General features: G+C 34.5%; 1 long non-coding RNA gene across 1 annotated transcript; it reads right to left on the reverse strand.

Annotated features, from left to right (window-relative positions):
• Window positions 1–2,570: 2,570 nt before the first annotated feature.
• Window positions 2,571–33,721, reverse strand: LOC309615760. Its single transcript, XR_014237057.1, has 2 exons — window positions 25,386–33,721; window positions 2,571–21,866 (listed from the first exon to the last, which is right to left on the reverse strand). It is a non-coding gene; the product is annotated as an uncharacterized lncRNA (long non-coding RNA).
• Between the last annotated feature and the right edge of the window lie 38,368 nt (window positions 33,722–72,089).

A 72,089-nucleotide genomic window follows, 5' to 3' on the forward strand; every position in this document is an offset into this window, starting at 1 on the left:
ATATAACACAAATGTTTGTCATACACATTTATTTTATTATAAAGTAAAAAAAAAAAACATGAGAAAATCAAGCCCAGTGACAGGAAACATGGAAGTACAAGAGTAAGTTGAAAAGAAAAGGAAGAAAACATGTTTTCATTTGTCAAATAACTAGTAATTCAATACAGAAATATGTTTCATAAATAAATTTAACTTGGAATGGAAGACTGCATTGCAACCTCATAATTTGAACCTAAGCAGGAAGAAACTTACTGTCACATCATCATCCCCAAACACAGGCCTGCAAATCAAAATGAACTTGACATGGTGTGACATTATTTTTAATTTGTGAAAATAATGTAAGATGAAAGCAATATATAATGCAAACCAAATTCTGAGGTCATCCACCCAGTTGCACATCTAAGGATCATAGAACTATTGATACTTTGGATTGTCACAAACAACAAACAGCAAAAATACTACAATATAAATTATTAAAAGAAGTGGAAGGATGGTCTTCGAATATTTGTTCTATAAAAAGCTTAAAAAGATGAGATAAAATATCAAAGAAAGTAAAATAAGGATGAAAAATGTATAACAAGTGCATGTCATGTAAATTTGATGTTTATTCATATACTCATTTACATCACAAAAGAAATCACTCATTTTATAAGCCATTATTGTCATTAAAATTAGAAAGTGTGACTCTTTAACTATGTTTCTGTGATGAATATTTCAACTATTTCTCAAGTCTGATTTAAGTATTTTGTTTATTATTTTAGTCCAAAAAAGAATAGCTACTTGTTGAGCTGATATATGATAATATTAGTAGTTTACAACTAGAGTCAATAAAACATTCTTCACATTAATAAATTATGTTTTGCATTAATTTTTTATTTTCAACTGTTTTTAAGTCTTATACTCTATTCGCAATTCTATACATAAAATGTTATTTGTAATAGTGCTAAGAATATAGGCATATCCTTTATTTGTTTTATTTTCCATTAAAATTGCATATAGAATGATACAACATATTTAAATTTCATTAAATAATCTTTTGAATATGCATTTTCTACATATCTCATTTTTAAATGGAGGTTATTCCCGTTAATATGAAATTGAGATACATGCATAAGATATACATAGAGAGGACTAGACAATGAACATAACTACTGAGATTAATATTTATTATATTACTGCACAGGAAGGAAAAAAAATCATACTGTCTAGAGACTACTGAATTTGTTCATTGTATTATATTTCTTTTGTGAAAATTTCACCAATTTATCTTTATAATAACATCTGTTATTGAGGCTTCTAACTCTAAGATAAAGTTGTATGCTAGCCGAATAAAATATATTCTTGTAAATTTACACTTATAACCATAATCATCTAGCTTATTATTCCTCTAATATTTGATTCCTATTCTCTGAATATGACATAAAGCAAAGTATAATACACAATTTCAAAGAAAATACAAACAATAGATAATCTATGCTAAAATTATGTTTGTATTGCATTGTTTAAAGACAGATCTATTATTGCCTCAACTATATTTATATGTAAAGGAAAAATGTTAGAAATAGGTGGTATTTTTTATATAGTAGAAAATTTAATCACGAGTTACTGTAGCTTGTCTAGAATTTGTATATCACAGTCATATTTTTTCAGTTATCAATATTGTCTGATTTGAGTCACACTAATTTTGTTCCTGTTTTTCTACAGGCTGAATATAAACTATTCAATGTGTTAGCTATATCGTGACACTTTGCAAAAAGTATACTTTTTAAGGCAATCCAACACACTGCCAAAACTAGTAGAAAGGAAATCTATATATTGGGTTTTTTCTCAAGAAATCAAACCATAGCTATGAAAAGTTGCTCTTCGAATGTTCTTTTATTTTGTGGAAACCAAATCCATTTTTGGTAATCTTTTTTACTGACTGTAATATTAAAAATATAATTGTCATTAAAGATAACTCCCTAATAATAGAAATTAAAGACAGAGCTATTTCTCCCTTTAAAAATGTTTTTCTTTAATTTTAACTGGCATTTGCCAATGTTGAGATTTGTTCAGCCTAAACATTGCTTATTTTTTAAATCTGCCAAATACTTTAAAATGTTTTAAATTTTATATTTGGATAATAAAATTTGAAACACTTGTAAGGAGAGAGAAACTTGGACTGCTTTAAGGAACTGAAGTGTCAACATTTCTTATTAGAATTTTTTTGGGGTGAAGATATTTTATTATACCACATTCAGGTACCATTTCACACTCTTTCACTCCTCACAAATATACCTTTGGAAAGATTTGGAAAGGATCAAGAGCTGACAGATGTCTTCAAGAAAACAGTTTTGGATTTAAGTTTTTGCAAGTTGCAAAACACTATTTCCAGCATAATGATATTTAAGTAAAAATGTTAAAAAGAAATCCAGATTGTTCAAGAATAGGAATGAAATGATGTAGTTAACTCTGGAAGGGGAGAAAATGGAAAGGGAGAAAAGAGATAGGGTTTGGATAGTGTGTTAGTTTTATTTGTAACTTTTCTTTCAATTTAACAATATTCTGGAGAAAATGAAATTTACATCAGCTTATATTGCATTAGTTTTATACATCTCTGTGTTTGAACATTTTATTTTAAAAAGAAAAATTTTAAATATTACAGTGCAAAATTTCAAACTATAAACATTATGAATAATGCAAGAACTACCAACAGTGGGAGCATTATATTTTAATAAATGATGGAGCTCTAACTATCCAATAGGAATTTTACTAAACACTTTACTTGTATTATTTATTAAATCCTCTCAATAATCACATGAGGTAGACACTATTATGTACCTTTTACTGATATTTTGAGGGTTAAAATAGTGAGTTCTCTATCTCGTTAATTGCTATAAACCTGGTACTTAGAAATGCAGCCAGCTTTTAAGAAACTGATAAATATTTAAATTCAACCACAAATATTTTATAGAACAAATAAAGCAAGGCATAATTCTAGGGATATAACAGTGAATAAAACAAAATCTGCTTTCTTATATCTTCTGATCTGGTGGGAGTGACAGACAACAACATTTTGATGAGAAGTGTCATGAAGAAAAATAAACCAGGTTAAAGAGGAGAAAAAGTGAATGAATAAATAAATGAATGAAAATCATTTGTATATTATAGTGTTTGGAGAGACAGTACTCTTTGCATCTCTGTGTTCTTACCCTTTTTGCCAGGTATGTCAGATTGCAAGCCCTGACTGCTTGGCTATTTCTCTGATTTGTCTCTCAAGGTTGAGAGCTGAGGTAATGTTTCTACCCTCCCTTGAAAAAAGAGCAGGCTTGCTAACTGACTGCTATAAAAGTAGTGGATTCCCCAGACTCAGTGCTCCTCAGCTGTGATGCAAACTCGCTGCTTGTGTAGCATCCACCTGGGTTTATCATGTTGTCCTGTGACAGATGGGGACAAGAAGGACCAATGTAAATATGCTGACACTTATGCTCCTTTCTGTACTGTGAGCAGTAAAAACTATTGTTTCATCCCTGAGACTCTCCTGTGTTCTACTGGCATCCATGAAATAGTAACAAGTTAACTTAGCTTGTAAACTGAGTAGAATCAAATCCCAGGCCTAAAGTACACAACTCAAACTCTGTCATCAGTAGGATTTCCTTTCATCACTGTCTAGAATTTTAGGTCCTTAAGGACTGAATTTTATCTCTTGGAATACTCCTTACACCTATCTGCAAGTTCAATACTATATGATTGAAAGCACCTTAAAATGTTATTCTAAATTTCTAATTGGGCAGATTCCCAAACAAGGAATAAATTAATTAATTGGGCAGTTTCTCAGTTAAGATTTTTTAAAAACTTTTTGCCTGGAAAGAGAGATAGAAATACAATTGTATACTGATTCCTAGACTGTGACTAATGGCTGTAGAGTCAAGGATTTGGATTATCAATGGAGAAGAGTGAATATAATCCAAAGACAGTATTCTTTTCTAGGGAAAGGCTTAGTATGTTTTTGATTGTATGATGGATAGTTGTATCTTGTAAGTGGAAGTATTCATTTGTTATTGTTTATATTTGGAGATTAAGTACTATTTAAAAAGAGATGTGTATGGGTGCCAAATTGGCAAGGAGTAGGCTGTGTGTCAAATTAGCTTGGCTAAACTCTGTTTCCCAGACTCCCTTCCTTAATATGTCTGGATAGAATGAGCTATAAAACATATTTTCTTGTGAGTGTTGGAGGACAAAATGGAATCAATCAGCACCATTTGGTAGCACACACACCTCCCAGTTACTCAGACAAACACTACACTACTATGTTTCTATGAAGGGATTTTTAAATTTTTTTAAATTGTTTTTTTATAAATATTTATTTATTTATTTTTTGGCTGCACCCGGTCTTAGTTGTGGAACACAGAGTCTTCATTGCCACGTGTGGGATCTTCGTTATGGCATGTGGGATCTTTAGTTTCAGCATGCAGGCTCTTAGTTGTGGCACGTGGGATCTAGTTCTTTGACCAGGGATCAAACCTGGGCCCCCTGCATTGAGAGTGTGAAGTCTTAACCACTGGACCACCAGGGAAGTCCCTGTGAAGGTATATTTTTAAAGTGAAAGTAAAGTCCCTAATCAGTTTACAGGCATTTCAGATATTGCAGATTTTGTTCCAGACCACCACAATAAAGTGAGTCACATGAACTTTTTGGTTTCTTAGTGCATATAAAAGTTTTGAATATGCTATATTGCAGTCTATTAAATGTATAATAGCATTGTCTAGAAATGTATATATCATAATTAAAATATTTTCTTGCTACAAAATGATAACCATCATCTGAGCCTTCAGTGAGTTGTAATCTTTATAAAATATTACCATCAAAGATCACAGATTGCTATAAAAAATATAATAATAATGAAAAAGTTAGAAATATTGTGAGAATGACCAAAATGTGACTCAGAGACATAAAGTGAGCAAATGCAGTTAGAAAAATGGCTCTGATAGATTTGCTTGATGCAGGGTTTTCACAAACCTTCAATTTGTAAAAAAACAAAAAAAACAAAAAAAACAAAAAAAACAAAAGCAATATGTGTGAAGCACAATAAAGCAAAGTGCAATAAAACGAAGTATGCTTGCATGTTAAATTAGAGAGAGAGATTATCCTGGGTGTACCTGTTTTAGTTAGTTATAAATTATTAAAAGTGTGATTAAGCCCTCCTCAGAGAGAAAGAGATGGACTCTCACCTGTTATGACAGCTTTGGCCCATACCTGTGTGGTTCCAGCCTGGTCTAGATCTTTCCAATTTGGGGCTGGATTTTGATACCAAAAGTGATTTCAAAGGAACAGAATCTTAAGTATGTTTTATTATAAATTTTCTGGATTTTCTGGAATTGGTTTTCTAATCTGATTCTATCTAAAGACAAGAATGGCACTGTTTCCAGTGGTAAAGAGAGAATTGATAGTACATGGTGTAATATGATAAAGGAGTTACTCAAAGTATTGCCTCTGGATACCTGTAACTGATTACCTATAGAAGAAGAGGCTCATGTGAGGCTTTTAAAAGAGAGTCTAGAGGTCCAAAATGAATGAAATCAAAGAGATTGAAATAGTGTAGATGATTTTCTGTTGGATTTGAAGGAACACCCTATTATGTTTTGGAGAGGGACACATGGCAGGATCTCGGAACCTCTTGGATTTAAGCACTTCTGTCTTATAACTAAAAAAAAAAAAAAAATTGAATATTGCTGGCAATGTTTGAACGTTAAAGAGACCTCCAAGCTTCAGATGAAATTTCATTCATTTCCAAAATGTTGATTTCAGCCTGATGAGACTGTAACTGTGAAACAATAAATTTGTATTATTTTTATTTTAAGCTCTTTATTTTGGAATAACCATTATACAACAATAGAAAACTAATATTAAGGATGATGTCTAGGTGTTATTAATCAAATATTATATGCATGATTAGAGCAATCATAAAATACAATACAAATATATATACAGAAAATAAATATACACATGATAAATATGTATTAACAGAGAAAGACCAAATATGAACCATTCATATTTTCTCCTCCTGGCCAAGCAAAGAGATTGCATTCCCCAGTGTCTTGCAATTATGTGGAGGTTATGTGGCTGGGTTCTGCTCAACAGAATATAAGAAGAAACTGTATATGCAATATCCAGTCCTGACCATAAAATATATTTTGAAATTTACTAAGTCCCCGCCATGGAGGAATAACACATTGTAAGGCCTCTAGAACTCTGGGTCATTATTTGTAACTCTCTGTAGTGCATTCTCAGCTACAAAGGATTGGGGCTTGGGGAAAGTATAGCTTCTAGCTACATTAAGCCACAAAGAGTTGGGATTGTTTGTTGTAGAAGCTAGCATTAATTTATCCAATCTTCTTCTGTATATGCCTGGTTACCTGAAAGACAGTATGATATATAAAATCTGATTTTTAAATTTAAAAGCCTGAATGAAATACAGGTATTCCATTTGCTAGATATGGGGCTTTGGACAGGGTGTTATGCAATTACAAAAATGTATTTGCTAGAATATTTTTCATTCTCATTTTCCTTCTCCTCCCACTCCTTTTCCTCCTCTTTCTCTTCTTAGGCCTCCCCCTCTCCCTTTCTCTCACCATTTCCTTCCTCTTCTGCTTCTTCTCCTTCTCTCCTTTCCCCCTCCTTTCTTTTCTTCTTCCACACTTTGTTCTATTTGTATTTGTCTGTGTAAGTTTTACCGACTTATCTAGTTCACTGATTCTTTTCTCAGTGACATCAAGGTTCATAGGATCCCATCAAGACATTCTTCATCTCTGTTATACTTTTGTTGTTTTTGTTGTCATTTGCAGAATTACTATTCAATTATTTCTCAAATTTACCTTTCCCTGTTGAAATTTATCATCTGGATATGTGTGTTATTTACCTTTTCCATCAGAGCTTTTAACATATTATTTGTTGTTATTTTTATTTCTCTATTATTTCCATCATCAATGTCATATGTGAGTCTGGTCCCAATTATTACCTTTTTATCTTTTTAGCCCAATTGTTTGTACTTTTTCATGTGCTTCCTTTTTTTTTTTTTCTTGTCTTGAAAACAAAACATCTTGTAGTACAGAGTAGATAATGGGATTTTTTTAATTGATATGTAATTCACATATCAAGTAATTTATTCATTTAAAAAGTATAATTTAGTGATTTGTGTTAGACACACAGCTTGTTCAATCATCACTTCTATCTAATTCCAGAATATTTTTATCACTGTAAAACTACTAGACCCATTAGCTGTCAACATTCCCTCCTTTACGCTGTCCCTAGAAATCAATAACCTACTTTCTGTCTATTGATTTGTGTATTCTGGACATTCTATATAAATAAAATCACATAATATGTGTCTTTTTTATGTCATGTCTCTTTCACTTAGAATGATGTTTTCAAGGTTCATTCATGTTGAAGCCTCTGTGAGTATTTCATTTCTTTTTGTGGATGAATATTCCATTGTGTAGATAGACTACATTTTCTTTATCCACTAGACTATTGATAAGCCCTTGGATCGTTTCCACTTTCTGGCTAATATGCTTAATGCTTCTCTGAATACATGTACACATTTCTTGTATACAACAGGTGGACACACGTTTTCAATTATCTTGGGTATATGTCTAGGAACGGAATTTCTGGGTCATATGGTAACTTTTTCAGTAACTGTTGTCCAAAGCAGTTGCACCATTTAATATTCCCACTAGCAGTATATGAAACTGCCAGTTTTTCCATATTCTTTTCTTTTGTTTTGTACATTCTCTTTTACTTACATTTCCAGTTGAATTTTCAGATCATTTTGTCAATTTCTGTAACAAAGACAGCTTGGATTTTTTAGGCAAATTCATAAACATGCAATATCTTTCCATCCATTTGTCTTTCATTTCTTTCAGCAGTGTTTGTAGTTTGCATTGTATGAGTTGCATTTCATTTGTTGAATTTATTCCTAAGTATTTTATTATTTTGATGCAGTTGTAAATAAAGTTGTTTTCTGATTTCATGTTCATATGTTCATTGCTAGGGTATAGAATTATTATTGAGCTTTAAGTATTGATCTTCTATCCTGCAACCGTACTGAACTTAACTCTAATATTTTTTTGTATGTATGTGGATTCCTTAATATTTTCTGTATATACAATCATGTCATTTGCAAATAGAGTTAGTCTTACTTTTTTTTTTCTATTTGGATGCAATTTTTTTTCTTCCCCAATTGTTTTGACTAGAACCTCCAGTATAATGTTGAAAAGAAATTGCAAGGTTGGACATCTTTGTCTTGTTCCTAATCTTAACAGGAGAGCTTTCAGGTTTTCATTAGTAAATCTGATATTAGTTTGGGTTTTACATATATGCCATTATGAGGTTCCCTTCTTTTCTGAGTATGCCAAATATTTTTATCATAAAAAGGTATTAGATTTTGTCATATTTTCTGTTTCTATGTCTATTGAGAATATCATATTATTTGGTGTATTTGTATTTTGTCCCAACTTTGGTATCTGAACACAACTTTTTTTTTTTAAATCCATAACACAAAAACGCTTGCAATTTTACATGACTTAACTTTTGTTCAAATTTCCAATCATTTGAAAATCTTACCTTGGGCCTATTTTGTGTCAGATACCATGCATATATTATCTTCCAAGGTCTCATTTGAAAATTTAAGGAACGTAATACTAGTGCCTCAGTAGAATTATAGTTAATAGATTAATTTGCAGGTAGATGACAGGCTAAAATCTAACATTCTCTTGATGTCAAAACCCATAGTTCCTTCCATTCTATCAAGATTTTTCTCTATTGCATAATTTCTTTTCATCTTATATTTTTAAAACATATTTTTAAAAATGTTTTGCCACTGCATCTAATAAGTAAGTTTTATTGCTGCCTTAGATAAAATATTGGTGAGATTGGAAATCAGAGGACAAAGAGCACACAAAAAGATGCCCTTTAGATAAGAATTCTTTTTTAATTGAGATATAACTGACATATACCACAGTGTAAGCTTAAGGTGTACAAAGGGTTGATTTGATGTATTTATATATTGCAATATGATTACCACCATAGCATTAGCTAACACTCCTATTATGTCACATAATTATCATGTCTTTTTTGTGGTGAGAATAATTAAGATCTAGTTTCTTAGTAACTTTGAAGTTTATAATACAGTATCATTGACTATAATCACTATGCAGTGTATTATATCTTCAGAATTTATTTATCTACTTTTGTAACCTTAAATATCCCCCCAACTCCCCCACTCTCCTGCCCCTGGTAACCATCATTCTACTCCCTCTTTTTACAAGTTCAACCTTTTTAGATTCCACATAGAAGTGATATCATGCAATATTTGTCTTTGTCTGACATCTCACTTAGCATAATACCATCTAGGTCCATTCATGTTGTCTCAAATGACAGGATTTCCTTCTTTCTCAAAGCTGAATAATATCCCATTGTGTAGGATATATATCTATATAATATATATATACACACACACAAAGATATATTTTGCTTATATATGTATATTTATATATATATAAAATCTTCATTCATCTATTGATAAACACTGGACACTTAGGTTGCTTCTATAATTTTATTATTGTGGTTTATGCTGCAATAAACATGATTAGTATATAAAAACTATTGAGTTTTACACTTTTGAAATTTAATTTAGTATTTATCATCATCTGAGTGGTCACATATACTTAAGACACACTTTTCCTTGTTATATGATTTCATCCTTGTGTTAAGTAGTTGCGCATTAAGAAAATGTTTCCCATAAGCCTGGAGATATGAGGTTGCCTTCTTGAAGCAAAGCTCTATTAGGTGGAGTTTTAAGTACAAAGGACTCAGCTCACACCACTTATTTAATTTCACCATGTACTTGTAGATTAGCAATTACTAATAGCTTCTTTAGTGTATTAAAATCTATGATTTTTTTTTTATCAAAGAGTTCATTTCAAAAAAGTATTCATATGTGTTATTACTGTATCATCGGTTTGAATGAGAAGCAGCAATTATCAATATTTGTATTCCTACCAGAAGAAAATTCAGCTTTTTAATAATTAATGCTTATAACAATTTATTTTCATGTTTAGCACCCCAAATTAAAAGACTAAAAATCTGTGTAGTTACATTCTGTAAACTGAGTATCTACCAGGATATCAAATGAGAAACATGAAATTCTGGAGACATTTTCAACACCATTTTATTATTTTACCTTATATAAGAGAATATCTACAATTTCTCAAATGAGGTAATGAGAATGAAAAGCAATCATCCAAGCAGACGTGTTTTAAAATGGCAGCTCTTTTGCAAAAGAGATGTTCTAAAGACGTATGTCGAAATAAGGTAAAATCTTAACATAATGAGACTTAGGAGAGCTTAGTTTGAGAATGCATTTCAGAAAAATGTTGGCTCAGATACAATGAAACACATCTTGAGTTTTAATTTTGGATTAGGATTTAGACTAGATCATACTGCTATTGCAAAAATCACCCACTGAGTAATACTACTCTGTGTGCTCCACAATCACCATCATCCCACAAAGTGCGGAAAGGCACTATTTTTTTTTAGATTATTGAACTTTCATTTTTTCACACCTCCTTCACATGCAGCTGGAGTGGCTTAAAGTCTCAGTAATAGGTTTGATTCATTGCTGCCTCTATAAAGACTTGGCTTTCATATTTTTAGATTTTCACTAACAGAGATAAAACATATTAAGAGTTCATATATTTTAGAAGGCATTTTATAGAATTATTGATCTTTTAAAATATTTATTTTTATTTAAAATGTCCTTCCTTGGAAGCAAGAATGATCAAGTAATTTATTATATCATACATATTATTAAACTTTGTATATATTTGTATATATACATACATTTTAAATTTAATATGCTACACATATATACTTCAATGTTATATTATATATATACATATATATAATGGTGTATATATACATATACATATCAATGCCTTATATATGTGTTCATGTCTATGTGTGCATAAATAATTCCAAGGTATGGAATCAATTTGAATTTAAATCTAGTAGTAAATAAATATTAATCAAATATATTAAATCCTACCCCAATCAGCTACAAGTCCACATCTAGATATATAGCTAGAAACATAAGAATTAACACAGTGAAGAAGAAAAGTATGCTTTTTCTTTTTTATCACAACTTATTAACCCCATAATCTGTAAATATCTGTAAAAGTTATGAATGAATAGGATAATCAAGGTACAAAGTTAATGCATATATTTTTCTCTTCCATAAATGAGCTTATTAATATGCAGATTTTGTGTCTTCTGGAAGCATTCATAATTTATCTTCTACAAATTATTGTGACTGCAGACTTTCCTAGTTAACAATTTCATTTAACATTAAATTTTCATTCCTGTTTTAGCACCTATATACAAATATTAAAAGTAAAACTGTACTGGGAGAATGTGCTTTTAACTATTTAATCTAGAAAGTACTAACTTCATTGTATAATAAACCTAAGTTACAGTATTTTATTAGGTTAACATTTATGAGCTATATTACATTAGGATATTTTCTGTAATCTGTAACTTCTACCATATTATTTCATATGAATTATTTTACACATGAATTCATATATTGAAGTATTTTATAGTTGCCCTACACAGGTGGGATGAAGCACTGCCATGAAAAATTAGGTTCCAATGTCAGAACTGATGATACCACACACTCACCAAGAAAGTATGAAGAGATTATTCACATATAAGGTTTCCTGGGGAGAGCAGGGTGGGCTCTTAAGCTGCTCTGAAAATGATTTGAGAAAGTAGGGAAGGGCAACCGGCTTTGGCCCTTATTGCAGTTACAGGGCGGGGCTGACCTGAATTCAGTTTGCAGGGGCTTGAATTGTTTTAACTTCCCACAGGTGCCAAGGAGGGAGCACCCGGGCTCTCTTATCAGCTTACCTAGATGTGGGAAAGAAGGGCAAAAAGGAGTGATGGGGCTTGAAGTCTGTCAGCAGTCAAACATCAAAAATGGAGTCAGACTCTACTACAATGTGATATAAATTAACTATCTGCAATAAAGTATTATTTACCAAAAACAGAAAACTTTTGAATTTAACTACAAAGAACATTCTTTAAAATAGTTACTGACTCAAAATATATAGTTATATTCTTTATGATGAGTAATATAGGATAATTTATGGTTTCCATGCATCATATTTTAAACAAATTTAGTTAAAGAGATTTATCACTGTAAAACTCTGTTTTTAACATAGACAATATGTCTGTCTTGTTTGCTGCCAGTCTGCTTGGCATTTTCCAATTTTCTTAAGCATCTCTGTGTTTTGTCCTTAGGAAATAAAATTTTATTATTCCAGTTTCTTACAGGGTATCATCATCAAATGGATTTTTACTCTTATCTATGTGGCTTCCTTTCAAAGCAGATGGTAACACCATGTGCATTTTCTCTTCAACCTAAAATTATTTTTCTTGTCTTTTCATGTCTTTCATAGACCTCCTAATAGGATAAAAAAATTGCTTTACCTGATGGATATTCACAGTGATGTTTCTGCTTCTTCAAGATATGCCAAACATATCTTCCAGGCAGTGCAAAAAAAGAAACAAAAAAACATAAATATTATCCAGATTATCAGAGTTACTTTATTTATTCATGACTTTTTTCTTTTTCAATTTGCAAAATGCATTATATGTAACGTGGCTTTTTATGATCCTACTCTCCTTAATTAGGCTGTCAAACATAGGTTGTAGGATTGATATGTTTATTAATGCATGAAAATGATAATAATCATAATTTTAATGAATCTTAACAAATTATTTATAGTAACGTGAACAATTAAATTAGTAAAAACTTTCAAAAGACACACTCAGAGATAATTATACCATACTCTTATTCTTATGAGGTTACCATTTCTTAAAAATATTTCTTTCATAACATATATCCATATACATTTCAGAAAAAAGTCAAGGAGATATTATTCACTTAGGCCTTATGTTGTTAATAATAATAATTCTGTATTTTTAATCAGCGCTTCACCTGAATTGTCTTTAATTAGTATGAGAGAACTAATACTGATAATTTTTAGATTAGGAGCAGGTGTCACTGAATTATCCTTTGTTCCTTTCCTCAGAGAGAGGAATAATTGACTAGACATGGAAAAGTCTAAAGCCAGTGACTTTCTAAACAGGGGACTTCAGGACAATGTTCTATTTGAATGCCAGGGAAGATAGCACTGGTGGAACAGTCCTAAATTTACATACAGAATGTAGTCCTTTAGTAGATAAAACGGCTATTTGAGAATGGAGAAGGGAAGGGCACTAGTTAAGATTATTAACAAGAAGATTCTGCCAACCAATGTATGAGATCAGCCTAATATTATTCAATAATCAGAACCACAGTAGGAAAATTCTCAGTATCATTTATGCTAAACAGAAGGCTCCTCACTCATATTTCCATTTCACTCCAATCTCCCTAAAAAGGGGCTCTAACAGATATGTTGGGTGAAATGGATCTGGTGTCCAACCGAACCTAAAAATTTCTATAATTTGGTAGATTTTATCACCATCATGGGGGAGGGTGGTTTTAACAGCTTAACAATTCAGTGAAAGAAATGAAGACAGAAAAAATGTTTTCTTTTTTATTTTTCTTTCTTTCTTCTTCATTAATAAGGCACCATTTTAAATGGGAGGATTTAGGGAATTTCAACTTAGAAACATAATGGAATTCTGCCTAAAAAGAGACCATTAAAGTAGATATTTAGCAATTTGTCCTCCAAGAACGCACTACCTTCTTCAATTAGTCCTTTCCATTCATATATTTTCCAAAGAGCTAATGGTTTCACATATTATACTCATCCTGTGACTTAAGTTAATTGGTCCAGGGGTAAGCAATACATGAGAAGGCTGGGACATTAATTTGTTTTCCTCAGATTTTGGAACATGGACTTGATAGTATCTTTTTTAGTGTTTCATTATGAGGTAAATACTTTGGGAATGATTGAAATTTATTTTTCTGACATGTGCTCAAATTCAGAGGAAAAATGAATGAAAGAAACAATTAGTTTAGAAGTTTTAAAATAATAAGATGATTATCAAAGTAGAGATATGTATTAATATTGGGGCAGGAGGATAGAAAAATCCAACCTGACTGATTCAGTGGAAAATTATTGAGCGGGCAGTATTCTGGCCAAATTTTAAAGGATACATACTCTTTCGCTGAGGAAACAAGAGAGGACAGAGGACAAACTATTTACCAATATAGAAAAGTTTGATAAAATACTGTATATTCACAAGCAGTTCAGTATTGTGGGAGCAAGAAATGTATTCAAATAAGTGACTGGAATTAAAGTCAGACAGGTAAGGAGCTCTGACATTATAAGTGGACCTGTATGGGAAGTAAAAATATATCAATACATTTAACTTGAAATGAGGAATGACATAAAAATATTTCATGTGACCAATAACATCTTAAGGTCAAGGATTGAAAACGGTGAATCCTGAAACTGGGAGACTAGAAAAGAGGCTTTTGAAATATTCTAGAAAGAGATAATTTTCCTTTAAATAAGTAAGTGATTTGGGGATAGAGAGGAGGATGGAATATTATAAACACTTAGAAAGTTATAATTTGGGGGCTTTATTACTTGTTTGTGTGTAGGATATAAGATGAGATAATTGGTATAATATTCATGATTTGGGTGCTAAAATTTTAGAAAAACTTGAGGTTTCTAACCATGAGTCTAATGTTAGACACATTTAACTTAGTAGTTGCTAAGGTTTCCAAGGTAATTGTAATGCACTCTTTTCATGCTTATAACATGTGAGTTAGAAATTTGTAACAACTCTAACTATAGCAACCTTGGCACAATGACATTCATGACCAGATAATTCTTTGTAGTGGGGGGATATTCTATATATTATAGGATGTTTGGTATCTTCCCAGGCCTCAACCCACTAGGTGCCTTCTGGTTGTGGTAACTAAAAATGTCTATAAGCATTGCAAAATGTCTCCAGACATTGCAAAATGTCCCTTGCAAGGAGGAGAAAAACTATCCCTGGTTGGGAACCACTGAGTTAGAGTAACAGCATAATTTGTAGATATGTGGGTAATTGCCACATGGTGACTATAGAATAAGAAGAGAATAAACCAAAAGGCAGAACTCTGAAAACCATGGAATGGTAAAGAGTGGTATCTTAGTCTGTTCAGATTACTAAAAAAAAAACATGACATAAACTGGGTGTTTATAAACAGCAAAAATATATTGCTGTTGTATTCTGTCCTCCTTTCTATCTCCAAATCACTTACTTATTTAAAGGAAAATTATCTCTTTCTAGAATATTTCAAAAGCCTCATTTCTCGTCTCCCAGTTTCAGGATTCACCATTTTCAGTCCTTGACGGTAAGATGCTATTGGTCATATGCAATATTTTTATGTCATTCCTCACTTAAAGGTAAATGTAGTTATTTATTTATTTATTTATTTTAACTTCCCAGAGGCTGGAAGTCCAAGACCAGAATGCGATTATGTTCAGGCTCTGGTGAGAACCCTCTTCCGGGCTACAGACTGGTTACTTCTCCTTATGTCCTTATATCCTTACATGACAGAAGGGACAAGGAAGCTGTCCAGGGTTTCTTTCCTAAGAGCACTAATTCCATTTATGAAGACACCACCCTCATGAAATAATCACCTCCCAAAGGTCCACCTACTAATACCATCACTTTGGGCATTAGGTTTCAACACATGGATTTTGGGAGGAACACAAAATTTCAGATCATAGTGCCAAGGAAAAAGAATCTGAAAGATTACTGGAAACAAGCAAATAGTTAAGCATGAGGTGGTTGAAGACAAAGCGATAACACAAAAACCAAAGGGAAGAGGGTCAGCAGGACACCAAAAAAGAATTATATAAATATTAAGTTAGAGATAAGACTCTTCTAAGAAGCCTTTTTAGTGAAAGTATAATTTCAAAAGTGCTATGCTCATGTCTTTCATTCTCTAGATGTGATGATGGGATTTCATGTGAGGAGGTAACCAGTGTTGCAAAGGAGGAAGAATTTTCAAGAATCACATGATCACTTTTATAGCCTTGAAATGCTTAATTTTTAATGTTTAGCTACTTTTAGCAACATTTTAACATCCTAAAATATATCTTCCCTATAACAAGAATAATGCTAGTTAATAATATACTCAGAAACAAGTGGGAGGAAATCATAAATAGCTTCGGTGAACAGTTAGGTAGTATATAAAAATGAGTGGATTTTTTTGAAATGTTGAATTAACTTTTAAAGAGAAAATAACTACAATTGAAGTGTATAAGATAGAAGTATTTTAGGTATCAACTTTACATTATAAAAGGCATAGCTTTGAATATTTATACTTCATTTAGTAGAATTCATGCAAGTAGGTCTCTGAGAAAGAAATCCAGAAATATTTCAGTATAACAAATTCATTAAATAACATTTGAATATGTATTTTTGCACTATGCTTTATAAGAATCAATTTTATTGTTTTAAGACAATAGCAGAAAAATGATTTTCTGGACAAACTACCAAAAAAAGACAAAACTAGTTAGATATCTTGAATACCTCTATTCACAGTGGACAGTGAAGCAGTGGGAACATGAAAACTTGCTGTAAAACCATTTCCTCTGATTTGGAAAAGGAGTGGCCCCAGTAAAGACCTTGGCATCTGTCTGTTTATTTGGCATCAAGCAGGACATGAATCCCAGTTTCCTCCTTAGCACCCAACCTTTTTAAAGAATAAATTTATTTATGTATTTGTTTGTTTTGTTTTGTTTTGTTTTTTGTGGGGTTTTTTGTTTTGTTTTTTTTTTTAATTTTAAACTGATTTTATTCAGATATCTAAATAACATTTGAAGGAGGAATGTGAAGTTGATCATGTAGAATGTGTGGCTCCCATTTTAGTAGTTCTGATGGAAAAGGCAGAAGAGAAATTTAACAAAAAACAGCATAATGGGAGTTCTCATTGTGACACTATTAGAACACATGCACAGAACTTTCTCTAATCAAAAACATTAAAAAAAAAACTATTTTAGAGAAAATCTTGTAAATATACAAAAGTAGACACTAAAAGAGAATACTGAACCCCCTTATATTCATCACTAAGCTCAATAATTATTAACTCATGGTTATTGTTGTTTTAACTATATCTCTACTTCATCACCCTTCTCCAGATTATTTTCTTTAACATCTTTATTGGAGTATAATTGCTTTACAATGGTGTGTTAATTTCTGCTGTATAACAAAGTGAATCAGCTATACATATATATATATCCTCAAATCCCCTCCATCTTGTGTCTCCGTCCCACCCTCCCTATCCCACCCATCTAGGTGGACACAAAGCACTGAGCTGATCTCCCTGGGCTATGTGGCTGTTTCTCTCTAGCTATCTATATTACATTGGTAGTGTATATATGTCCATGCCACTCTCTCACTTCTTCCCAGCTTACCCTTCCCCTTCCCTATGTCCTCAAGCCCATTCTCTACATCTGCATCTTTATTCTGGTCCTGCCCCTAGGTTCTTCAGAACCATTTTTTTTTTTTTTAGATTCCATATATATGTGTTAGCAAATGGTATTTATTTTTCTCTTTCTGACTTACTTCAGTCTGTATGACAGTCTCTAAGACCATCCAACTCACTACAAATAACTCAATTTTGTTACTTTTTATGGCTGAGTAATATTCCATTGTATATATGTGCCACATCTTCTTTATGCATTCAGCTGTTGATGGACACTTATGTTGCTTCCATGTCCTGGTTATTGTAATTAGAGCTGCAGTGAACATTGTGGTACATAACTCTTTTTGAATTATGTTTCTTTCAGGGTATATGCCCAGTAGTGCGATTGTTGAGTTGTGTGGTAGTTCTATTTTTAGTTTTTTAAGGAAGCTCCATACTGTTCTCCATAGTGGTTGTATCAATTTATATTCCCACCAACAGTGCAAGAGGGTTCCCTTTCCTCCACATCCTCTCAAACATTTATTGTTTGTACATTTTTTGATGATGGCCTTCTGACTGGTGTGAGGTGATACCTCATTGTAGTTTTGATTTGCATTTCTCTAATGACTAGTGATATTGGACATCCTTTCATGTGTTTGTTGGCTTCTTTGGAGAAATTCCTATTTAGGTCGTCTGCCCATTTTTGGATTGTATTGTTTGTTTTTTTGATATCGAGTTACATGAGCTGCTTGATATTTTGGAGATTAATCCTTTGTCAGTTGCTTTGTTTGCAAATATTTTCTCCCAGTCTGAGGGTTGTCTTTTCGTCTTTTTAATGGTTTTCTTGGCTGTGCAAAAGCTTTTAAGCATCATTAGACCACATTTGTTTATTTTTGTTTGCATTTCCATTTCTCTAGGACATGGGTGAAAAAGAATCTTGCTATGATTTATGTCATAGAGTGCTCTGCCTATGCTTTCCTCTAAGAATTTTATAGTGTCTGGCCTTACATTTAGGTCTTTAATCCATTTTGAGTTTATTTTTGTGTACGGTGTTAAGGAGTGGTCTAATTTCATTCTTTTACATGAACTTGTTGAGTTATCCCAGCACCACTTATTGAAGAGGCTGTCTTTTCTCCATTGCATATTCTTGCCTTCTTTATCAAAGACAAGGTGACCATATGTGTGTGGGTTTATCTCTGGGCTTTCTATCCTATTCCATTGATCTACATTTCTGTTTTTGTGCCAGTATCATGCTGTCTTGATGACTGTAGCTTATTAATAGGCTCTGAAGTCAGGGAGCCTGATTACTCCAGCCCCATTTTTCTTTCTCAAGGTTGCTTTGGCTATCTGGGGTCTTTTGTGTCTCCATATGAATTGTGAAATTTTTTGTTCTAGATCTGTGAAAAATGTCATTGGTAGTTTGATAGGGTTTTCATTGAATCTATAGATTGCTTTGGGTAGTATAATCATTTTCACAGTGTAGATTCTTCCAATCCAAGAACATGGTATATCTATCCATCTGTTTGTATCATCTTTAATTTCTTTTGTCAGTGTCCTATAATTCTCTGCACACAGGTCTCTCATCTCCTTATGTAGGTTTATTCCTAGGTATTTTATTCTTTTTGTTGCAATGGTAAATGGGAATGTTTCCTTAATTTCTCTTTCAGATTTTTCATCATTAGTGTATAGGAATGTGAGAGATTTCTGTGCATTAATTTTGTATCCTGCTACTATACCAAATTCATTGTTTAGTCCTAGTAATTTCTAGGCACATCCTTAAGATTCTCTATGTATAGTATGATGTCCTCTGCTAACAGTGACACTTTTACTTCTTCTTTTCCAATTTGGATTCCTTTTATTTATTTTTCTTCTTTGAGTGCTGTGCCTAAAACTTCCAAAACTATTTTGAATAATAGTGGTGAGAGTGGGCAACCGTTTTGTATTCCGGATCTTAGTGGAAATTGTTGCAGTTTTTCACCATTGAGAACAATGTTGGCTTTGTGTTTGTCATATATGGCCTTTATTTTATTGAGGTAAGTTCCCTCTATAGGGTTTTTTATTGTAAATGGGTGTTGAATTTTGTCAAAAATTTTTCTGCCTGTTTTGAGATGATCATATGGTTTTTATCCATCAACTTCTTAATATGGTGTATCACATTGATGGATTTGGATATACTGAAGAAACCTTGCATTCCTGGGATAAAACCCACTTGGTCATGGTATATGATCCCTTTAATATGCTGTTGGATTCTGTTTGCTAGTATTTTGTTGAGGATTTTGCATGTATGTTATCAGTGATATTGGCCTGTAGTGTTTATTTTTTTGTGACAATTTTCTCTGGTTTTGGTATCAGGGAGATGATGGCCTTGTAGAATGAGTTTGGGAAATTTCCTCCCTCTGCTATATTTTGGAAGAGTTTGAGAAGGACAGGTCTTAGCTGTTCACTAAATGTTTGAAAGAATTCACCTGTGAAGCCATCTGGTTCTGGGCTATGGTTTGTTGGAAGATTTTTAATCACAGTTTCAATTTCAGTGCTTGTGATTGGTCTGTTCATATTTTCTATTTCTTTCTGATTCAGACTCTGAAGGCTGTGCTTTTCTAATAATTTGCCCATTTATTCCAGGTTGTCCATTTTATTGGCATAGAGTTTACTGTAGTAATCTCTCATGATCCTTTGTATTTCTGCAGTGTCAGTTGTTACTTCTCCTTTTTCATTTCTAATTCTATTGATTTGAGTCTTCTCCCTTTTTTTCTTGATGAGTCTGGCTAATGGTTTATCAAAATTGTTTATCTTCTCAAAGAAACAGCTTTTAGTTTTATTGGTCTTTGCTATTGTTTCCTTCATTTCTTTTTCATTTATTTCTCATCTGATCTTTATGATTTCTTTCCTTCTGATAACTTTGGGGTTTTTTTGTTCTTCTTTCTGTAATTGGTTTAGGTGTAAGGTTAGGTTGTTTCTTTGAGATGTTTCTCCTTTCTTGAGATAGGATTGTATTGGTATAAACTTCCCTCTTAGAACTGCTTTTGCTGCATCCCATAGGTTTTGGGTTGTCGTGTTTTCATTGTCATTTGTTTCCAGTTTTTTTTTTTTTTCTTTCCTCTTTGATTTCCTCAGTGATCTCTTGATTAACTAGTAGTGTATTGTATAGCCTCCTTGTGTTTGTATTTTTACAGTTTTTTTTCCCCATAATTGATATCGAATCTCATAGCGTTGTACTCGGAAAAGTTACTTGACACAATGTCAATTTTTAAAAATTTACCAAAGCTTGATTTGTGACCCATGATATGGTCTACCCTGGAGACTGTTCAATGAGCACTTGAGAAGAAAGTGTATTCTGTTTTTTTTTGGATTAAATGTCCTATAAATATCAATTAAGTCAATCTTGTTTAATATATCTTTTAAAGCTTGTTTTTCCCTATTTATTTGCATTTTGGATGCTCTTTCCATTGGTGAAAGTGGGACATTAAAGTCCACTACTATGATTGTGTTACTGTCGATTTCCCCTTTTATGGCTGTTAGCATTTGCCTTATGTATTGAGGTGTTCCTATGTTGGGGGCATAAATATTTACAATTTTTATATCTTCTTCTTGGATTGATCCCTTGATCATTATGTAGTGTTCTTCTTTGTCTCTTGTAATAGTCTTTATTTTAAAGTCCATTTTGTCTGATATGAGAATTGCTACTCCAGCTTTCTCTTGTTTTCCATTACGTGGAATATCTTTTTCCCTCCCCTCACTTTCACTCTGTATGTGTCCCTAGGTCTGAAGTGGGTCTCTTGTAGACAGCGTATATACGGGTCTTGTTTTTGTATCCATTCAGCCAGTCTATGTCTTTGGTTGGAGCATTTAATCCATTTACATTTAAGGTAATTATCGATATGTATGTTCCTATTAACATTTTCTTAATTGTTTTGGGTTTGTTTTTGTAGGTCTTTTCCTGCTCTTGTGTTTCCTGCCTAAAGAAGTTGCTTTGGCATTTTTGTGTAAAGCTGGTTTGGGTGTGATGAATTCTCCTCACTTTTGCTTGTCTTTAAAAGTTTAAATTACTCCATCGAATGTGAATGAGACTTTTCTTGGTAGAGTAATCTGGTTGTAGGTTTTTCTCTTTCATCACTTTAAACACGTCCTGCCACACCCTCTGGCTTACAGAGTTTCTGCTGAAAGATCAGCTGTTAAGCTTATGGGGATTCTGTTGTATGTTAGTTGTTGCTTTTCCCTTACTGCTTTTAATATTTTCTTTGTATTTAATTTTTGATAATTTGATTAATATGTGTCTTGGCATGTTTCTCCTTGATTTTATCCCGTATGGGACTTTCTGTGCTTCCTGGATTTCATTGACTATTTCTTTTCCCTTATTAGGAGAGTTTTCAAGTGTAATCTCTTCAAATATTTTCTCAGTCCCTTTCTTTTTCTCTTCTTCCTCTTTGACCCCTATAATTTGAATGTTGTTATGTTTAGTATTGTCCCAGTGGTCTCTGAGACTGTCCTCAATTATTTTCATTCTTTTTTCTTTATTCTGCTCTGCAGTAGTTATTTCCACTCTTTTGTCTTCCAGGTCACTTATCTGTTCTTCTGCCTCAGTTATTCTGCTCTTGATTCCTTCTAGAGAAATTTTAATTTCATTTATTGTGTTGTTCATCATTGTTTGCTTGCTCTTTAGTTCTTCTAGGTCCTTGTTAAACGTTTGTTGTATTTTCTCCATTCTATTTCCAAGATTTTGAATCATCTTTACTATCATTACTCTGAATTCTTTTTCAGGTAGACTGCCTATATCCTCATCATTTATTTTGTCTTGTGGGTTTTTACCTTGCTCCATCATCCGCTGTGTATTTCTCTGTCTTCTCATTTTGCTTAACTTACTCTGTTTAGGGTCTCCTTTTTACAGGGCACAGATTTGTAGTTCCCATTGTATTTGGTATCTGCCCACAGTGAGTAAGGTTGGTTCAGTGGGTTGTCTAGGCTTCCTGGTGGAGGGTACTGATGCTTGTGTTCTGGTGGATGAGGCTAGATCTTGTCTTTCTGTTGAGCAGGACTGCATCTGGTGGAGTGTTTTTGGGTGTCTGTGAATTATTATGATTTAGGCAGCCTCTCTGCTAATGGGTGGGGTGGTTTTCCTGTTTTGCAAATTGTTTGTCATGGGGTATTCAGCACTGGAGCTTGCTGGCCGTTGAGTGGAGCTGAGTCTTAGCATTGAAACAGATCTCTCGGAGATCTCTCACCCATTGATATTACGTGGAGCTGGGAGGTGTCTGGTAGACCAATGTCCTGAATTTGGCTCTCCAATCTAAGAGGCTCAGGCCTTACATCCGGCCAGAGCACCAAGACCCTGTCAGCCACACAGCTCAGAAGAAAAGGGAGAAAAATAATAAAGAAAGAAAAAATAAATAAAAAGTAAAATAAAATAATTTAAAGAAAATATTAAAAATAATCTTATTAAAATAAAAAGAAGTAAGAAAGAAAAGAAAGAGGAAAGCAACTGAACCAATAAACAAATCCACCAATGATAACAAGCACTTAAAACTATACAAAAAACATTAAAATGGACAGAGAATTCTAGGACAAATGGTAAAAGTAAAACTACACAGACAAAATCACACAAAGATGCATACACATACACACTCATAAAAAGAGAAAAAGAAAGAAAAAAAATCTATATATATAAAGGAAGAGAGCAACCAAAGCAATAAACAAATATACCAATGGTAATAAGCTCTAAATATTAAACTAAGATAAACATAAAACCAGAAACAAATTAGATGCAGAAAGCAAACCCCAAGTCAGTGGTTGTTCCCAAAGTCCACTGCCTCAATTTTGGGATGACTGTTTGTCTATTCAGGTATTCCACAGATGCATGGTACATAAAGTTGATTGTGGAGATTTAATCTGCTGCTCCTGAGGCTGCACAGAGAAATTTCCCTTTCTCTTCTTTGCACAGCTCCTGGGGTTCAGCTTTGGATTTGGCCCCACCTCTGCATGTAGGTCACCCTCTGGCATCTGTTCTTCACCCAGACAGGAGGGAGTTAAAGGAGCAGCTGATTAGAGGGCTTTAGCATACTCAGGCCAGGGTGGGAGGGAGGCGTACAGAATGCTGAGTGAGCCTGTGGTGGCAGAAGCTAGAGTGACGTTCCACTAGTCTGAAGCACACCCTGTGTTCTCCCGGGGAAGTTGTCCCTGGATCACAGGACCCTGGCAGTGGCGGGCTGCACAGGCTCCCGGGAAGGGAGATGTGGATGGTGACCTGTGCTTGCGCACAGGCTTCTTGGTGGCTGCAGCAGCCTTAGCATTTCATGCCTGTCTCTAATGTCCGCACTGATAGCTGCATCTCACGTGCATCTCTGGACCTTGTTTAGGTGGTGCTCTGAATCATTTCTTCTCACTCACCCCGAAACGTGGTCTCTTGCTTCTTAGACAGTTCCAGACTTTTTCCCGGACTTCTTCCCAGCTAGCTGCTGCACACTAGCCCCCTTCAGGCTGTGTTCACACAGCCAACCCCAGTCCTCTCTCTGGGTGCTGACCTCCAAAGCCTGACCCTCAGTTCCCAGACCCCACTGCCCAAGTGGGTGATCAGACAAGCCTCTCAGGCTGGTAAGTGCTGGTCTGCCCCAATCCTCTGTGCAGGAATTTCTCTGCTTTGTCCTCTGCACACCTGTTTCTGTGCTCTCCTCTGTGGCTCTGAAGCTTCCCCACTCTTCCTCCCATCCCTGCCAGTGAAGGGGCTGCCTGGTGTGTGGAAACTTTTCTTCCTTCACAGCTCCCTCCCAGAGGGCAGGTCCCATCCTTATTCATTTGTCTCTGCTTTTTCTTTTTTCTTTTGCCCCACCCAGGTATGTGGGGAGTTTCTTGGCTTTTGGGAAGTCTGAGTTCTGCCAGCATTCAGTATGTGTTCTATAGGAGTTGTTCCACATGTATTTTTGATGTATTTGTGGGGAGGAAGGTGATCTCCATATCTTACTCCTCCGCCATCTTGAGGGTCCCCCCTACTTATTTGTTTTTATTATTGGCTGTGTTGTGTCTTCATTGCTGTGTGCAGGCTTTCTCTAATTGCGGCTAGCAGGGGCTACGTTTTGTTGTTGTGCGTGGGCTTCTCATTGCCATGGCTTCTCTTGGTGCAGAGCATGGGGTCTAGGTGCACAGGCTTCAGTAGTTGTGGCATGCAGGCTCAGTAGTTGTGGTTCACAGTCACTAGAGTGCAGGGTAAGTAGTGGTGGTACACAGGCTTAGTTGCTCCGTGGCATGTGGGATCTTCCCAGGCCAGGAATCAAATCCATGTCCACTGCATTGGCAGGCGGATTCTTAACCACTGCATCACCAATGAAGCCCTCTTGTTAGCCCCCTTAATCCTACTTGGAGCCCTCACTGTTAGATATTGGAAGATATTTTTACTCCAAATTGTCTGGCTCTCCTCTACACATTTGGCCGCATTCTCTTTTTAGTATTGACAGCTAATGGGAAAAATATATTGTGTACAACTTTCCATCTTTTGCCAATGAAATAAGTGACTATCTCATAAGAAAAAGTGTTTGTTTACATTTGTAGTAGACAAAACGCCATTTTAATTACATTTTGTGGGGAAGGGAGGAAGCTATATCTTTAGTTTGGTTTATAAATATTATTTAAAAATAAATATGCTTCCAGGGGCTTCCCTTCCTGTCCAGTGGTTAAAACTCTGTGCTTCCACTGCAGAGGGCATGGGTTCCATCCCTGGTAGGGGACTAGGATCCCACATGCCACGCCACAGAATCAGAACCAGGCTTGATCCCTGAATCAACCCTACTCCCTTCCCACCTTTAATGGAGGAATCAGCCCTACTCCCTTCCCACCTTTAATGGAGGAAATTTTCCAGAGGAAAATTTCCCTGGGCCTAAAAGACTCCCCAAAACTATTATTTCTCATGCTGGAAGCCTGAAACCACCATTGCCATTTTAAGTACTAAATAAAATTTGTAGGGGGCATTCAGTGAAATGTGACAGATGCATGCATATATTGACCTCCACTGACTGTCAAATGCCACTAAATAAGTAAATAAGTAAATAAATAAATAAATAATCTTCCAACATTATTTAAATAATGTTAGGATAAAGAATTACTATATAATTTAGTTTCTATACTGAAACAGTTTCACATTTTTTGGACACCTAAAGACCTATATTTTTAATTTTTTAAAACAGTTTAATTGGAGTATAATTGCTTTACAATGTTGTGTTAGTTTCTTTGTTGTGAATCAGCTGTATGTATACACATATCACCATATCCCCTCCTTGCACCTCCCTCCCACCCTCCCTATTCCACTCCTCTAGGTGGTCACAAAGAATGGAGCTGATCTCCTTATGCGATGCAGCTCCTTCCCACTAGATATGTATTTTACATTTGGTAATGTATATATGTCAATGCTACTCTCTCACTTCGTCCCAGCTTACCCTTCCCCCTCCCTGTGTCCTCAAGTCCATTCTCTATGCCTACCTCTTTATTCCTGTCCTGCCTCTAGGTTCATCAGAACTATTTTTTTTTAATTCCATATATATATTGTTAGCATAGGTATTTGTTTTTCTCTTTCTGACTTACCTCACTCTGTATGACAGACTCTAGGTCCATCCAACTCATGACAAATAACTCAATTTCATTTCTTTTTATGGCTGAGTAATATTCCTTTGTATATATGTGCCACATCTTCTTTATCCATTCATCTATTGATGGACATTTAGGTTGCTTCCATGTGCTGGTTATTGTAAATAGTGCTGCAATGAACATTGTGGTACGTAACTCTTTTTGAATTATGGTTTTCTCAGGGTATATGCGCAATAGTGAAATTGCTGGGTCGTATGGTAGTTTTATTTTTAGTGTTTTAAGGAACCTCCATACTGTTCTCCATAGTGGCTGTATCAGTTTACATTCCCACCAACAGTGCAAAAGTGTTCCATTTTCTCCACATCCTCTCCAGCATTTACTGTTTGTAGATTTTCTGATGATGGCCATTCTGACCGGTGTGAGGTAATACATCGTTGTGATTTTGATTTGCATTTCTCTAAATATTAGTGATGTTGAGCATCCTTTCATGTGTTTGTTGGCAATCTGTATGTCTTCTTTGGAGAAATGTCTGTTTAGGTCTTCTGCCCATTTTTGGATTGGGTTACTTGTTTTTTGGATATTGAGCTGCATGAGCTGCTTGTATATTTTGGAGATCAATCCTTTGTCAGTTGCTTCACTTGCAAATATTTTCTGCCATTCTGAGGGTTGTCTTTTCATCTTTTTAATGGTTTCCTTTGCTGTACAAAAGCTTTTAAGTTTCATTAGGTCCCACTTGTTTATTTTTGTTCATCAGTGATATTGTCCTGTAATTTTCTTTCTTTGTGACATCTTTGTCTGGTTTTGGTATCAGGGTGATGGTGGCCTCATAGAATGGGTTTGGTAGTGTTCCTCTCTCTGCTATATTTTGGAAGATTTTGAGAAGGATAGGTGTTAGCTCTTCTCTAAATATTTGATAGAATTTGCCTGTGAAACCATCTGGTCCTAGGCTTTTGTTTGTTGCAAGTTTTTTAATAACAGTTTCAGTTTCAGTGCTTGTGCTTGGTCTGTTTATATTTTCTATTTCTTCCTTGTTCAGTCTCAGAACGTTGTGCTTTTCTAAGAATGTGTGCATTTCTTCCAGATTGTCCATTTTATTGGCATATAGTTGCTTGTAGTAATCTCTTATGATCCTTTGTATTTCTGCAGTGTCAGTTGTTACTTCTCCTTTTTCATTTCTAATTCTGTTGATCTGAGTACTCTCCTTTTTTTTTTTTTTCATGAGGAGTCTGGCTAATGGTTTATCAATTTTGTTTATCTTCTCAAAGAACCAGCTTTTAGTTTTATTGATCTTTGCTATTGTTTGCTTCATTTCTTTTTCATTTATTTCTGATCTGATCTTTAGGATTTCTTTCCTTCAGCTCACTTTGGGTTTTTTTTTTTTTTTTTTCTTCTTTCTCTAATTTCTTTAGGTGTAAGTTTAGGTCATTTATTTGAGATTTTTTGTTTCTTGATGTAAGATTATATTGCTATTAACTTCCCTCTTAGACCAACTTTTGCTGCTTCCCTTAGGTTTTGGGTCATCATGGTTTCACTGTCATTTGTTTCTTGATTTCATCTTCGATTTCTTCAGTGATCTCTTCGTTATTTAGTAGCATATTGTTTAGCCTCCATGTGTTTGCAGTTTTTACAGTTTTTGTCCTGTGATTGATATCTAGTCTCACAGTGTTGTGGTTGGAAAAGATACCTGATATGATTTCAATTTTCTTAAATTTACCAAGTCTTGATTTGTGACCCAGGATATGGTCTATCCTGGAGAAGGTTCCATGAGCACTTGAGAATAAAGTGTATTCTGCTCTCTTGGATGGAATTTCCTATAAATATCAGTTAAGTCCATCTTGTTTAATGTGCCATTTAAAGCTTGTGTTTCCTTATTTATTTTCATTTTCGATGATCTGTGTTTGGTGAAAGAGGTATCTTAACATCCCCTACAATTCTATGTTACTGTCGATTTCCCTTTTATGGCTGTTAGCATTTGTCTTATGTATTGAGGTGATCTTATGTTGGGTGCATATATATTTATAATTGTTATATCTTCTTCTGGGATTGATCCCTTGATCATTATGTTGTGTCCTTCCTTGTCTCTTGTAACATTCTTTATTTTAAAGTCTATTTTATCTGATCTAAGTATTGCTATTCCAGCTTTCTTTTGATTTCCATTTGCATGGAATATCCTTTTCTAACCCTCACTATCAGTCTGTATGTGTCCCGAGGTCTGAAGTGGGTCTCTTTTAAACAGCAGATATATGAGTCTTGTTTTTGTGTCCATTCAGCCAGTCTGTGTCTTTTGGTTGGAGTATTTAATCCTCTTACATTTAAGTGATTATCGATATGTATGTTCGTATTGCCATTTTGTTAATTGTTTTGGGTTTGTTTTTTTAGATCTTTTTCTTCTCTGCATTTCCTGCCTACAGAATTTCCTCTAGCTTTTGTTGTAAAGTTGGTTTGGTGGTGCTGAATTCTCTTAGCTTTTGCTTGTTTGTAAAGGTTTCAATTTCTCTGATGAATCTGAATGAGATCTTTGCTGTGCAGAGTAATCTTGCTTGTAGCTTTTTCCCTTTCATCACTTTAAATACGTCCTGTCACTCCTTTCTGCCTTGCATAGTTTCTGCTGAAAGATCAGCTGTTAAGCTTATGGGGCTTTTGTTGTATGTTATTTGTTGCTTTTCCCTTGATGTTTTTATTTTTTCTTTGTATTTAATTTTTGATAGTTTGATTAATATGTGTCTTGGCATGTTTCTCCTGGGATTTATCCTGTATGGGGTTCTCTGCCCTTCCTGGACTTGATTGACTATTTCCTTTCCTATGTTAGGGAAGTTTGCAATTATAATCTCTTCAAATATTTTCTCAGACCCTTTCTTTTTCTCTTCTTCTTCTGGGACACCTGTTATTCTAATGTTGGTGTTTTAATATTGTCCCAGTGGTCTCTGCGACTGCCCTCAATTCTTTTCATTCTTTTTTCTTTATTCTGCTCTGTGGTAGTTATTTTCACTGTTTTATCTTCCAAGTCACTTACCCGTCCTTCTGCCTCAGTTATTCTGCAATTGATTCCTTCTAGAGAATTTTTAATTTCATTTATTTCGTTGTTCATTATTGTTTGTTTGCTCTTTAGTTCTTCTAGGTGCTTGTTAAACGTTTCTTGTATTTTCTCCATTCTATTTCCAAGATTTTGGATCAGATTTACTGTCATTTCTCTGAATTGTTTTTCAGGTAGACTGCCTATTTCCTCTCCATTTGTTAGGTCTGCTGGGTTTTTACCTTGCTCCTTCATCTGCTGTGTGTTTTTCTGTCTTTTCACTTTGCTTAACTTATTGTGTTTGGGGTCTCCTTTTCGCAGGTTGCAGGTTCGTAGTTCCCGTTGTTTTTGGTGTCTGTCCCCAGTGGCTAAGGTTGGTTCAGTGGGTTGTGTAGGCTTCTTGGTGGAGGGGACTGGTGCCTGTGTTCTGGTGGGTGGGGCTAGATCTTTTCTTTCTCGTGGGTATGGCCAAGTCCTGTGTTGTGTTTTAAGGTGTCTGTGAACTTAGTATGACTTTCGGCAGCCTCTCTGTTAATGGGTGGGTTTGTGTTCCTGTCTTGCTAGTTGTTTGTCATGGGGTGTCCATCACTGGACCTTGCTGGCCTTTTGGTGGAGCTGGGTCTTAATTTTGAGAAGTAGATCTCTGGGAGAGCTCTTGCCGATTGATATTATGTGGGGACAGGAATTCTCTGGTGGTCCAATATCCTGGATTCAGCTCTTTCATCTCGGAGGCTCAGGCCTGACAACTGGTCAGAACACCAAGACCCTGCCAGCCACACGGCTTGTAAGAAAAGGAAGAAAAAACGGGGGGAAAAAAATAGAAGTGATAAACCCCAAACCAAATGTTAAAAGTAAAACTAAACAGACAAAATCACACAAAGAAAAATACAGACATACACTCGTAAAAAGAAAACAACCAAAAAAAAAAAAAAAAAAGAATAGTCAGTGCCCTAGGAAAAATGGTAAAAGCAATCCTAAAGAGACAAAAATCACATAAAGAAACATACTCATATACACTCACAAATAGAGGAAAATGGAAAAAAAATTAAAAATTACAAAATATTAAAAAAATAATAAAAGAAAAAAGAAAGAAGGAAGTAACCAAATCAATAAACAAATCCACCAATAATAGCAAGCACTAAAAACTAAACTAAGATAAATATAAAAATCAGAAACAAATCAGATGCAGAAAGCAAACCCCAAGTGTACAGTTACTCCCAAAGTCCACCGCCTCAATTTTGGGAATGTTCATTGTCTATTCATGTATTCCACAGATGCAGGGTTCATCAAGTTTAATGTAGGGATTTAATCCGCTCCTCCTGAGGCTGCATGGAAAATTTTCCCTTTCTCTTCTTTACTTTCACAGCTCCTGGGTTTCATCTTTGATTATGGCCCCACCTCTCTTTGTAGGCCACCCTCAGACATCTGTTCTCCATCCAGACAGGAGGGAGTTAAAACAGTGGCTGATTAGGGCTCTCTTGCTCACTCAGGCTGGGGAGAGGGAGGGGTACGGTAGTCATAATTGGAATGTGGGGAGAGCCTGCAGTGGCAGAGGACAGCTTAACATTGCAACAGTGTCAGGCACACTCTGTGCTCTCCTAGGGAAGTTGTCCCTGGATCTGGGACTCTGGCAGTGGCATGCTGCACAGGCTCCTGAGGGGGGTGTGAGTAATGACCTGTTGCACACAGGATTCTTCGTGAAGGCAGTGGTAGTATTAGTGTTTCATGCCTGTCTCTGTGATAGCTGATAGACATGGCTCAGGCCTGTCTCTGGAACTTACTTAAGTGGTGCTTTGCCTTCTTTGGGCACACAAAGCAGGAATCCCCTCTCCTCGTGCATCCTGAAACAATTGTCTCTTGCCTCTTAGGCAGTTCAAGACTTTTTCCCTGACTCCCTCCCTGCTAGTTGTGGTGCACTAACACCCTTCTGGCTGTCTTCATGAAGCCAACCCCAGTCTTCTCCCTGGGGTCTGACCTCCAAAGTCCAAGCCTCAGCTCTCAACCCCCACCAACCCTGGTGGGTGAGCAGACAAATGTCTCAGGTCGGTGAGTGCTGGTCAGCACCAATCCTCTGTGCAGCAATCTCTCCTCTTTGCCCTCTGCACCCTTGTTGCTGTGCTCTCCTCCATGGCTCTGAAGCTTCCCCCACTGCCCAGCCCCTGTCCCCGCCAGTGAAGGGGATCCCTACTGTATGGAAACTTTTCCTCCTTCACAACTCAGTCCCAGATTTGCAGGTTCTGTTCCTATTCTTTTGTGTCTGTTTTTTCTTTTGCCTTACCCAGGTATGTGGGGATTTTCTTGCCTTTTGGGAAGTCTGATGTCTTCTGCCAGCATTCAATAGGTGTTCTGTAGGAGTTTTTCCACATGTAGATGTATTTTTGAGGTATTTTTTGGGAGGAAGGTGATCTCCACGTCTTACTCCTCTGTCATCTTGAAGGTCTCCTCTCTAATGTCATTTAAAGCCAAGTGAGAATTTTATTCTCTTATAGTCAGCTTTCCTGTTCTAACATAATACAGAAGTCTATTGATCCATTATAACACATTAGATTTATGAAGTTTAAATCATGGAAATGCTGAAAGAAACTAAGATTGGGATATTAATTAGACTGGATGAATACAGTAAATTCAGACATGTAAGGGATTATGACAGATATGTAATTACCAAAGAAATGAAATGGAGAATCTGAGTACCAATGTATGAGAATGACTATTTCACTACACATATGAATACTTAGGGATATTTGAATGACTGTTGAAATAGATTTTGTATTATTTTTTTATTTTAATTTTGGTTATGGGTTATACAGGGCAGTTTTACATGTTATTTAACCATTTTATGGTTTCTCTCTTCACCTTCTTTACCTAATACCTTCCTTTTTTTCTTTAGAGAGGTTGGTTTATTTATTTATTTATGTTTATATCTTTATTGGGGTATAATTGCTTTACAATGGTATGTTAGTTCCTTCTTTATAACAAAGTGAATCAGTTATACATATACATATACTCCCATATCTCTGCCCTCTTGGGTCTCCCTCCCTCCAAATCCCACCCCTCTAGGTGGTCACAAAGCACCGACCTGATCTCCCCGTGCTATGCGGCTACTTCCCACTAGCTATCTATTTTACGTTTGGTAGTGTATATATGTCCATGCCACACTCTCTCTGTCACAGCGTACACTTCCCCCACCCCATATCCTCAAGTCCATTCTCTAGTAGGTCTGTGTCTTTATTCCAGCCTTCCCCTATGTTCTTCATGACCCTTTTTTTCCCCTTAGATTCCATATATATGTGTTAGCATACGGTATTTGTTTTTCTCTTTCTGACTTACTTCACTCTGCATGAGAGACTCTAAGTCCATCCACCTCACTACAAATACCTCAATTTTGTTTCATTTTATGGCTGAGTAATATTCCATTGTATATACGTGCCACAACTTCTTTATCCATTCATCTGTTGATGGACACTTAGGTTGCTTCGATGCCCTGGCTATTGTAAAGAGAGCAGCAATTAACATTTTGGTACATGACTCTTTTTGAATTATGGTTTTCTCAGGGTATATGTCCAGTAGTGGGATTGCTGGTTCGTATGGTAGTTCTATTTTTAGTTTTTTAAGGAACCTCCATACTGTTCTCCACAGTGGCTGTATCAATTTACATTCCCACCAACAGTGCAAGAGTGTTCCCTTTTCTCCACACCCTCTCCAGCATTTATTGTTTGTAGATTTTTTGATGATGGCCATTCTGACTGGTGTGAGATGATATCCCATTGTAGTTTTGTTTTGCATTTCTCTAATGATTAATGATGTTGAGCATTCTTTCATGTGTTTGTTGGCAATATGTATATCCTCTTTGGAGAAATGTGTATTTAGGTCTTCTGCCCATTTTTGGATTGGGTTGTTTGTTTTTTTGATATTGAGCTGCATGAGCTGCTTGTAAATTTAGGAGATTAATCTTTTGCCAGTTGCTTCATTTGCAAATATTTTCTCCCATTCTGAGGGTTGTCATTTCATCTTGTTTATGATTTCCTTTGGTGTGCAAAGCTTTTATGTTTCATTAGGTCCCATTTGTTTATTTATTTATTTTTTTACTTCCATTTCTATAGGAGTTGGGTCAAAAGGATCTTGCTGTGATTTATGTAATAGAGTGTTCTGCCTATGTTTTCCTCTATGAGATTGATAGTGTCTGGCCTTACATTTAGGTCTTTAATCAATTTCGAGTTTATTTTTGTGTATGGTGTTAGGGAGTGTTCTAATTTCATTCTTTTACATGTACCTGTCTAGTTTTCCCAGTACCACTTATTGAAGAGGCTGTCTTTTCTCCACTGTATATTCTTGCCTCCTTTATCAAAGATAAGGTGACCACATGTGCGTGGGTTTATCTCTGGGCTTTCTCTCCTGTTCCATTGATCTATATTTCTGTTTTGTGCCAGTACCATACTCTCTTGATTATTGTAGCTTTGTAGTATAGTCTGAATTCAGGGAGCCTGATTCCTCCAGCTCCATTTTTCTTTCTCAAGATTGCTTTGGATATTCGGGGTCTTTTGTGTTTCCATACACATTGTGAATTTTTTTTTGTTCTAGTTCTGTGAAACATGCCAGTGGTCGTTTAATAGGGATTGCATTGAATCTGTAGATTGCTTTGGATAGTAGAGTCATTTTCACAATGTTGATTCTTCCAATCCAAGAACATGGAATATCTCTTCATGTTTTTTGTATCATATTTAATTTCTTTCTTATAACTTTCTGCATACATGTCTTTTGTATCCTTAGGTAGGTTTATTCCTAGATATTTTATTCTTTTTGTTGCAATGGTAAATGGGAGTGTTTTCTTAATTTCACTTTCAGATTTGTTATCATTAGTGTATAGGAATGCAAGAGATTTCTGTGCATTAATTTTGTATCCTGTTTCTTTACGAAATTCATTGATTAGCTCTAGTAGTTTTCTGGTAGCATCTTTAGGATTCTCTATGTATAGTATCATGTCATCTGCAAACAGTGACAGCTTTATGTCTTCTTTTCTGATTTGGATTCCTTTTATTTCTTTTTCTTCTCTGATCGTTGTGGCTACCACTTCCAAAACTATGTTGAATAATAGTGGTGAGAATGAGCAACCTTCTTTTGTTCCTGGTCTTACTGGAAATGGTTTCAGTTTTTCACCATTGAGGATGATGTTGGTTGTGGGTTTGTCATATGTGGCCACTATTATGTTGAGGAAAGCTCTCTCTATGCCTACTTTCTGGAGGGTTTTTATCTTAAATGGGTGTTGAATTTTGTCAAATGCGTTCTCTGCATCGATTGAGGTGATCATATCATTTTCCTCCTTCAATTTGTTAATATGGTGTATCACATTGTTTGATTTGTGTATTATATAGAAGAATCCTTGCATTCCTGGGATAAACCCCACTTGATCATGGTGTATGATCCTTTTAAAGTGCTGTTGGATTCTGTTTGCTAGTATTTTGTGTAGGTTATTTGCATCTATGTTCATCAGTGATGTTGCCCTGTAGTTTTCTTTCTTTGTGACATCTTTGTCAGGTTTTGGTAGCAGGGTGATGGTGGCATCATAGAATGAGTTTGGGAATGTTCTTCTCTCAGTGTTATTTTGGAAGAGTTTGAGAAGGATAGGTGTTAGCTTTTCCCTAAGTGTTTGATAGAATTTGCCTGTGAAGTCATCTTGTCCTGGGCTTTTGTTTTTTGGAAGATTTTAAATCACAGTTTCAATTTCAGTGCTTGTGATTGGTCTGATCATATTTTCCATTTCTTCCTGGTTCAGTTTCAGAATGTTGTGCATTTCTAAGAGTTTATCCATTTCTTCCAGGTTGTCCATTTTATTGGCATAGAGTTTACTGTAGTAATCTCTCATGATCCTTTGTATTTCTGCAGTGTCAGTTGTTACTTCTCCTTTTTCCTGTCTAATTCTATTGATTTGAGTCTTCTCCCTTTTTTTCTTGATGAGTCTGGCTAATGGTTTATCAATTTTGTTTATCTTCTCAAACAACCAGCTTTTAGTTTTATTGATCTTTGCTATCATTTCCTTCATTTCTTTTTCATTTATTTCTGATATGATCTTTATGCTTTCCTCCCTTCTGCTAACTTTTGTCTTTTTTTGTTCTTCTTTCTCTAATTGCTTTAGGTGTAAGGTTACATTGTTTATTTGAGATGTTTCTTGTTTCTTAAGGTAGGATTTTATTGATATAAACTTCCCTCTTAGAACTGCTTTTGCTGCATCCCATAGGTTTTGGGTTGTCGTGTGTTCATTGTCATTTGTTTCTAGGTATTCTTTCATTTCCCCTTTAATTTCTTCAGTGATCTGTTGGTTATTTAGTAACGTATTGTTTAGCCTCCATGTGCTTGTATTTTTTACAGATTTTTTTCCTGTAATTGATATCTAGTCTCATAGCATTGTGGTCGGAAAAAGATACTTGATAAGATTTCAATTTCCTTAAATTTACCAAGGCTGATTCGTGACCCAAGATATGATCTATCCTGGAGAATGTTCCATGAGCACTTGAGAAGAATGTGTATTCTGTCATTTTTGGATGAAATGTGCTATAAATATCAATTAAGTCCATCTTTAATGTATCATTTAAAGCTGTGTTTCCTTATTTATTTTCATTTTGGATGATCTGTCCTTTAGTGAAAGTGGGTTGTTAAAGTCCCCTACTATGAATGTATTACTGTCGATTTCCCCTTTTATGGCTGTTAGTGTTTGCCTAATGTATTGAAGTGCTCCTATGCTGGGTGCATGAATATTTACAATTGTTATATCTTCTTCTTGGATTGATCCCTTGGTCATTACATAGTGTCTTTCCTTGTCTCTTGTAATAGTCTTTACTTTCAAGTCTATTTTGTCTGATATGAGAATTGCTACTCCTGCTTTCTTTTGATTTCCATTTGCATGGGATATTTTTTTCCATCCCCTCACTTTCAGTCTGTATGTGTCCCTAGGTCTGAAGTGGGTCTCTTGTAGACAACATATATATGGGTCTTGTTTTTGTATCCATTCAGCCAGTCTGTGTCTTTTGGTTGGAGCATTTAATCCATTTACATTTAAAGTAATTATCGATATGTATGTTCCTATTCCCATTTTCTTAATTGTTTTGGGTTTGTTATTGTAGTTCTTTTCCTTCTCTTGTGTTTCCTGCCTAGAGAATTTTCTTTATCATTTGTTGTAAAGCTGGTTTGGTGGTGCTGAATTCTCTTAGCTTTTGCTTGTCTGTAAAGATTTTAATTTCTCCATCATATCTGAATGAGATCCTTGCTGGGTAGAGTAATCTTGGTTGTAGGTTTTCCGCTTTCATCCCTTTAAATATGTCCTGCCACTCCCTTCTGGCTTGCAGAGTTTCTGCTGAAAGATCAGCTGGTATCCTTATAGGGATTCCCTTGTGTGTTATTTGTTGTTTTTCCCTTGCTGCTTTTAATATTTGTTCTTTGTAATTAATTGTTGATAGTTTGATTAATATGTGTCTTGGCATGTTTCTTCTTGGATTTACCCTGTATAGGACTCTCTGTGTTTCCTGGACTTGATTAACTATTTCCTTTCCCATATTAGGGAAGTTTTCAACTGTAATCTCTTCAAATATTTTCCCATTCCTTTCCTTTTTTCTCTTCCTCTTCTGGGACAACTATAATTCGAATGTTGGTGGACCTCCCAGAGGTCTCTGAGACTGTCCCCAGTTCTTTGCATTATTTTTTCTTTATTCTGCTCTGCAGTAGTTATTTCCACTATTTTATCTTCCAGGTCACTTATCAGTTCTTCTGCTTCAGTTATTCTGCTATTGATCCCTTCTAGAGAATTTTTAATTTCATTCATTGGGTTGTTCATCATTGTCTGTTTGCTCTTTAGTTCTTCTAGGTCCTTGTTAAACTTTTCTTGTATTTTCTGTATTATATTTCCAAGATTTTGGATCATCTTTACTATCATTATTCTGAATTGTTTTTCAAGTAGACTGCTTATTCCCTCTCCATTTGTTAGGTTTGGTGGGCTTTTACCCTGCTCCTTCATCTGCTGTGTGTTTCTCTACCTTCTCATTTTGCTTAAATTACTGTTGTTGGGGTCTTATTTTTGCAGGCTGCAGGTTCGTAGTTCCTGTTGTTTTTGGTGTCTGTCCCCAGTGCCTAATGTTGGTTCAGTCGGTTGTGTAGGCTTCCTGGGGAGAGGACTGGTGTCTGTGTTCTTGTGGATGAGGCTGCATCTTCTCTTTCTGGTGGGCAAGTCCATGTCTGGTGGTGTGTTTTGGGGTGTCTGTGGCCTTATTATGATTTTAGGCAGCCTCTCTGCTAATGGATGGTGTTGTGTTTCTGTCTTGCTAGTTGTTTGGCATAGGGTGTCTAGCACTGTAGCTTGCTGGTTGTTGAATGAAGCTGGGTCTTGGCTTTGAGATGGAGATCTCTGGTAGATTTTTGCCCTTTGATATTATGTGGAGCTGGGAGGTCTCTTGTGGACCAGTGTCCTGAAGTTGGCTCTCCCACCTCAGAGGCACAGCCCTGACACCTGGCTGGAGCACCAAGAGTCTTTCATCCACCCAGCTCAGAATAAAAGAGAGAAAGAAAGAGATAAAAAGAGAAAGAAAGAAAGAAGATAAAGTAAAATAAAATAGTTATTAATATAAAAAATATTAAGAAAAAAATTTTTTACTTAAAAAAAAAAAAAAAAGAAAGAAAACGGACAGGCAGAACCTTAGGCAAAATGGTAAAAGCAAAGCTATACAAACAAAATCACACACAGAAGCATACACATACACACTCACAAAAAGATCAAAAGGGAACAAAATATATATCTTGTGCTCTCAAAGTCCACCTTCTCAATTTGGGATGATTCGTTGCCTATTCAGGTATTCTACAGAGGCAGGTACATCAAGTTCACTGTGGAGATTTAATCCACTGCTCCTGAAGCTGCTGGGAGAAATTTCCCTTTCTCTTCTTTGTTCGCACAGCTCCCGGGGTTCAGCTTTGGATTTGGACCTGCCTCTGTGTGTATGTCGCCTGAGGGCGTCTGTTCTCCGCTCAGGCAGGACGGGGTTAAAGGAGCAGCTGATTCGGGGGCTTTGGCTCACTCAGGCCTGGGGGAGGGAGGGGTATGGATGCGGGGCGAGCCTGCAGTGGCAGAGGCCGGCGTGACGCTGCAACAGTTGTGTGTTCTCCTGGGGAAGTTTTCCTTGGATCATGGCACCCTGGCAGTGGCGGGCTGCACAGGCTCCCGGGAGGGGAGGTGTGGAGAGTGACCTGTGCTTGCACACAGGCTTCTTGGTGGCGGCAGCAGCAGCCTTAGCATCCCATGTCCGTCTCTGGTGTCGGCGCTGATAGCCTAGCCGCGGCTCGTACCCATCTCTGGAGCTCCTTTAAGCGGTGCTTTTAATCTCCTCTCCTCATGCACCAGGAAACAAAGAGGGAAGAAAAAGTCTCTTGCCTCTTTGGCAGCTGCAGAGTTTTTCCCGGACTCCCTCCAGTCTAGCCGTAGCACACTAGCCCCCTTCAGGCTGTATTCATACAGCCAACCCCAGTCCTATCCTTGGGATCCGACTGAAGCCCGAGCCTCAGCTCCCAGCCCCCGCCCACCCCGGCAGGTGAGCAGACAAGCCTCTTGGGCTGGTGAGTGCTGGTCGGCACCAATCCTCTCTGTGGGAATCTCTCCACTGCGCTCTCCGCACCCCTGTTACTGGGCTCTCCTCCATGGCTCCGAAGCTCCCCCTCCTCTGCCACCTGCAGTCTCCACCCGGGAAGGGGCTTCCTAGTGTGTGGAAACCTTTCCTCCTTCACAGCTCCCTCCCAGTGGTTCAGATCCCGTCCCTATTCTTTTGTCTCTGTTTTAGTCCTTTTTCTTTTACCCTACCCAGGTACGTGGGGAGTTTCTTGCCTTTTGGGAGTTCTGAGGTCTTCTGCCAGCATTCAGTAGGTGTTCTATAGGAGCTGTTCCACATGTAGATGTATTTCTGATATATTTGTGGAGTGGAAGGTGATTTCTGCATCTTACTCTTCCACCATCTTGAAGCTCCCCGAGGTTGGTATTTTTGTTAATTTTTCTAAAGGTAGGTATTTACATAGCCAAATCAGAAAAAAAAAAAAAAAATGTTTTTAAGTGGGGGTATTCTACCTAGGCAAAGGAATAGCATGAGGATTGGGCATTATGTCCTAATTCGATAGTGATGACTTTGGTCTGGCTAGAATCAAGAATGTTCACTGGCAGAGAAGGACATTTGTTGTATGGAGAACGTAAGATCAAAGGAGTCTTAAAGAAATTTTTTCCAGATATGAGTCAATGGCTATTAGAACTATAAAAGATTTAGAATAGAAAAACTGATCTAAGGAAGATAGTCTTGTGATAAAGTAAAGTGGTTTTGAAAAGAGAAAATTGTAGACTGGGAATACAACTAAAGGAACATTGAGTCAGCAATTCAAGGTAAAGGTCATCAAGGTCCAGAATAGTGTGGTAAATATAGTTATGGCCCCCTAAAAACATATCCTCTTCCTACTCTATGGAACCTGCAAATATTACTTTATATGAATAAAATGAAAAAGAAAAAAAATGATTTGCAGATGTGAAGGATTTTGAGATATGGAGATTATCCTTGATATCTGAGTAACCCCTAAATGCAATTACATATATCCTTAGAAGAGGGAGGTAGAGGGGTATTTGATATTCAGGAGAGTAGAAGACAATGTGACCACAGGGGCAGAGAGTAGACTGATGTATTCACAAACCAAGGAATGCCATTGACCTCTAGAACCTAAAAGAGGCAAGGAATAACTCTTCCCTAGAACCTCAGAAGAAACCATGGCCCTGGTAACACCTTGATTTTGGCCCAGTTAAACTTATTTAGGCTTTTCAGTGTCCAGAACTGTATGAATAAGTCTGTTGTTTAAGCTAATCTGTGCATGATAATAATTTGCATGATAATAATTTGTTGAAGTCATTTTAGGAAACTGATACCAATGGGGTGTTATTTAATTGCTTATTCAGAAACAATGCTCACAATCTCTTATGGTAACTTTGCCATTAATGTAGTATTAAAGCATTCAAGAGCAGGCACTTCGAAATATATCAGGTATTTTTAAAATGCAACATATAAACTACCTGTGGAACTTGGGACAGGTTTTTAATGTCTCTAAACATTAGTTTTCTCACCTGTACAATGGAAATACTGATCCTTAGCTCACAGTATTATCATGAAAAGTAAATAAGAAAGTATATGTGATATACTCTGTAGAGTATAAATGTATCCTATATTGTAATATAATTATTATTATATTATTTTATATCTATTTTCACTCCTAGACTCCTAATTTCACAAAGACAAAACTTTGCTATTTACATTATTGTATAGTTGATGATCAATATATTGATTTTTGAATAGATAGATGAATAGGGAGAATGAATAATAAAAATCAATTTTTTCAGAATTTGGTTACTAAATTCTGGTAAATTCAGGTGGAAGATAAATTTTTAATTTAGTTGTTTTTCCATTTTGTTTTTCTTCAAAATATAATTTTCTAATGACAGTTTAAAAAAAAAAAGCTTATATGAATACTTCGAATTAACCATAGGGAAAAGTTACATTGATTTCTTGGGATTTACTTAGTTTTGCGAATGGTGAAATTCTAAGGTGAGGGGGGTGATAATACACAAGTAAGGGACCTGATACCAGATTTAAATCAAGTTTTGGTCATGTAAGAAATGTGGAAATATTTATATAAATATATGCCAAAATCATGTTGCCTTTAGTGTCACTTTAAATGATATTTTACTGTGTTTATAATGATTAGATTTGTTTCTGGAAAATTACCAGATGCTCATAACGTTAAGGTCAATTCAAAGTTTATTCTGTGTTGAGGAGGCCATGCATCAATCCCAGTTTTCTACATTCCTTCTTTGGGCTTAGCTTGCGCTTGATAGATTTTCCATCTACTGTTAGATTTCTAATTAGTAAATGTTTTGCCAACAGTGTACATAGCACATCTTCACACAATTAAGATTTTCTGGTAGTTCTCAAGCATATCCTGAACATATCATGCTGCATGCAGGCCTTGTGAATACATATGCTCTGTGTTATCACTCCCTTGCTTGTTCAAATTATTTCATCTTAGATTTACAGATAATGTCATGAAGCACTGACTTTTCTTTTTCTATCACCTTTCCACACAGTACTGTGCAGTAAGAGTTATTTTATCATCCTGGTGAAATGTTGTTAAGATGGAATGCAACTGTTTTGAGCTGTGTTATAAACAACAACCAATATCTATCACAATCAGAAGTGAAGGGGATGAAGAAAATGACACACAACTATATTTCAAACAATTCAGATAGTTATTCGATAACTCCCTTTATCATTACCATATTTCTTTTCTTCATTCCCATATCCAATTTTTCACATGCATTATGACATGTGTCTCCTGCTCTGTAGGGGCTAACATAAATTAATATCTAAAAATGAAATGCTGTTTTTTAAGTAGTCACATTACTTTACACTAAAACATCACACATTAGAATTATTTCTAAATTAGATTAACGTTGCTGAAAAAGAATGATTTTATTCAGTCTTATAACATATACAAGTCTATACGAAAGATTACAGTCCCTATAGAAATTTCCTTACAAATTATGGGTTATATAAGATCTACAATCAACAGTGTCAGTAATATAAACTTGTAGCTTTACTAAAAGTTGTTGAGTTCTGGCAAAATGATATTTCAGCCAGTCATCGATATTTATTGATTATTAGAAGAAAATACACTAACTGAGAAACTTGATTGCTAATTATAAACTGTTTAATTTATAAAGCATGCACTGCATTCCATCATTTAGAGTGTTTGTAATATATTCCTATCAGGAATTATACACTAAACTACTTTCAACTGGTTAAAATAAGCACTTTCATAACAGCAAGGTAAATTCCTTTATGTGGACTCAATCTTATTTTTAAGTCTCCTTGACTCATTTGTTTGAACTGAAATAAAGTCATTTCAAAAGAATGTTGTCACAAGATCAATATCTTTGAAACTATGCTTTGGCTTTGACCGAGCATTTTTGTAGAACCAGAGCCCATTATCTGGTGATAGGATGCTGACATTTACTTTCAGTTTTAAACATCACCATAATAATTTCCACAGTTGTTTCTCATTAAATATTACACTAATACTTTTGACATGTGAACCATTATTATTATGTCTTGATTGAATTATTTATAGAAATATGCAGCCTCAATATTATTTCTCTGCTCAGTTTCATACAATCACATACAATAAAGTATTTATGAATTATATAATTAGAGAATGATCACTATAAAATGTTTATTGGACAGCAATTATATGGAGAATTCATAATCTTGATGGAGAGGAAACAGTGTGAGACTCTTGAGTCCCTGATATCACTGCCTGGACACCAAAGGCATGCATCTGATGTGACTCTTACCTAAATATTACTGTCCTCAACTCTACTTTGTGACTCAGTTTTTGATCACTCTGATTCTCCTTGAAAATGCTTACTGGAGTGCCAGTGGTATGTCTGGACATCTTTTTATATATGTAGACTGAAATCCTAAACCTAACTCTGTTCTTGGACCAAAATAGCATTGTTATGGTGTTGTTGATACTCAGTCATTGAAGAAACTACAGGCACCTTAGATCTCTGTTTTCTGTGCTTCAGGATTTTCTTTCATCTTCTTAATCATATCCTTCCAGATCTGGATCTGTCTTCTCACTTATAGCCTCTTTTTCTCTGCCTCATTTAGAATTTTCATTCCATTATTAACATAAATCCCATTCTCATTCTCTTTATGGAAATGTCCATCTCCTTCCATGGTTAATTAAAACTTGGCTCTCTCCTATTGATGTTTTTCTCCAAACTTGTCAATAAGAAACTGTGCTTTCTTCCATATCCTACTTAATAAAGAACCCAGAGGTAGAATTAGCTTAGTATTATTTGCAGACCACTGCTTCTTAATTCAGAAAGAATAAACTCTTGTCGTCTGGGATTTTATGCAATCTCATTCCATCAATTTCATTATGTGCCGTCCTTGACATCTTTTAACTTTCAGGGTCAATTCTTTATATTCCTTGAGAATATAGGTACAAAGGATTTCAGTTTTATTCCCTTCCATTAAGTATGTGATTACCCAGGACTGTTTGAAAACCCATTTAGAATACTAATTAAAATATAAAGGGAGAAGTTACTGGATTTCAAAAATTTAGTTATTTTCACTTCTATTCTATAGCAGTGATAACGCTCTATACATTTTCAACACAAACAACTATGCCACTTTAAAAATTCTAAAATTCACTAGCTAAACATTTAATATGATTTCTTGTCTTTTAATGACTTTATTTCTTTATATGTGAAAACTACTGTTCTCTGACATTCTCAAGGCCATCATTTTCTTACACTTTTTTGTCAGTATCTCACAGCCTCTTCTTGTACTTATATAAGGTCTAAGTATCATCGACCCAATATTCAAACTCAAGCATTAAGTTTTACATAGGATAATGGGAGAGACAAAGTCAAGGAAGACATAAGACCTACAACATGTTCATGGGCTCATGAGCTGATTGGGAGAGAATATTCTGTTGAAAAGTGAACTGATGATGAATGTGGACATTTGTGTTAAGCTGGGTAGAGTAAAAAAACAAAAACAAAAACAAAAACAGACAAAGTATTTCAGACATGGGTTTAATAAAGGGAATTGGTTGAGTTTTTGAAGGGCTAAAACAGCAAAAACTGTGGTTGCTGAAGGAGCAGACGAAAAGAGAAGTAATCGTATTTGACCAGCAGGTTGCTTGTACCTTTCAGCTGGAGCTCACCACCCACACTGACCACTTTATTGAGAGTATTGACCTCTCAGTGTTTGAACCACTGAAAAATTATTTTTGCTCCTGCCACCATTCTTACTTCTCCATCAACTTCCTTTATCCACTTCTGCTATTGGAGTTCAAGTTAAGACATTTACCTTTCCTTTCTGATTTTTTAATCTCCCAACAGAGCCTCAAATCAGCAGAACCTAGTATGAATCCACCACACAATGGAGACTGAGAAATGTAATTTAAAGATTTTTCAGATCTAGTTCTACAAAATTTAGCACACAGAGGCATGTATGGTGCTTAGTAGACATCAGATGTATAACCAGCATTAAAAGGTGATTGAAAAAATGAGTAGAAGTAAGAAAAAGAAAATTAAAAATTCATTTGTACATCTTACTAAGTTTTCAGAGTTTATCTAAATTTTCTTTCTTTTTAAATTTCTTAACATAATCATTTTTTTGTAAGTGGTACTTCCTGTACATAGGCACAATTTTTCATTTGGGAATCAATGGAACTGTAATTGGCAATTGGTGTTTTTACATGGCATAGCATCTTGAGTCCTTTATTATTTTAAATTCATAAAGCATTCAGACTAAAGTCATGAAATATAGGCCTTAAAGGGAAAGCCTTTGCCTTAGATAAACGCATTTGTGTAAAACAACCTAATTTTACTGAAAATTTCTTCTAGAATAACATCCTACTGCATATTAATGAACAACTTTGCAACAGCATTAGAAATCACATTGAGAGATTAGAGCCTGATGGACTTTGCTTGATACAAGGCATGAAAAAATAATTATCTTATCATCCAACTCTTCTAGTAGAAAATTCATTCTGATATTCCCTTTTGATATCATTGACATGAGAGAGATATTCATAAAACTATCTTTAAAGTTTCAATTAAGCCATTAATTTACTAGAACCATTGAGTTTTACACAATTAGTGTAACTAAAGTATGTATAATATCCCTTTTCATCCCTCTATCATTATTCCCATTATATTTATCTATTTATATATTTATTCTTAATGTTTAATATGTATTTTATTTTTATTGAATAATAAGGAAATCAAAATAGCAACAGTGTCACCAATTAGGCAATATAAATTATATATATATATATATATATATATATATATATATATATATATAAAATCTTAAATAATTCAAAACTGTGTGCTAATTTTCTGAACTTTAGAGGCAAATATGTTAAAAGTGTTTCATATATGTAATCGATATTTTTTTCTAGGTAGCATATGATCTGGTTGTTTTCCTAGTAGAAATAACAGGTTTACAAGGATCAATCTAATCTCTAGCTCTGAAAAGATAGCCTCAGTTCCCGAGAAAAAGGAGGAAATCATGCAAATCAGTTAAGGTATATGAAAAATCATCAAAAATAGCTCCATTCCGAACCTTACCTATAATAGAGTACTTGAGGTCCCTGGGTTCTAACTTATTCCTCATTTATTCTTATTCCAGGAATTCTGCTGAGAGAACCAGACTTGAAACCGCATGAGAAAATCATGATTTCCAGGAAATATTTTTAAAGTCTTAGTCAGGGTCTACAACTGCTTTCTCTGATGCATTCACCACTAGCTACATGCAGAAATTTAAATTAATCAAAATTAAATAAAAGTACAAGATTACTCTACCCAGCAAGATTCTGATTCAGATTTGATGGAGATGGTAAAACCTTTACAGACAAGCAAAAGCTAAGAGAATTCAGCACCACCAAACCAGCTTTACAACAAATGCTAAAGGAAATTCGCTAGGCAGGAAACACAAGAGAAAGAAAAGACCTACAAAAATAAACCCAAAACAATTAAGAAAAAGGGAATAGGAACATACATATTGATAATTACCTTAAATGTAAATGGATTAAATGCTCCAACCAAAAGACATAGACTGGCTGAATGCATACAAAAACAAGACCCATATATATCCTGTCTACAAGAGGCCCACTTCAGATCTACGGATACATACAGACTGAAAGTGAGGGGATGGAAAAAGATATTCCATGCAAATGGAAATCAAAAGAAAGCTGGAGTAGCAATTCTCATATCAGACAAAATAGACTTTAAAATAAAGACTATTACAAGAGACAAAGAAGGACACTACATAATGATCAAGGGATCAATCCAAGAAGAAGATATAACAATTGTAAATATTTATGCACCCAACATAGGAGCACCTCAATACATAAGGAAAATACTAACAGCCATAAAAGGAGAAATCAACAGTAACACAATCATAGTAGGGGGCTTTAACACCCCACGTTCACCAAAGGACAGATCATCCAAAATGAAAATAAATAAAGAAACACAAGCTTTAAATGATACATTAAACAAGATGGACTTAATTGATATTTATAGGACATCCCATCCAAAGAAAACAAAATACACATTCTTCTCAAGTGCTCATAGAACATTCTCCAGGATAGATCATATCTTGGGTCAAAAATCAAGCTTTGGTAAATTTAAGAAAATTGAAATTGTATCAAGTATCTTTTCCAACCACAACACTATGAGACTAGATATCAATTACACTAAAAAACATGTAAGAAATACAAACACATGGGGGCGAAAAAACACACTACTTCATAACCAAGAGATCACTGAAGAAATCCGAGAGGAAATCAAAAAATACCTATAAACAAATGACAATGAAAACATAATGACCCAAAACCTATGGGATGAAGCAAAAGCAGTTCTAAGAGGGAAGTTTATAACTATACAAGTGTACATTAAGAAACAAGAAACATCTCAAATAAACAACCTAAACTTACACCTAAAGCAATTAGAGGAAGAAGGACAAAAAAAACCCAAAGTTAGCAGAAGGAAAGAAATCATAAAAATCAGATCAGAAATAAATGAAAAAGAAATGAAGGAAATGATAGCAAAGATCAATAAAACTAAAAGCTGATATTTTGAGAAGATAAACAAAATTGATAAACCATTAACTAGACTTATCAAGAAAAAAATGGGAGAAGACTCAAATCAATAGAATTAGAAATGAAAAAGGAAAAGTAACAACTGACGCTGCAGAAACACAAAGGATCATGAGAGATTACCACAAAAAACTCTATGCCAATAAAATGGACAACCTGGAAGAAATAGACAAATTCTTGGAAATGCAAAACCTTCTGAGATTGAACCAGGAAGAAATAGAAAATATGATCAGACCAATAACAAGCACTGAAATTGAAACTGTGATTAAAAATCTTCCAACAAACAAATGCCCAGGACCAGATGGCTTCACAGGCGAATTCTATCAAACATTTAGAGAAGAGCTAACACCTATCCTTTTCAAACTCTTCCAAAATATAGCAGAGGGCAGAACACTCCCAAACTCATTCTATGAGGCCACCATCACTCTGATATGAAAACCAGATAAAGATATCACAAAGAAAGAAAACTACAGGCCAATAACACTGATGAACATAGTTGCAAAAATCCTCAACAAAATACTAGCAAACAGAAGCCAACAGCAAATTAAAAGGACCATAAACTATGATCAAGTGGGGTTTATCCCAGGAATGCAAGGATTCTTCAATATACGCAAATCAATCAATGTGGTACACCATATTAACAAATTGAAGGAGAAAACTCATATGATCATCTCAATAGATGCAGAGAATGCTTTTGACAAAATTCATCACCCATTTATGATAAAAACCTTCCAGAAAGTAGGCATAGAGGGAACTTTCCTCAACATAATAAAGACCATATATGACAAACCCACAACCAACATCGTCCTCAATGGTGAAAAACTGAAACCATTCCCAATAAGATCAGGAACAAGACAAGGTTGCCCACTCTCAACACTATTATTCAACAGAGTTTTGGAAGTTTTAGCCACAGCAATCAGATAAGAAAAAGAAATAAAAGGAATCCAAATTGGAAAAGAAGAAGTAAAACTGTCACTGTTTGCAGATGACATCATACTATACATAGAGAATCCTAAAGGTGCTACCAGAAAACTACTAGAGCTAATCAATGAACTTGGTAAAGTAGCAGGATACAAAATTAATGCACAGAAATCTCTTGCATTCCTATGCACTAATGATGAAAAATCTGAAAGTGAAATTAAGAAAATACTCCTTTTTTACCATTGCAGTAAAAAGAATAAAATATCTAGGAATAAACCTACCTAGGGAGACAAAAGACCTGTATGCAGAAAATTATAAGATACTGATAAAGGAAATTAAAGATGATACAAATAAATGGAGAGATATACCATGTTCTTGGATTGGAAGAATCAACCTTGTGAAAATGACTCTACTATCCAAAGCAATGTACTGATTCAATGCAATCCCTATCAAACTACCACTGGCATTTTACACAGAACTAGAACAAAAAATTTCACAATTTGTATGGAAACACAAAAGACCCCAAATAGCCAAAGCAATCTTGAGAAAGAAAAACGGAGCTGGAGGAATCAGGCTCCCTGACTTCAGACTATATTACAAAGCTACAGTAATCGAGACAGTATGGCACTGGCACAAAAACAGAAATATAGATCAATGGAACAGGATAGAAAGCCCAGAGATAAACCCATGCACCTATGGTCACCTTATCTTTGATAAAGAAAGCAAGAATACACAATGGAGAAAAGACAGCCTCTTCAATAAGTTGTGCTGGGAAAGCAGGACAACTACATGTAAAAGAATGAAATTAGAACACTCCCTAACACCATACACAAAGATAAACTCAAAATGGATTAGAGACCTAAATATAAGGCCAGACACCATCAAACTCTTAGAGGAAAACATAGGTAGAACACTCTATGACATAAATCACAGCAAGAGTCTTTTTGACTCACCTCCTAGAGAAATGGAAATAAAAACAAAAATAAACAAATGGGACCTAATGAAACTTAAAAGCTTTTGCACAGCAAAGGAAACCATAAACAAGACAAAAAAAACAACACTCATAATGGGAGAAAATATTTGCAAATGAAGCAACTGACAAAGGATTAATCTCCAAAACATACAAGCAACTCATGCAGCTCAATATCAAAAAAACAAACAACCCAATCCAAAAATGGGCAGACGACCTAAATAGACATTTCTCCAAAGAAGATATGCAGATTGCCAACAAACGCATGAAAGAATGCTCAACATCATTAATCATTAGAGAAATGCAAATCAAAACTACAATGAGATATCACCTCACACCAGTCAGAATATCCATCATCAAAAATCTACAAACAATAAATGCTGGAGAGGGTGTTGAGAAAAGGGAACCCTCTTGCACTGTTGGTGAAATGTAAATTGATATAGCCACTATGGAGAACAGTATGGAGGTTCCTTAAAAAACTAAAAATAGAACTATCATAAGACCCAGCAATCCCACTACTGGGCATATACCCTGAGAAAACTGTAATTTAAAAAGAGTCATGTACCAAAATATTCATTGCAGCTCTATTTACAATAGCCAGGATATGGAAGCAACCTAAGTGTCCACCAACAGGTGAATGGATAAAGAAGATGTGGCACATATATACAATGGAATATTACTCAGCCATAAAAAGAAATGAAATGGAGTTATTTGTAGTGAGGTGGATGGAGTTAGAGTCTGTCATACAGAGTGAAGTAAGTCAGAAAGAGAAAAACAACTACCGTATGTTAACGCATATATATGGAATCTAAAAAGCAAAGAAAAAGGTGGTCATGAAGAACCTAGGGGCAAGACAGGAAATAAAGACACAGACCTACTAGGGAATGGACTTGAGGATATGGGGAGGGGGAAGGGTAAACTGGGACAAAGTGAGAGAGTGGCATGGACATATATACACTACCAAAGGTAAAATAGATAGCTAGTGGGAAGCAGCTGCATAGCACAGGGAGATGAGCTCGGTGCTTTGTGACCACCTAGAGGGGTGGGATAGGGAGAGCTGGAGAGAGGGAGATGCAAGAGGGAAGATATATGGGGTCATATGTATATGTATAACTGATTCACTTTGTTATAAAGCAGAACCTGACATACCATTGCAAAGCAATTATACTCTAAGATGTTAAAAAAAAAAAAGAAAAAGAAAATAAATAAAGTAAAAATTCAGTTGCACAAGCTACAATGTCATATGCTCCATAGTCTTATGTAAGTAGTGGTGATGACTATTGGATAGGATAAATGAGGAACAGCCCATCATCTCTGATAGTTCTATTTGATAGTGCTGTTATGAAACAAGATAAAGTGGGAAATGGTAGTTTTTCAATTGTGACCAAAGGTACTCATCAGAGATGTTTTCTCATAATAGCTAATAAATACGGTCTCAAACAAAACATAGGATATGCTTTCAATACCTACCTAGAAATAAGCTTATCTTCTGTACAGACAGTAATAGAAATAGGAAATATTAATGTCAGATTTTGTTTGAAAAACTATTGCCTATTCTGTAAAAATCAAAACTTCCATATACTTTTTAAGAATATCTTATTTCTTTAAAAGAGATAGAATTGACACATATACGTTATGGGATGGAATCAAAAGAGAATAAATGGCATACAAAGACTACCAATCTCCGATTTTCTCTTGTAGAGTCTTTTGTTTCTTTAAAAATAAAATAGTTCCACTGAAACATACCTCACCACACTACATTGGTATGATAGAGCAGAAATACAGAGTAGCCAGTTCAAATACAGTAACTGATTATAAATGTAATCCCTAAGTGAACACAGACTATCCAGTTGCAACTCATTTGGTTTTCTAAAACTTGATATTTACCCTAACACTTAAGGAGTTTTTTTTTCTTTTGACCACCAGTTTATAGTTTATTGTTTGCCCTTCATTCAGGTCCCTTTCTCTATAGCAAAGTATGAAGACATAATCCATGACTCATGCAGATGCCTAAATTTTTTTGGATATGATTATTCTCTCTAAAAGTAGTTAAACAGAATCTTAGAAATTTAATAATTCAGAGGAATTGTTCCTGAGATATTTATAGTCAACAACTTGTTTACTACTATTAGATGTTCATTTCCTCAGTTCTGAAATAAGGAAAAGGGTCATAGTATACTCTTCATGTGATTACTTGGGGAAATTAAATTAATACTCCATCAACTGAACACCAAGTGAAACAAATGATAATCTCCTTCACTTGGTAATTATCTCATATAAGCCTAAGAGACTGAAAATAATGGATTATGTATCATAGATCTTCAAGAATATTTTTGAATAACTCAAAGCAAAAAAAGTTAAATTAATAAATTTTAATCATGTAAATTTCACAAATATGATTTATTGGCTACTCATTTCATACAAATCAATATAAACCAGAATATAAACACTGGTCAGAAGTGTGGCACAAAGTTTAATATGCATTAAACATACCTCCTAAACAAAGAAAAAAAAAAAAAAAGGATTTTCTCACTAGGAGCTCTGGTCTGAAGCACTGGGTGCAAGACCTCCACAAACAGCACGCTATGAACAAGTGAAACTGGATGAAGCGCAAAGGAAAAAAAGGGTCCTTTGAAGCACAAAAGTTTTGAATTTTGATGAAGTGTAATTTATCATTGTTTTCTTTTTCTTTGCTTGTGTTTTTGGTGTCACATTTAAGAATCATTTGCCAAATCCAAAGTCATGAAGATCTACACAGAAGAGTTTACTCTTATAGGAGTTTGAATCATTAGGCCTCATATTTAGGTCTTCGAATCATTTTGAGTAAAATTTTGTATATGAATATCCAATGTCCTAGCACCATTTGTTGGAGCATCAATTATCTTGATATTCCTGTCAAAAATGAACTGACAGGGCTTCCCTGGTGGCACAGTGGTTAAGAATCCGCCTGCCAATGCAGGGGACACGGGATCGAGCCGTGGTCTGGGAAGATCCCGCATGTTGCGGAGCACCTAAGCCCACGTGACACAACTACTGAGCCTGTGCTCTAGAGCCTGGGAGCCACAACTACTGAAGCCCGCAGACTAGAGCCCGTGCTCTGCAACAAGAGAAACCTCTGCAAATGAGAAGCCCAAGTACCACAATGAAGAGTAGCCTCCACTCACTGCAACTAGAGAAAGCCCACACGCACCAACGAAGACCCAACACAGCCAAAAATAAATAAATAAAATAAATAAATAAATTTATTTTAAAAAAAACTACTTTTTTTTTCAGTGTAAAAATGTTTATTTGTACTAATGCTTAGAATACAGGAATTAAGGAAAGAAAGAAAGAAAAAAAATGACACCTCAACTCCAAAGTGACAGTGAATTAGGGCCTGCCCACAGCCAAGGGGAAGGACACCCCAGGGTGTCCTGGCATGTACTGTCCCCTCCCCTCACTACTTAATGTCAGTGACACCAGGCAGAAAATTGAAGAATCATGGTGTGAAGACCTTACCAGCTGCTAGCAAGTGTGCAAGGGAAGAAAGCGATGTCTATGTGGCTTCCCCACCACCCAGGAGCCAGGATACACAGAGCAGGAGGCAGAGGCTCCCAGTTCAGTTGATGGCAGGAGCTGAATGCCCAGGTCCAGGAAGAACAAAAAGGGGATTTCGGAGGTAGGCTTTCGCATCGAGTTAAAAAACAGGCACATTATCCAACATCTCTCTGTGGCCCCCAAGCTGTTGGCCTGGCCCCCTGATACTTCCCCTCTCCCCACAGAACCAAAGGGAATAAGGAGGGGAAGCAGAAGACAGGAAACAACAAGGGTGTGGAATGCTTCAGTCACTAGAGACCAGGGCCTGTGAGAGTGAGCCAGGCGAGCACAGGAAGAGTCAAGGTGAAGCCGCTACTTGAAGCTGTCCTCTCCATTGGAAATGGCAATTAGGGTCAGATTTCCATCCACTGCCTTTAGAAAAACCACGTCCTTCTTGCTCTGGCAGCCCATCTGGGGCATGAGCCTTGTGACACTTGGGTCTTGAGGGTAGGCGATGGTCTCAGAGGAGAAGTCAATGCCCTGGACTGGACAGCAGGGGGACTTTTACTCAAGGGGTCTTTACTGCCAAGCTTCTGTCAGCACTTTATCAGCTGTAATCTTCACAGTCTGGTACAATAGGAGGTGCATCTTGTGGTTTATTCTTCCCAGGGAAGTTTCATAACAGCAGTTTTGCTGCCACTCAAGGGAATGACAAGCCTAACAGTGATTTACAGCCAGCGTTTGGAGAACTGTGGAAGCTGGATCTCTTCGGATGTGTTATGTTCTGCCTTTTCAATAAATATGAGCAATAGTTCAGCCAAAAAAAAAAAAGCTACTTTTTTTTTTTTTTTTTTTTTTTTCACATTCAGGCTTGTCCTATTGAACATTCTTTCTTGGGAGCCAGTACCATGTAAAGAAGATCAGGCTAGACTCCTGAAGGACCAGAGGCCACATGGAGAGAAGCACTGGTAGGTGAGAAGCCATCCTAGATGTTCCAGTTCAAGATGAACTTGGGCTGAATGCAACCACGAGTGATCTTGGCTACACCATGTGGAGCAGAAGAACTGTTCAGCTGAGCCCAGTCAACTCACAGGACAAAAAGAATTTCTCTGGCATCAACACAACTGGTTGGTGCATGACTGCTGGATATGACGCCATAATATTGGAGCTCCTGGTTAGACTACAGAATTAAAACAACATTCATGATGATGATGAAAAGGTCAAGAAGAATGGATCCATGAAGGTTCTTTTTAAACCTGAATGTTCTATAAAAGGAACCCTTCAATTCTCAATGCATTTGGGTCCTTGCTTCTATATTAGTTGTCTGTACAACTATGTTTAATATGCATTAAATTCCATGAATGCTCAGTGAAGGAGGTATATGGATTGCAGCTGTCAGTAATATACACTCAGGAACTGGAGAAATTATGGGACATTTCCATTTGAAAAAAAAATCGTATGATTATCTACATGTGTAGCATTGAGGAGTAAAGTCTACAGTGTATGTAGTTTATATTTCAAAAGACCAAGTTGAGTATAGAAGTAGACATGCATGTTCTGTTCTTTTCAGCAAAAGTTCCTTTGTCTTTCCAGCCACCATGTGGAAAAAATCAGTTGTGCCTTGATTTACAAATTTATTTCAATATCCCTGATCTATAAATGCGTTCCTTCTTTTTAACATCTTTTGAACAAGTTAAAAAATCTACCTGGTTCTTTATCATGAGTTAAGCAATATCTTTAACACATGTTTATTTTTATATCTGCATGATATCTATGGTTTTTATTTTTTCTGAAAATTATTTTTGCAATAGTCACTAGTGAAGTCAGTATCCTTCCACTAGGATGGCTTTTCTGCATGAACTGGGAAATAGAGGCATTTCAATGCCTTGTGGTGCCTATAATGAAATCTGCTTCTTCCGTCCCTTTGGTGTCATGAACAAAGAGTTAGCCAAAAAACTGCTTCACCTCTTCACAACACCCTCACCAACTGCTGGCAGAAATCAACAACACAGTTTTTCACTAACTATAAATAATAAATAAAAGTGTGTTGTCTGCATTCCTTAGTAATGAAAAAATATATGAATAAAGTTAAATGGTTCTTTATTTGGGAATCCCAGGTACTTTGTTGGGAGTACTAGAAATTGGAATTGGATGTCAAAATCATTAATTCCTGTATAAGTGACAATCATTTCCTCAAAAACCTAGGAAGGATTTTTGATGTTTCTCTATTTCTTATTGCTTGATGAGACTTTCTAGAATAATGAGAACATTTCCAGCTTATCTCATCACCAGTAAATACTTCAAATTGAGTGTGGAGCAATTCCAACAAAATATCTGATTGCTTGTAGAGATTAGGTACATTTAAATAAATTGAGCACTTACTCTGCAATATAAAGGTTCTAAGTACTGAGGTTATAACTGTAAGCAAAAAAAGAAAAATAAATTAATGATAAACGAATATAGTACAATATAAAATCAAGTAGTGCTAAATATTATAAGGAAAAATGTAGTATATAAGTAATACCTAGTGTTACGTGTAGGGCAGATCTTAAATTCAGGTGATCAAGGAAGTCACTGAAATCATGTAATTTGTACGTAAATTGAAATGAAAATGTTTGAATATACTTAATAAGAAGATTAAATGCAACAGTTGATTGTTTCTTGTCTTTATTAGTTCAAACGGAGAGAAAACATACTGAAAATGACACAAAAGACCAGTTCTTAGTCATGCTTCATAATGGCACAGAGCTAATCCAACTGCCAACTTCCCACTGATTTCAAAGGCTCTCTATGCCCAGATCAGCTCTGCAGAGATGCAGAGCTAAGTGAGAAATTGAATTAAACATACTTGACATCCAATATGCTTGATTCGGTATTTTTAACACAGATGAACATAACATTCTCTCAGGTTAAAAAATTAAAAAATGGAGAATATTTGTATGGCACTATTGAACTTGAAGTTGTTTTTGCAGATTTCTCACTGGTGAATTTTTTAGTAAATAATGAAAGAATTCTTATTTTTCTTCAAATAAAGTATTACTGAAAACTTTCATGGAAATAGAACCACTCCGCATCACATATCTTGAAAAAAGATTTTTACATACTAAGAAAAAAAAATGATTGATTTACAAGCCTAAGAGATATAATTGGATCATTTGATATTATTGTGCAGTACAAAAAAAATACATGTGGATAGCTATAGTTCAGAAATTCTTTATTTAAAAAAATTTTTGTGTGTTTTTAAGTAAATCTATTGACAGTGGTAGATGTCTGATTGAAGAAAATGTATCCACTAAATTGCACAAATATCACATGAAAATTCAGGTTCATCCTCAAACACGATAAAAATCTCAGCATATATCGTTTATTTAGAAAAAAAGATTAAATTTTAGTCTCCATCGTTAGGTATTCACATCACTGCAGAGTCTTTCCTTAAAGAAACATAGTAGGTTTGAAACACACATAGGCATCTATAAACAAAATGTTTCAATATATTCTCTGAGGGGTAGAATCTTCTTAGATGACAAATTTCAAAAGATGCCAAATGATTTTCCCTCAGCCATAATTATCATCATATACTATATTTGCTTCCAAAATTCTCCTAGTTTTAAACTTCATTTATATCTCTATATGTGTTTTGTCTTATTCTATTTGTAAATAGGCCTTGAGAGCACTTATCACAACAAAGATTCTCATTGTTTGAATCCTGGGATATCAGAAACATGTTATCAAACACCTTTTACTTATCACATGAATGAAGGAATAAGACTTAATCCCTAGGAATTCATGTCTAAGCCTTAGATATATAATTTGTGATTAAAATAATAAAATAATAAAAAATAGAATCAGTACACATTTTGCAATTATAAATAATATAAGATTTAATTGACACATAGCTCTAGTACCGTAGGCATACACACGTTATATATCTGTAAGATATAGATGTATTACTTGTTAAGCATTATCAATCATGTTTTTCATCTTATCGATTACAAGCTTTTCTTTCCATGTTCAATGTACATTCCCAAATAATAGTTTATATTTAAAAAAATATGACAGGTTGTTGTTTACCAGAAAAATTTTATTCTTCACAAAAATGAAGGGAATGTTTTCTGTCTTGATCTATCTTTGAACAGAGAAATCCTACTGATTTTATGATGAGCTTCAAGGGGCACAGAGCAAGATGAAACAAGCCTAGCACTACTGAAGTCTGCCATCCTGCAGGCATGATTTGGTATATCACCGTGGTCTCTTAAAAGAGAACAATAATATATGGTGTTCGGGAACTTAATACTATGAATTTCCCTCCATTTATACTCACAGTGATAATTTTTGTGAGTGACTTTCTTGTTCCTGAAACAAAATTCATGACTTGCAACTTGTTTTAGTAATGAAACATTTTTGTAACTCATATAAGAAAGTAACATAGAAAACAGAACAAGTTATATCTGTAGATTAAATAATTTGTTGCATTATTTAGGATAAATTCCATATTGTTCTGGAAGTGTGTTTTTAACCATGCACTCAAAAATTTAGTCATTCAATCAACTTTTCTGTAAAATTGACCAAACTCTTTATATTGGACTAAATATGAAAGATACAAAGGTGATTTAGACAAAGTTTATTCTCTATGGATGTTTACAACCTGGCATGGAGAAGAAAAAAAAAACTTGGTAAATATGTAAAGTAGGGCTTATCAATACAGCTTTCGGCAATGATAGAATTATTGAATGTCTGTGCTGTTCATTAGAGCACCCACTAGGCATGTGTGGCTATTGATCACTTGAAATGTGGCTAGTATAACTAATAAACTAATATTTAAATTTTATTTAAATTTAACTAATGTAAAATAAATAGCCATATTTGTTTAGTGCTCATCTTATCGAACAATGCAGATATATGATAAGACATTTTAAATGTTATTGTATATTGGGAAATAAGTATACATTATACATTTTCATTAAAAAAAAAAAAAAAAAACTTCTGATTTTTTAACATCTTCCTTCTTTGGACTTAGCACTTTTTTTAGAAGATGGGGATATATCTGAGAATAAGACATAGAGAGTAAAGAAGTTCATTTCTAGAAGAGTGAAACAGAAAATAAATATGTACTATGTCTGGTGAGATAACTGTTATGATCAAAGAAGCTAAAAGAAGGTAGGATAATAAAATGTGTCTACAAGGTACTCCTTATATGTGGGGGGCAAGTTAGGCTTTTATGATAAATTAACATTTGAGTACAGATTTCAGCAAAATGAGAATAGAGAATCATGTTGATATTTGATGAAAAAATTTTCAGGGAAGATACAATAATGACAGGTGCAAAGGCCCTGTGGGAGACACACTCTAAGGAAGTTCCATGATCCCCAATTCCTGATATCTAATGCCCTTGTTTCATCCTGAGTGTGGGCAGAAACATGACCTGCTATTAATCAGTAGAATAATGCAAATGTAATTGGATGTCACTTCTCTAATTATGTTGCAAAATGTTGTAGTATCTATCTTGTTAGAACACTATCTCTTTGACTGGCTTTGATGACACAAGTAGCTATTTTGAAGAGGCTCACGTGGCAAGAAGCTGAGGACAGCTTTCAGCCAGCAACCAGCTAGGAAATGAGGGCAGCCTCTGGTAGAGAGCCAGTTCCTTCAGAGCCGCTGCAGAAACCAAGGTCCTCAGACCAAAAAGCCTCAAGGAACTGATCTGTGCCAACATCTGAGTTTCAAATCAGATCCTTCCAAATCTAACCTCAATGAGACTGCCACCACAGCTATGTTGCTTGCAGCCCTGTGGAGCCCTGAAGAAGATGACCCAGTTAGGTCATGCCTGGACTCCTGACCTTCGGAGGCTGAGATGTTAAACGAGTATTTTTTTTTTTTTAATTTATTTATTTTATGGCTGTGTTAGGTCTTTATTTCTGTGCGAGAGCTTTCTCCAGTTGCGGCAAGTGGGGGCCACTCTTCATCGAGGTGCATGGGCCTCTCACCATCGCGGCCTCTCTTGTTGCAGAGCACAGGCTCCAGACGCGCAAGCTCAGTAATTGTGGCTCACGGGCCCAGTCGCCCCGCGTCATGTGGGATCTTCCCAGCCCAGGGCTCGAACCCGTGTGCCCTGCACTGGCAGGCAGACTCTCAACCACTGTGCCACCAGGGAAGCCCCTAAACGCGTATTTTAAACTGCTCTATATCTATGGCCATTTTGTTAATGCTGCAGTAGGTAACTAATACAGACCTTAAGGAAAGACCGTATTTTGCATGTTCTAAAGCAGAATGCTAGTGAAGGGGGTAAAAGAGGAAGAAAAAAGTCAGAGTCTGAGAACTAATTTGAATTTTGATTTAACTTGATTAAGAATAAGATTATAGCCCCTTAAAGTGTTTTATTCAGAGGCTTATCATGCTGTGCATTTAGAAATATCCGTATAGATACTGGGTGAAGAAAATTCCACCAGAGGCGGGGCGGGGGGCAAACATAGTAACAAGGAAGACTGTTACTTGGCTATTGGAATAATTTGGATGAAAAATGAAGATGGCCTGAACTAGAGTAATAGTTGTGAAAGTGCTGGGAAGTGGAAGAATTTTGAATAGTTTGGAAAGCATGGCACAAAGGATTTGCTATTACTAATGAATTGGAATGTGGATTATGAAAGAATGAAAGAGATTACAATGACCCTAAGATTTTTGGCTTTCTAGCTTTGTACAGCAATTTTCATTGAACACATCTATTTGTGATAATTTTTAATATAATTATTCAAAAATATATTTTGATTACTTAATTCAATTGTACCTATATTTAAATGCCTACTTACTATATGTCAGAGTAAAGTAAATGACATTACATATAAACATAAACACAAATTGGGCAGGCCTACCAAAATCTATTATCAAACTTGTGTGTTTATATATTTTGCCTCGTACTATTTTAATAGGGATTATTAATATGAAATCAGTGTATTTAAACCATAAAGAAAAGGAATGTGAATATATTGTAATGGTATATCATTGAGGAGGAAAACAAGTGCAAAAATTATTAAGTTTTTACTTGCTTATTAATTCATTAAAATTTTCCATACAAATAATAAAATATATTCTATCATCTGTTAAAATAACTACATAGTTGTTTTAGTGTTATATTTAAAAATCAAATACAAAATCTAAAATGCAGTGAAAAGTGACCTCATGATTCACTTTTTCTAAGAACAATCAAATACTGATTACAAATACAAACATATTTACATACATAAACACAAAAAGTATTTTAAAGTGTATAAACCCCCAAATATATCATGGATACATATTTTTGGCTTCATTTGTATAATCTTGTGTTATTTTTGTTCAACTTTCTCTTTTCTTGCAAACACAGAACATGTACAAAATTTTCAGTAATAGAAAATTAGATAATTAGAATAATTACATAATTATAAATTAAATGAAATAGTCTTTACAAAATAAGTAAAATCATATTTTCCTAAACAGGTATATTTAAAACCATTCTTCTTAGGCTCAGCCCTATTATCTCAGGAAAAGAGATGAACTGCAATAGTAACTTAATGTTAACATATGAATAGCATAGACAGGATTGGTCTTTGATCATGCAAGAGTCACTTCTTTTATGAAGTGGCTTAGTATTTCTTCTTCAAAAATCCTCAACACAATGCAATAGAGCAAAATAAAATAATATCTTTAATATCTATCTATCATCTATTGATCTATTTATCGATATTTATCTATCCATCTATCCATCTATTTATCCATCTATCGATCATTTATCTATATATGTATAGTCATACACATACATATATGTCTGGAACAAGGTTTCATGAATTTATTTCTGGAATGGATGTGTTTTCATCTTTGACTTATTTAGCAAATAACAGTTTTAAATAATTCACACATGATTGTTGCAGAATACTTATTACTTATTTAATAAAGTTTAAGTACACTGGAAATCAAGCATAAAATTGTTTGTAGTACAGACTTTTGAGGATTAGTAGCTCTTAAAAAAACTCACGTCTTAAGAAAAGCAGAGTAAGATTTTTACCCATGATATCTCAGCCACATGTGTAATTCATTGGCCTAGAAATATTATGGTGGTAGATCCCTAAATCACTTGACTGTGGATATAAATATATTACTGATTAGTGGAATGTGTTGTATGAGGTTACAATGGGAGGGATAAATTAGGCAAAATCAAAAGTGTACATGTACCCTTTATGGATAAAAATATGTAATAGACTAAATTAACTTTAAAGCATATTGCATGGTATTTTGAAAAGCATTATAAAGTTTTACAGAAATAATTCAAATAACATACTTCTAAGAATAAATTTTTAAAAGCATAATGAGCTGTGTCCCTTTCTGCATTTCAGGATCTCTTAAATATAATATTTCAGTGAAAAATTACACATCATATTTTATTTCTCTAGCAATAAATGGAATATTTTCAAACTATTATTTGTATTTAGTATTTGTCTTTAGATCTTTTTCTTTCTCTTTTAAAATGTGGTTATATGTGATGCTTATGGAAATCAAGAGTTATAGATACTCAAACTGGAACACTGGTGCCATTCCTTTTCTCCTTTAATCATGAACATAAAAGGAAAGAATATAGGCTCAGCCACTTGCAATGAAGTTACATGTTAGGCAGTAAGTAAATAGTTTTCATATGTAATCTCACTCACAGGTTATAAAATAAAGTGCAAAATGGAATAAAAGTGTTGATAGAAAGTAAACCAATGAACAAGTGACTTTTGTCTGTCTTCCCCCAAATGTGGTCTATGAAAATTCTGATGAACATCTACTAATTTATTATTTCTGAGCATTAGGTTTGGACATCTGTATTTTAACACAATCGTTATGCACAATAACATTCAAAATGCACTTAGTTTTGCTGTCTAAAAATATAGACTATTTGTAAATTGGATTTTATAGTTTCATAACGTTACCTTCCTAGACTCCCTTGTTGCTCTTTGTTTTATGATTAGTTTGAAATATGGAGTCTCATAAATGGGGAATGAGGGAATTAAGAAATATATTCTTCTACCAAAATACCATGAATCTGAAATATTATTTAAAAAGCATCTTATTTTGTTATGAAATTATCATGTAATTGTAGATAACATGTAAACAATTATTATCTTTCTTTGTTAAAGTCAAAGAATAAGAAAAAAATGCATGCCATTTAAAGCAGCTGACTTCCTTAAAGAAAACAATTAATTCTGAATGTCTTTGTATTTGAGTAATATTTGTCTCTATCGGGAAAAAAAATTCCTAATGCACTCTCTCCAGGGAAGGGTTATCAAATGTTTATTTAGAAATTAAATTTTTTTATTTTAGTAAACTCTCATTAAAAAAAAGAAGCCTACATAAAATGCAGACAAAAGCATTGTGCCACTTTCTGCAGCCTCCCTTAAATCACCCTGTGGAATTCTCCAAGACTTTACAGAACACAATTTGAAAACCATCCTTCTAAGCACATAAGCAAACTAAAATTCCTTCAGTGTGTATAGGTAATGAAAACATGTGATAGGAGTTAGGTGTAAGATAATAAGTGTGATATTGTTCATGCTGCAATAAACCATTAGAATGCTTAGACACACTGCCTTTAAAACACTGTAATCAGAAGCTAAAAATTGCACAGCTGGGGGCAATTCATGGCATTTGCTACCACCGCTTCTCTATGTTCTAGAGAATGTACCGTGTCTGAAGTTTCAACAAACTCAACTACTATTTAATAACCATTGCTATTGTTAAGTTTCTTACAAGTGTTTAATCTGAAAATTATATTAATTTTGTTTCTCCAGAATCTCCAATATGGTGATGTTATTCATTTATTTACATTCAACTACAAGTAACTGGATCTACCTTCGAGTCTGCAGAAAAATTGTCTTCCAGAGTGAAAGCCCAGGTTATAATCATCACAGTTAAAAACTCCAACATTACTGATTAAAAGATTAATAATCTTTCTTAATGTTAAATATTTTTGCAAGTAAAATTATGAACTAAGTTTATAAGTATATATAGAGAGGGATATTTTTATATAAGGGTATTCAAAATTGATTTTGTTTTATTTTCCTAGTATATGTGAATACATGTTTTCAGATTTGTACTTTTCTTAATGAAAAGTAAAGATATAAAGCTTAAATAGACAATGTTCAAATGTACACTATAAGAGCAAGTAGTTACTATAGAATGCAACTTCCTTAAAAGGCAGAAATATTATTTAATAACCACAAGTGTATCTTATCTAATAGCAAAAATGAAAAAGGAATTTCATACTAAGAACCTAGAAGACAACATTTGCATTTGCCACACAGTACTAAGATGTACTGAAATTATATTTACAATATCCACCCAAAGAAGAAAGCATATGATTGCCAACTCCATTTTATTCTGAAAAATTCTGAAAAATATGGATACTGTAATTAACAGCTACATAATATCACCCCAAAGAAGGGTGCTTAAGAAAACCGTGACTCATAAGACAACAGAGCTGACATATTTGTCATACCTGTGATGGTCAGGTATTAAAAATAAAGAAAGAAATAAGTAGAAAAACAGCACTGTCTCTTCTGTCAATTTATGGCAATTTTCAGTGTTTTTAAAAAGCATCTTTTCTGCTTAGTCTAATCAGTAGTCATTTTCTAGCTGGTGTACTAGGGACCCAGCTAAAACATTCTCTCCCTAAATGTGATTATAAGGCCCCCTGTAGAGGTAAAAGAAATCTTGCCATTTCTCTTGTTTGACTTTTAAGCCAATTTTAAAGCCCCCAAAAGGATCTAAAAAACAAGTATTATTTGATAGTTCCAGTCGTAGCTATGTTACTGCGTCCAAGCTCCTACTACTTGCTGCACAACAGGCCAATAAATCAAGAGATGAATTGCTGGGGCAAGGAATAGCGACTTTATTCAGAAGGCCAGCGGACTGAGAAAATGGTGGACTAGTGTCCCAAACAATCATCTTTCCCAGGCTTGGATGCTAGTTTCTTTTATAGAACAAAGAGGGGTAAGGTAAACAGGTAAATTTAAAAGTTGATAAGTTGTTGCAAATATTTCCTGGTTCTGGCCAGACTCTGAAAGGGATATGTTACTTTCTTCCTTCCTGCAGGCATTCACAGGTGGGTCTGGTCAGTATGTTTCCTGTGAACTTAAACAATGGCATTTTAGCTTAACATTCAGGCAGTGGAGGTAGGGTTTCCTGGAGGTGTGACATTATGTATACTTTAATCTACAGGCAACATTCCTTTAGTGGATTAACTTGTAGAAAAAGCAATAGAACACAAAGATTAAAGTAAAAGAAAAGATCCGATATGGAGTCAGATTTGTTCTTCCCTATTACAGCTACAGGTACAGGAAGGGAATAACTTAGAATGTAGTCACCATCACAAAGAGCAACAGTGTGTCTCTGCAGTGGAGTTACAGAAAGCCCAGCACCACATTTTAATACAAAAACAGAACAACCCTTTTGAGCAACTGCACTGGACACAATGAATCCAGGAATTAGAATGGCACAGTGCTGGATATTAACATTTGCAATTATACTGACAGAAGAAAATATGATTTTATCATGCGTTGAAAATAAAATGTGTACTAATTTGTTCACTTAGTCATAAGTAATCTCTTTAGGTGATACTGTGATATATGAATGTGCCTCTCTTAACATGACACAGAAAAATGTGAAAAAAGAAAATGTTAGTACAGAAACCATATATCTATAGAGGAGAAACCACATTAGACTTAAATTTTCCAGATGTCTGAATAGTTTGTGTTTTAAATCTAACATTTAAAAAAAAAGTTTCAGGAAATGAGATGATTTTCCCTTTATCCACACAATATTTAATAATCAGGAAATTTGTTTCATATTACATATAATATAAGCATATTTTATATAGGTATAGGTTGAAGCCAGAATATTTTAGTATATAGTATGTGATTTTTTTACCTACAAAAGGAATAAACAACACATTAATATTGCTTGATATATATATATATATATATATATATATATATATATATATACATACATACACATATATGTATACATATATTTTTAGGACACCTCTAGTGAATTGCTTGTATTTGTTCAATTTCCACCTGGGCGATGAAGGTGACCATCTTCACTTTCTCTATCAATTTGAAAAAATTTCATTCCAGTTAAAAGTAATGTTAAAAAAAATTTTAAAGTCCAGCATTATCTTTTATTTCAAAGTATTGTGCATGATTTAACTCTACATAAAACATGCTTTAAAAGAATAAAATCTTCCTGTTTCTCTTACTCTAACTAGTTATTTGGAATAGCTACAGAATTTCAAATCTACTGACAGGCCAGGAATGCTAAACATTGGACTTGAGGAGATTTCCTTGCTATCTGCGTGTCTGCTGGTTCCTTCCTGTATTAAGGCATTTAATTATGGAAAAACAGATCATAGACCAAGCGTGTGCACTAACCCCAAGTATCTGGGGTTCAGTCCTTAGTATACCCAGGACTCCCTTCTATGATGACCATGTTTGGGCATTCATCCTGCATAGATATCTTTTTCTTTTTTCTTTTTCTTTTTTTGCTTTACTTTTTATTTAAAAAAAATTTAGATTCACTGAATCTAAAAATTGCAAATATAGTACAGAGAGGTCCCATGAACCCTTCACCCTGTTTCTCCCAATGATTGTATCTCATATAACTAATATTTAATATTAAAGCTAGGAAATTGACATTGATAAATGTTTGTGTATAGTTCTATGCAGTCTCTCTTGTGTATAGATTCATGTAAGCACTTGCACAAGCAAGATGCATGACTAGTTCCATCACCACAAAGATCTCTCTCTCTAGCCACTGCTCTATGTACTTCTCCTCCACCATCCCTAACCCCTGTCAACCACTAGTTTATTCTCCATCTCTATATTTATGTCATTTTGAAAATGTTATATAAATGGAGTCATGCAATATGTGACCTTTTTAGATTGGATTTTGCAGTGAACATCAGTGCCCTTGAGATCCATCCAAGTTGCTACATGTAATTATAGCTCACTCCTATTTTTTCCTGAATATTTCATGGAATGGATATATCACATATTGGATAACTATTCACCTACTGAAGGACATTTTGGTTGTTTCCTGTGCTTTGACTATTAAATATGAGTAAGGCTACTATAAACATTAGTGTCAGAATGTTTTGTGGATATAAGTTTCATTTCTCCGGGATAAATGTCCAGGAGTGTGATTGTTGAGTTGTATACAATTGTATGTTTTACAGACAGCCAAACTGTTTTTCCAGAGTGTTGTCCCAATGTACATTCCCACCAACAATGTATGAGAGATCCAGTTTCTCTGTATTCTTGCCAGCATTTGGCAGTATCACATTTTTTTTTTTTTTCTTTTTGAGCTGTTCTGATAAGTATGTAGGAATTGCTGTCTGAGTTTGCATTTCCCTATTAGCTACTGATGTTCAATACCTTTTAATATTTCCACATACCATTTTGATGAATCAGTGTAATGTCTCTTCTTTCACCACTTTTCTAATTGCATTTCTTTTTTATTGTTGAGTTTTGATAATTCTTTCCATTTCTAGATATTACCCTTGCATTTGTGGGATAGATCCCAATGGTTAAAATATGAAATTCCTTTTATTTATTTCTAAAACCTGTTTACAAATAGTTTAAGGATTGTTGTGTCTATATTTTTGAGCGATATTGGTCTTTAGTCTTTTTTTTTTTTTCTTTTTGTACTGTTTTTGTCTGGTTTTGATATAAAGATAATACAAGTTTCATAAAATCATTCCACATGACTGTCAGCTATTAAACTTTTGAATAGAATAAGTTACCAAATGATCCAAAATTTTCAAATGTCACTTTTTCTCTTTTTTGTGTGAATTTTTGTACATTAAATTTTTTTAAGACTTTATATTTTTAAAGCAATTTTAGGTTCAGAGCAAAATTAAGCGGAAGGTACAGATATTTCTTGTATATCCCTAATCTCTAGCCAGGCATAGGCACTCCCATTATCAACATTTCCCACCAGAGTAGTACGTATACTATAACTGATGAACCTACATTGACACATCATAATTACCCAAAGTCTATAATTTACATTGCAGTTCAATCTATGAGTTTGGACAAATGTTTAATGACATGTGCCCAACATTATAGTATTGTACAGAGCCTTTTCACTGCCCTAAAATCTTCTGTGTTCTGCCTATTCATCCCTCCTCCCCAACACCTGGCAACCACTGATCTTTTCACTCTCTCCATAGTTTTGCCTTTTCCAGAATGTCACATGGTTGGAATCATACAGTATGTATTCTTTTTTAGGTTGACTTCTTTTGCTTAGTAATATGCATTTAAGATTCCTCCATCTATGCATTTTAATTGCTTGATTTCATTTTAGTAATGAATAATGTTCCATTGTCTGGATGTACCACAGTTTATGTATCCATTTACTTACTGAAGAACACCTTAGTTACTTCCAAGCTTTTACAACTATGAATAGAGCTATTACAAACAACTGTGTGCAGGTTTTTGTGTGGATATAAGTTTTTCATTACTTCGGGTAAATACCAAGGAGTATGATTGCTGAATCACATGGTAAGAGTATGTTTAGTTTTGTAAGAAACTGTCAGTCTTCCAAAGTGGCTGCACCATTTTGTATTCCCACCAGAAATGAATGAGAGTTCCAGTTGCTTCTCTGCATCCTCACCAGCATTTGGTATTATCGGCATTCTGGATTTTGGCCATTTTAATAAGTGTGTAGTGTTATCTTACTGTTGTTTTAATTTGTATTTCTCCGATGACATATGATGTGGTGCATCTTTTCATACGCTTATTTGCCATCTGTATGTCTCCTTTGGTGAGGTATCTGTTAAAGGTTCTGGTTCATTCTTAAATCAGGTTTTTTTTTTGTTTGTTTTATTATTGTTGAGTTTTAAGAGTTCTTGTGTATTTTGAATAGCCATCCTTTATCAGATGTGTCTTTCACAAATATTTTCTCCCAGTCTGTGGCTTGTCTTCTCGTTCTTTTGACATTTTCTTTCACAGAAAGGCAATGAATTGGACAGAATTCAGAGCAGAGTTCTAACTTTAACGAAGTCCAACTTATCAATTATTTCTTTCATGGATATTCCTTTGGTAATGTATCTAAAAAGGCATAACCATACCTGAAGTCTCTAGGTTTTCTCCTAAATTATATTCTAAGATTTTTATTGTTTTATGTTTTACACATAGGTATATGATTCATTTTGAGTTAATTTATTTGAAGATTGCAACATCTATGTCTAGATTCTTTTTTTTTCTTGATGTGGATGTCTATTTACATGAAATGTTTTTAATATTTATCTGTAATATAGCCACCAAATTACTAAAAAATACTTAGCATCACAAGAATATATAACATTTTTAACTGAATACACAATGAACATTTAAACATTATTTGTATAAATATATTTCATAAGATAGCATAAGTGTATATATAAACAAAAATCTGCCTTATATGTTACCCAGAATATATAACCATACAGGAGAATAATTACTATGCATTTATTAATACATACTGGGCAGTTACTTATGAAGTGTTTTAAGTTAAAATATACCTGTTTTATTATTAAAAATTACTGTCACTGAAGAAAATGCCAATGCTATACATAGATAAAGTGGACGTTTTGTGCTTATATCCAGAGAAAATTAAGTTAAATTTGCACTTGCACTCAATGATATATAAAATTAAAGCACTGTGTTTATTTAAATAAGAACTTTGATTCTGAAATTGTTTCCACTCTTTCCTGTGACATCAAATTTTTTCAGTCATGAATTATTTCTATTATCATAAAATTGTGCTCCAAATTTCCTATCTTAAAACAAAATTGCCTGAAAAAAATGTCTCTTACTCCTATATTTCCTTTCTGTGATACTCCTTACTATACTCTACACAACAAAAATTCTGCGTTGTCCAGAGTTTTTCTCTCGACACTTTCACCTTTAATTTTTTGTCAACTACTCTACTTGCACTTTGGCTCCCACTACATCAGTGAATTGTATTTATCAGGTTATAAAAAGCATCCCTATTGTCTAGTCCTGTGTCCATTTCTGTTTTCTTCTCTATTTAATGAGTTTGATCCATTTGCCCACATCTGCCTTCATGAAACATTTTCTTCTCTTGGCTTCATCCCTAAATCCATAACTGCTATCTAATCATGAGAAAATATCATAAAAACTCCACTAGAGGAATATCATACATATCGACCAGTATTTTTCAAAAAGGGAGAATGTCATCCAATCGAGAGCCCTGAAATACATTCACACAAGTATAGTCAGCTGATTGTTAACAAAAAAAAAAAAAAAAAAAAAAATTCAATGGAGGAAAACATAAGCTTTCAATAAATAATGCTGGATGTACATATGGACAATTGGATGTCCATATAGGAAAAGAAAAAGAACATATATGCAGGCTTTATACCTTTCAAAAAATTGAATGAAAATGGATCACAGACACTAATTTAAATTGCAAATTATAAAATTTTAAAAGAATACACAGTAGAAAATCTAGGTGATCCTGGGTTTTGCAATGAGTTTTTAGGTACAACACCAAAAGCATGATCCATAAAAGAAAATAATGATAAGTTATCATTTATTAAAAATATAAATTCTTCTTTTTGAAAGATACTGTTAAGAGAATCAAAAGCTAAGCCACAGACTTGGAGAAAATATTACAAAACATGTACTTTTATACAAAGTAGGTCAATGGATAAACTGTGGTACATCCATACAATTGCTTATTATTTAGAGATTTAATTTAATGAGGTATCGAGGCTCATTTAATTAAATCTCTAAATAATCACCAATTATTATAATAATAATCCATCAAAGAGACATTGATGGATTGAAAGAAACCAGTCTGCATCCCTTCACTGTCCAAAGTAGAATGCTCCCATGAAAAAGATTAACTCACAAAAAATAAATTATATGTTACATCCATCTGAACTTTAATATGTGAATGTTTGTGATTTACTACACTTGCCTACAATGAAACAAAAATTTTCACGAACAATTCTAGTATTAGTATGCTTGGGTAATAGTGAATAACTTGGTCAGGTTAGTTGCTAAAGCTATCTTCACCTTTTTAATCATATTTATTTTTATATGATTTACACATTTCCTCTGTTTCATAATTATCAGTCATTTGATCAGGATTGGTACAGTATCTGTTAAGAGTTTTCATTAAAATTTGGTATGTAACTTAAATTTCTCAAGTCAAATGGCTCTACAAATCACTGCCAATGAGCTTATTGACATTATAACTAATTGGCCACACATTATTTATTGATTAAGAATCTTAGACAGGGAGACAATAAGATTTAGAATTCAGTATATTTTAAATAGTTCTGTATATGATTACAATGCATAGCCAGATTCAAGAACTTGCAGGAAAGAATAAAAACTTCAAATATGGAAAAACTTTAGAATGAATTCCTTTTCTGTGACCTGCAATAATTAAACTGAGATCAAGTATTTGACATCTCCAAACCTCCATTTCTCTATTTCTTTAACATTCAAACACTGTGAGTGCTCCAGAGAATTTTATTCATGCTTTTCTCTTTCCTCCATTCCCCTTCCCTCTTATCTCTTCCCTTGCCTAACTTTTGTATTTTCTCTATCTTCCTAGGTGACCACATCCAATTTTATGGATTTAATTACCATTTATATGCTACTAATTCAAAAACTCCAGCTCAGAGCTTTTCCAGAAACTTCACAATCTTATTCAATACATTTTTCTGCCTTTTTGACATTTCCACATTGATAAATTTATAAATGTCCCAAATCCAACCTGTAAACAAATGAATCTCTGGTGATCTCCTTCCCCCTTTTCCTCCTGCAATTGTCCATCTCTCCATCCTTCCAATTTCTCAAGTCCATAATCTTGAAGTTTTTCTTAAATTAACTCTTTTTGTCACACTCCATATCCAGTCTACTTGCAAATTTTTTTGACACTATCTTCAAAATGTATGAAAGAAGGCACTTATCTCCTAATCATCTACTAATTCCTGAAAAATCTCTCACTTAGACTATTTCATCAGCATCTTCACTGAGCTTTCTGATTCTACGGCGCCTCTTCCAATAGTCTACTCTTCATAAACGAGCCAGATCTAGTCATCCGAATTATGTCCTATTTTTTTTGTTGTTCAAAGCTCAATGGCTTCCCAAAACACTGAAAGTGAAAGACAAGATATTTGCATTGATTCCCACCATTGGTCACATCTCCTATCTGACTCCCTAGCTTACTGTCCTCAAGGTACTCTGACTTTCTTGCTATTCTTTGATCATGCTTTGCACTTATTATTTCTTCTTCCCAGGGTACTCTTCATAGATATGTTCGGCTTGCTTCCTGAATTCTCACATGGCACTCTTTCTGGACTCTCTGATCACTACACAAAATAGCATCCCCCCAATCTCCGATACTTTCTACCTCCCTTAATCATTCTTAGTTCTTCACCATGATACTCATCATCAACTGATGTACAATACATGTATTTGTTTATATAATTGTTGTCCGTCAATCCCCACAAAACTATAAGCTGTAACACTGAAGGGGATTTAGTTGCTGAGTCCTCAAGACCTAAAATAGCACTTGACACAGAGTAGGCTCTCATTAAATATTTGTGAGATGAAAAAAAATTACTATTTTCATCCCTGATATGAAGTTAAGAATTCTAAATTACAGGTTGTCAGTGAATTTTAAATTATTCCCTTGATACATGATGGATGATCAGCGGATATTAGTTTCTTTCTTTAACTCTCTGGATTGCTTTACATTCATATTATATGGATAATGTTTATTGAATATGTATCTATAACAGTATTTACTACTCTTGCAAATTTGTCAGAACAGGAATTCAGGCATTGTTGAATTACAGGGAATTCTCTCTCTGATTACATATTCTAAAGTGTGTCAGCTGCAATTGCCTGTCTCTTTGCACTGGCTTCTTTCTGTCTCATCTATGTAGTGGCCATGAAGAGACTTTACCCTTTAATTGACTCAATTTTACCTGAAGAAAAAAATTGAAAGTCTTATAATTATTAAATATATGTATTTCCATACAGTTTGTTTTGTTGTTTGTTCATTTTTAATGATCAACTCTTCAAAATTTTATCTGGCCTTTGAAGAATGGGGTTTGTTTGAACAGATTACATGTACTGTAGTATAGACTCCACCTGCAGCAGTTTTCAACTCCTGGATAAAATCATTTAAACATAAACTGGTATTGCATGTCCAAAGGGAAATCCACGATTTTAAATATCTATGAAATGTCTACTATTCCTTTTGTTACATATGGCGGGTCCAGTCTTTCCCTTTCATTTCTGTATTTTATGATTACTTTTAACTATTTGAAATGAAAAAAAGTTTTCTTCATTTAAAAATCATCAACACTGAAATTATACATTTATTTAACAATAAAAACTTACTTTTGATGTAAAAAGGGGAATCTACTGACTTTTGAAAATAAAACATTGTAAAATCTATTTATATTTACTTTACTTCCTATTTCCCTAATAATTTTTATCTTGAGGGTAGCATATGAATAAACAATTTTGAAATAATACACATGCTTCTAATATCTGTTATAATCATTCATTATATTTATATTATATATTTAATTATACATTTATGTTAATGCTAAAAGTGTAAGATTAATACAATTTGAAGACCACTACTCTAGATTATCTGTCTAAAACAGTGTCTGACACACAGTAAACATTTAATACATATTTGTTGAATTTAATTGGAATCAAATTTCCTTGCTTTGTCTTATTTCTGCACTCTGAAACATTGTGATTATACCTCTAAACCAAAAACTTATCGTTTCCTCTTGTATTTATTCCTTAATTGATTAGACAAATATTTGTTCTATGAACTCTCACTATGTTAGGAATTTGGTATGC

The sequence above is a fragment of the Balaenoptera borealis genome (genome assembly GCF_965194805.1).
Source record: "Balaenoptera borealis genome assembly, chromosome: 18".
NCBI lineage: Eukaryota > Metazoa > Chordata > Mammalia > Artiodactyla > Balaenopteridae > Balaenoptera > Balaenoptera borealis.